This window comes from Triticum urartu, chromosome 1A (assembly GCF_056163025.1).
Source record: "Triticum urartu cultivar PI428250 chromosome 1A, HENAU_Tu73, whole genome shotgun sequence".
In the NCBI taxonomy this organism is placed as follows: Eukaryota; Viridiplantae; Streptophyta; class Magnoliopsida; order Poales; family Poaceae; genus Triticum; species Triticum urartu.
Genome location: NC_141873.1, coordinates 519,994,670 through 520,066,758, shown reverse-complemented (window position 1 = coordinate 520,066,758; position 72,089 = coordinate 519,994,670). Strand labels below are relative to the sequence as shown.

At 45.9% G+C, this 72,089-nt stretch overlaps 2 protein-coding genes across 9 annotated transcripts; both read left to right on the top strand.

Annotated features, from left to right (window-relative positions):
* Nucleotides 1-30,150: 30,150 nt before the first annotated feature.
* On the top strand, nt 30,151-44,689 carry LOC125525062 (uncharacterized). 8 transcript variants are annotated; one of them, XR_015608435.1, is made up of 8 exons: nt 30,151-30,544; nt 30,657-30,729; nt 30,840-31,204; nt 31,458-31,838; nt 32,672-32,768; nt 33,005-33,421; nt 33,506-33,699; nt 44,052-44,689. XR_015608435.1 is itself a non-coding variant. In XM_048690075.2 (5 exons), exons 1-4 carry the CDS (start codon nt 30,908-30,910, stop codon nt 32,759-32,761), a joined length of 534 nt encoding a protein of 177 aa, XP_048546032.2. In that variant the 5' UTR covers nt 30,840-30,907; the 3' UTR covers nt 32,762-32,768; nt 33,005-33,498. The 8 variants fall into 8 exon arrangements, 1 of the variants encoding a protein (XP_048546032.2); XR_015608434.1 differs by having other exon boundaries at nt 30,840-31,838; XR_015608432.1 differs by lacking the exons at nt 30,151-30,544; nt 30,657-30,729; nt 33,506-33,699; nt 44,052-44,689 and having other exon boundaries at nt 30,840-30,929; nt 31,000-31,204; nt 31,349-31,565; nt 33,005-33,075; nt 33,211-33,268.
* On the top strand, nt 40,484-42,681 carry LOC125525079 (uncharacterized). The gene is made up of 4 exons (XM_087539873.1): nt 40,484-41,264; nt 41,386-41,550; nt 41,644-42,003; nt 42,088-42,681. The coding sequence occupies exons 1-4, from the start codon at nt 41,142-41,144 to the stop codon at nt 42,154-42,156; spliced, it is 717 nt and encodes a 238-aa protein (XP_087395999.1). The 5' UTR covers nt 40,484-41,141; the 3' UTR covers nt 42,157-42,681.
* Nucleotides 44,690-72,089: the final 27,400 nt, after the last annotated feature.

The following is a 72,089-nucleotide window of genomic DNA, read 5'->3' as shown; positions in this document are numbered from 1 at the left end:
GTCAATGAAAGCTCTGATGCCAAGATGTGATGGGCATGAACCCGATGGATGAGTTAATTCCAAATGTGGCCCGATCTTCACGCCGTATGATCAAAACAGGGAGGGTAACTAGTTGTAGGCAGCGGTAGTAGCAAACATTAACCTGCCAAGGTTGGATGCGACGAATGTGTTGGGTAAGGAGATCTGAAGCTACAAGAAATTCGGCTGGATGTCTATATAATCCCAAAACCACAAACAAGTACTACTAAACACAAAATAGTTAGAACCATATATCACGAGTTGTGGGAACCATAGGCTCATAAGTAATATGGATGAACTCACAAGAGCAGCGGTGGTAAGGTACACTCAATACCTTGATTGGGGGCGGGGTATAACTAGGGATACCCCCCACCCACCGGGGGTGAAAGCGGTCAAAAATTACTCGGCATTTCCATGGTTTCCTTGGGGAGTAAGAAGTCAACTCAGAGTTATTGAAGAGCTTCCTAAATTCTCACAAGGCCTTTAACATCTTGACACCTTTCACCAAAACGATCATTATGTTTACTGAACCAACTTCAAATGATACAAGGTTTGTTGGGGTGGAAAGTATAATTATGGAGCTTCTGGTGATATGCTCCTATTGTCACATTTATCTTCCAAAATGGTGGTGAAACACCAAAAGAACATAGGCAATAACTGAAAGCATGTAATTCACTCAGAACTTGCTCAATGACTTTGTTTCTTTGTGACCTCAGATATTGTGTCCTCCTTAAATGATGCACCTGATTCCATGTACGAGCATAAGTTGAAAGCATAGTAATGTCACTGATCTAATAATAGTGACCTAGGTTAGAGTTCACCTCAAAATGTGTTTGCTTGGTTCACACCTTAGTAACTATTTCCAATTAATTTGTGCATCTAGCTGAAATGTGACGTTTGCGTTACCATGTGCATATCACAAATGTGGATATGTGTCATAGCCATCGTGGTTGTCTGCCTCGTGCTGGAAAGGAGTGAGGTACAACAAACCCTATTAGGTAGAGTTGTAGAGTTACTTGGTCTACCCATGTATAGGTTGCTTGGTCATTGTAGTTGCCTACATGTGGGTGCCCTGGATTCATTATAAAATTGTCTTGTTAGACATGGCAAAAACCTCTAGATTTTAGGTTTTTTTTATTCTTTGAATAGAAAGTGTTGAAGGCCTAAAACTATTCCTATGTATATAAAATTATGCAATCCGTGTTTGATTAATCTTTTTCCTAGATTGTCCTTAGTGGCTTGTTGGAGGTTGAGAGACTACCCCTACTTGATGTGAACTTCACTTGATAACCCAATTCATTAGTGGCACTTCAAAGCATTTGTGTGAAGCCTCCAATATAATGATATTTTAACATTATGGCTGGATAATTTAAATGGTTTTACCTTCCAATCTAAAAGCCAGTAAATAGCATTAGCATACTGCTAGCTCTTTCCATACTAGGATCACAATACTATTCGCAATTATGAACTCTTTAAGCACATAAAAGTTCGGCAATTGGATGAAAAAAGGGTGCGCCAAAAAGAAATGGACATCGTCCAACCATTTTTGCCATCAGGTCTTTACGTGTTATGTACAACCATTGAACCACCAATAGGATCATCCCAAATACGTATATCTTGACCAATATAAAAAGATCGAGTTGCAGAGATCCAACAAATCTCACCCGTTCAACCACATCTATCCAACAGTCTATGTCTCCCTGATGTTTAGCGTTAAACATGTTTGGCACGAAACACATTTATTACCATCAACTCATTAATATAAGGCCTAATATCAACTTGAGCATTCCACCTAATATTCCAGTATGACCCCTGCAAAGAAAACACTTGGACACTTCATTTTTTGTGTTTCAAAGGTATCCTCTGAACTGGTGACAAAGAATGTTGTGGCTCACCGGATCTAGATCTCCACTAGATCAGACGAATTGTTGTTTAGGTGGTACTTTGTGACGCACATGAGGCTTTTCTACATCTTGGATCATATTTTTTTACATCATATATTGTCTCAGTTTCTTCCATCTTGCATTTTATAGGTCTAGGCCGAGGTCAAGGTGCTAAAGGTACTTGTTCGTACTTTGCCATCTCTCTAATGCTACAGTTTGGTCTAGTCCTTTACAGACCATATAAGCATGATGGAACAATTGTTGGAGGGCCCTGGTGGTGGAGTGCATCAATTATTTTTCCCTGTGTTCCGTAAATAGAAGCGTCGAGGAAGAAAATGTTATGTTCTATATGTCGAGTGTATTATTATTTTTACTTGTAAAAACTTTGAAAGAAAGCCCAGATGTTCAAAAAACAGATAATCAAAGACATATCAAACACGAAATAAAGAAAAATAGGTATTGAAATAAGTGTTTTTTTGGAAAAGGGGCGTAACCCCGGCCTCTACATCAGAACGATGAATACGGCCACCTTTATTAGAAAGCAAATAAGTTCAACACAAGTCACAAGGTCTTAAACAAGCGAACCACAAAAATGCTCACGGAGAGCCGAGGATAAAAGCCACAACCGACTGGCAAAAGAAAGATAGGAAAACTAATTGCCTATCCTATTACATGACCGCAATCCCAACCGGCTGAATATAGACCGAGCTACCATCTCCCATTGGGTAGATCTAGTAACCAAATGCTCCCTGGCCTCCGTCTGAGTGAGTAACGACCACATACGGATGAAAGTAGTGGCTCGGAATATAACCTGCAAAAAAATGAGTATTTGTTGTTCTGTTAAAAACCAAATCATTCCTGCAGTTCCAGACTGCCCAAAGTAAAGCACATACTCCTACGCGAATGTGTCTCGCTGTTTGGGATTCTATCCCATCCAGCCACGTCCAAATAACGTGTTGATATTATTCGGAGGAGTAATATTAAACGCAATATGAACAGTCCGCCATAGAACCTTAGCCATCGGATAGTCAAGAAAGAGGTGTTTGATGGTCTCATCACGAACACAAAAACTATATCTCGTGGAACCGGTCCAGTTGCGCTTTGTCAAATTGTCCTTAGTTAAAATGACTTGTTTGTGTACAAACCACATGAACACTTTAACTCTCAAAGGTACCTTGACATTCCAAACGTGCTTGATAGTAGGAATAGAGCTAGAGTTAATCATATCTAAATACATAGATTTAACCGTGAACTCTCCATTCCTGGCTAACTTCCATCGCAACGTGTCTGGCTGTTGACAAAGCTGCACATCCATCAATCTTCTCAGTAAATGGAGCCAGGATTCCCAACGGGCTCCGACAAGTGTTCTCCTAAAGTGAATGTTGAGGGGAGTGGACTGAAGCACGGTAGTAAGGAAAGCGTCTCTTCGTTGCACAATGCTATAAAGGGAAGGATATTGAAGCGCGAGAGGGGTTTCTCCTAGCCATGTGTCCTCCCAGAATCTCGTGGAAGTACCGTTTCTGTTGGGGATATTACTACTAAGTATAAACCGGCCATGAGGGGTCGGGTTATGCCCACAATGAGTTAGTCATGTTTGAAGCCCATGAAGACAAGAAGTATGGCGCTTTACAGAGGAGATCTAACATGAAGGCCCAGGGCCCAAAGGCGTATTAGGGCCCGTAGACATAAACCGCCATATGATATGTAACTTATGTTGTAAGGCAATGAAAGGTAGAAACCGAGCCGGGCACGTTTATGAGCCGGCCTCGGGATTCTGTAAACCGCCGGGCATCAACCTGTGTATATAAAGGGACGACCCAACGGCGGTTTAGGGACAACAAACAATAACTCGAGAGCCAGGCAAAGCGGATTCGCTCCCTGGTCATCGAAACCCTAGCAATTCCATCACAACTGGAGTAGGCTTTACCTTCATCGTAAGGGGCCGAACTAGTATAATTCCTTGCGTCCCTTGTTCTGCTTTAACCCCTTTAAGCTAACCCGTCGCGATGGCTCCATGACTAAGTCCTCTCACTAGGACATGTGCCGTGACAAAACCACGACAGTTGGCGCCCACCGTGGGGCTCTCGCACGATGGTTTTGAGTTCTTGAAGGGCAGCTTCGAAGGACTCAAGGGATACGCTGTGGGCCGGATGACCAAGAGTCGTCGCGGCAAGCTCTACATCGACGACGCAGGCTGGGGCCCCGAGGATGGCTCGATTCACTAGTAGAAAACAGGGCTTTGGTCCAGGCCGGGTCAGCCCATTAGTCCCGGTTCAGTCCAGAAGCAGGACCAATGTGGGCATTGGTCCCGGTTCGTGAGCCCAGGGGGCCGGCCGGGCCACGTGGGCCATTGGTCCCGGTTCATCTGGACCTTTTGGTCCCGGTTGGTGGGATGAACCGGGAACAATGGGCCTCGCTCTTGGCCCACCACAATTAGTCCCGGTTGGTGGCTTGAACCGGGACCAAAGGCTCCCCTTTAGTCCCGGCTCATGTCACCAACCGGGACCAATGAGGTGCCTATATATACCCCTCGCTCGCGAGCAGAGCACCCCAGTGCTCTGTTTTTCTCTGGCCGAGGGGGAGAGGGCTTGGTGGTGCTCTAGCTCACCTCCTATGCACACAAGGTGTTCGATGGAATGCCCGAGCCACACTACTTAAGCTTTCTCCTCTCCAAGCTCGACCTCCAAGCTCCATTTTCCATAATATTTGTCTAGGTTTAGCGGTCCGTCACGCCCCGTCCGCGTCTTCACCGCCGTCGATCACCCGCGCCGAGCTCATCGCCGGCACCACCGTGGTGAGCCTCTTGTTTTATCTTCTTTCTGAAAGGAAAAATATTCTTACTTGTATGTTTACATAGATACTTGTATTATTTTCTTACTTTTATTATTGCATCTTATATAGTGCGATGGTTTTGGTATCCGCCCCCGTCGGCCCTCGTCTTGTCTATGATTCGGATATGGTATATATATTTGAAGGAAATATGCCCTAGAGGCAATAATAAATTTATTATTTATTTCCTCATATCATGATAAATGTTTATTATTCATGCTAGAACTGTATTAACCAGAAACATAATACATGTGTGAATACATAGACAAACAGAGTGTCACTAGTATGCCTCTACTAGACTAGCTCGTTAATCAAAGATGGTTATGTTTCCTAACCATAGACAAAGGAGTTGTTATTTGATTAACGAGGTCACATCATTAGTTGAATGATCTGATTGACATGACCCATTCCATTAGCTTAGCACCCAATCGTTTAGTATGTTGCTATTGCTTTCTTCATGACTTATACATGTTCCTATGACTATGAGATTATGCAACTCCCGTTTACCGGAGGAACACTTTGGGTGCTACCAAACGTCACAACGTAACTGGGTGATTATAAAGGAGCATTACAGGTGTCTCCAAAGGTAGATGTTGGGTTGGCGTATTTCGAGATTAGGATTTGTCACTCCGATTGTCGAAGAGGTATCTCTGGGCCCTCTCGGTAATGCACATCACATAAGCCTTGCAAGCATTGCAACTAATGAGTTAGTTGCGAGATGATGTATTACAGAACGAGTAAAGAGACTTGCCGGTAACGAGATTGAACTAGGTATTGGATACCGACGATCGAATCTTGGGCAAGTAACATACCGATGACAAAGGGAACAACGTATGTTGTTATGCGGTCTGACCGATAAATTTCTTCGTAGAATATGTAGGAGCCAATATGGGCATCCAGGTCCCGCTATTGGTTATTGACCGGCGACGTGTCTCGGTCATGTCTACATCGTTCTCGAACCCGTAGGGTCCGCACGCTTAAGGTTACGATGACAGTGATATTATGAGTTTATGCATTTTGATGTACCGAAGGTTGTTCGGAGTCCCGGATGTGATCACGGACATGACGAGGAGTCTCGAAATGGTCGAGACGTAAAGATTGATATATTGGAAGCCTATATTTGGATATCAGAAGTGTTCCGGGTGAAATCAGGATTTTACCGGATTACCAGGAGGTTACCGGAACCCCCCGGGAGTCATTTGGGCCTTATTGGGCCTTAGTGGAAAGGTGAAAGGGCTGCCCATAAGGGTTGCGCGCCTCCCCCTTCCCCTAGTCCTATTAGGACTAGGAGAGGTGGCCGGCCACCCCTCTCCCTCTTTCCCCCTTGGGAATCCTAGTTGGAATAGGATTGGGGGGGAGTCCTACTCCCGGTAGGAGTAGGACTCCTCCTGCGCCCTCCTCCTAGGCCGGCGCCCCCCTCCCCCTTGGCTCCTTTATATACTGAGGCAGAGGCACCCCAGAAACACACAAGTTGATCATTGAGATCGTTCCTTAGCCGTGTGCGGTGCCCCCTGCCACCATATTCCACCTCGATCATATCGTTGTAGTGCTTAGGCGAAGCCCTGCGTCGGTAATACATCAAGATTGTCACCACGCCGTCGTGCTGACGGAACTCCTCCCCGAAGCTTTGCTGGATCGGAGCCTGGGGATCGTCATCGAGCTGTACGTGTGCTAAGAACTCGGAGGTGCCGGAGTAACGGTGCTTGGATCGGTCGGATCAGGAAGAAGACGTATGACTACTTCCTCTACGTTGTGTCAACGCTTCCGTTGCGATCTACAAGGGTACGTAGATCATACTCTCCCCTCGTTGCTATGCATCACCATGATCTTGCGTGTGCGTAGGAAATTTTTTGAAATTACTACGTTCCCCAATAGTGGCATCCGAGCCTAGGTTTTATGGTTTGATGTTATATGCACGAGTAGAACACAAGTGAGTTGTGGGCGATATAAGTCATACTGCCTACCAGCATGTCATACTTTGGTTCGGCGGTATTGTTGGATGAAGCGGCCCGGACCGACATTACGCGTACGCTTACGCGAGACCGGTTCTCCCGACGTGCTTTGCACAAAGGTGGCTAGCGGGTGACAGTTTCTCCAACTTTAGTTGAACCGAGTGTGGCTACGCCCGGTCCTTGCGAAGGTTAAAACGGAGTCTATTTGACAAACTATCGTTGTGGTTTCGATGCGTAGGTAAGATTGGTTCTTGCTTAAAGCCCGTAGCAGCCACGTAAAAAGTGCAACAACAAAGTAGAGGACGTCTAACTTGTTTTTGCAGGGCATGTTGTGATGTGATATGGTCAAAACGTGATGAGATATAAGTTGTTGTATGAGATGATCATGTTTTGTTGAAGTTATCGGCAACTGGCAAAAGCCTTATGGTTGTCTCTTTATTGCATAAGATGCAAGAGCCAAATAATTGCTTTACTTTATCGCTATGCGATAGCAATAGTTGCAAGAGCAATAGTTGGCGAGACGACCACGTGACGACACATTGATATAGATCAAGTTGATGGAGATCATGGTGTCATGCCGGTGACGATAGAGATCTTGACAGTACTTCGGAGATAGAGATCACAAGCACAAGATGATGATGGCCATATCATATCACTTATATTGATTGCATGTGATGTTTATCTTTTTATGCATCTTATCTTGCTTTGATTGACGGTAGCATTATAAGATGATCTCTCACTAAATTATCAAGAAGTGTTCTCCCTGAGTATGCACCGTTGCCAAAGTTCGTCGTGCCCAGACACCACGTGATGATCGGGTGTGATAAGCTCTACGTCCATCTACAACGGGTGCAAGCCAGTTTTGCACACGCAGAATACTCAGGTTAAACTTGACGAGCCTAGCATATGCAGATATGGCCTCGGAACACGGAGACCGAAAAGTCGAGCGTGAATCATATAGTAGATATGATCAACATAACGATGTTCACCATTGAAAACTACTCCATCTCACGTGATGATCGGTCATGGTTTAGTTGATTTGGATCACGTAATCACTTAGAAGATTAGAGGGATGTCTATCTAAGTGGGAGTTCTTAAGTAATATGATTAATTGAACTTAAATTTATCATGAACTTAGTCCTGGTAGTATTTTGCAAATTATGTTGTAGATCAATAGCTTGCGTTGTTGCTTTCATATGTTTATTTTAATATGTTCCTAGAGAAAAATTGTGTTGAAGGATGTTAGTAGCAATGATGCGGATTGGATCCGTGATCTGAGGTTTATCCTCATTGCTGCACAGAAGAATTATGTCCTTGATGCACCACTAGGTGACAGACCTATTGCAGGAGTAGATACAGACGTTATGAACGTTTGGCTAGCTCAAAATGATGACTACTTGATAGTTTAGTGCACCATGCTTAACGGCTTAGAATCGGGACTTCAAAGACGTTTTGAACGTCATGGACCATATGAGATGTTCCAGGAATTGAAGTTAATATTTCAAGAAAATACCCGAGTTGAGAGATATGAAGTCTCCAACAAGTTCTATAGCTAAAAGATGGAGGAGAATCGCTCAACTAGTGAGCATGTGCCCAGATTGTCTGAGTACTACAATCGCTTGAATCAAGTGGGAGTTAATCTTCCAGATAAGATAGTGATTGACAGAATTCTCTAGTCACCATCACCAAGTTAGTAGAACTTCGTGATGAACTATGATATGCAAGGGATAACGGAAACGATTCCCAAGCTCTTCGTAATGCGGAAATTGACGAAGGTAGAAATCGAGAAAAATATCAAGTGTTGATGGTAGACAAGACCACTAGTTTCAAGAAAAGGGCAGAGGGAAGAAGGGGAACTTCAAGAAGAATAGCAAGCAAGTTGCTGCTCAAGTGAAGAAGCCCAAGTCTGGTCCTAAGCCTGAGACTAAGTGTTTCTACTGCAAAGGGACTGGTCACTGGAAGCGGAACTACCCCAAATGATTGGCAGATAAGAAGGATGGCAAAGTGAACATAAGTATATTTGATATACATGTTATTGATGTGTACTTTACTAGTGTTTATAGCTACCCCTCAGTATTTGATACTAGTTCAGTTGCTAAGATTAGTAACTCGAAATGGGAGTTGCAGAATAAACAGAGACTAGTTAAGGGTGAAGTGACGATGTGTGTTGGAAGTGGTTCCAAGATTGATATGATCATCATCGCACACTCCCTATACTTTCGGGATTAGTGTTGAACCTGAATAAGTGTTATTTGGTGTTTGCGTTGAGCATGAATATGATTTGATCATGTTTATTGTAATACGGTTATTCATTTAAGTAAGAGAATAAATTGTTGTTCTGTTTACATGAATAAAACCTTATATGGTTACACACCCAATGAAAATAGTTCGTTGGATCTCGATCGTAGTGATACACATAATCATAATATTGAAACCAAAAGATGCAAAGTTAATAATGATAGAGCAACTTATTTGTAGCACTGCCGTTTAGGTCATATTGGTGTAAAGCGCATGAAGAAACTCCATGCTGATGGGATTTTGGAATCACTTGATTATGAATCACTTGATGCTTGCGAACCATGCCTTTTGGGCAAGATGACTAAAACGCCGTTCTCCGGAACAATGAAGCAAGCAACAGATTTTGTTGGAGATCATACATACTGATGTATGTGGTCCGATGAATATTAAGGCTTGCAGCAGGTATCATTATTTTCTGACCTTCACAGATGATTTGAGCAGATATGGGGATATCTACTTGATGAAACATAAGTCTGAAACATTTGAACAGTTCAAAGAATTTCAGAGTGAAGTGGAAAATCATTGTGACAAGAAAATAAAAGTTTCTACGATATGATCGCAGAGGTAAAATATTTGAGTTACGAGTTTGGCCTTCAATTAAAACAATGTGGAATAGTTTCACAAACTCATGCCACATGGAACACCACAGCATAATGGTGTGTCCGAACGTCATAACCGTACTTTATTGGATATAGTGCAATCTATGATGTCTCTTACCGATCTACCACTATCGTTTTGGGGTTATGCATTAGAGACAGCTACATTCACGTTAAATAGGGCACCATCTAAATCCGTTGAGACGACACCATGTGAACTATGGTTTGGCAAGAAACCTAAGCTGTTGTTTCTTAAGTTTGGGGTTGCGATGCTTATATGAAAAAGTTTCATCCTGATAAGCTCAAACTCAAATCGGAGAAGTGCGTCTTCATAGGATATCCAAAGGAAACTATTGGATACACCTTCTATCATAGATCCGAAGGCAAGACTTTTGTTGCTAAATTCGGAAACTTTCTGGAGGAGTTTCTCTCGAAAGAAGTGAGTGGGAGGAAAGTAGAACTTGACGAGGTAACTGTACCTGCTCCCTTATTGGAAAGTAGTACATCACAGAAAACTGTTTCTGTGACACCTACACCAGTTAGTGAGGAAGCTAATGATGATGATCATGAAACTTCAGAACAAGATACTACTGAACCTCGTAGATCAACCAGAGTAAGATCCGCGCCAGAGTGGTACGGTAATCCTTTTCTGGAAGTCATGCTACTAGATCATGATGAACCTACGAACTATGAGGAAGCGATGATGAGCCCAGATTCCGCGAAATGGTTTGAGGCCATGAAATCTGAGATATGATCCATGTATGAGAACAAAGTATGGACTTTGATGGATTTGCCCGATGATCGGCAAGCCATGGAAAATAAATGGATCTTCAAGAGGAAGACGGACGCTGATAGTAGTGTTACTATCTACAAAGCTAGAATTGTCGCAAAAGGTTTTCGACAAGTTCAAGGTGTTGACTACGATGAGAGTTTCTCACTCGTATCTATGCTTAAGTCTGTCCGAATCATGTTAGCAATTGCCGCGTTTTATGAAATCTGGCAAATGGATAAACAAAACTGCATTCCTTAATGGATTTACTAAAGAAGAGTTGTATACGATGCAACTAGAAGGTTTTGTCAATCCTAAAGGTGTTAACTAAATATGCAAGCTCCAGCGATCCATCTATGGACTGGTGCAAGAATCTCGGAGTTGGAATATACGCTTTGATAAGTTGATCAAAGCATATAGTTTTATACAGACTTGCGATGAAGCCTGTATTTACAAGAAAGTGAGTGGGAGCACTACAGCATTTCTGATAAGTATATGTGAATGACATATTGTTGATCGGAAATAATGTAGAATTATTCTGCAAAGCATAAAGGAGTGTTTGAAAGGAGTTTTTCAAAGAAAGACTTTGGTGAAGCTGCTTACATATTGAGCTTCAAGATCTATAGAGATAGATCAAGACGCTTGATAAGTTTTTTCAATGAGTACATACCTTGACAAGATTTTGAAGTAGTTCAAAATGGAGCAGTCAAAGAAAGAGTTCTTGCTTGTATTACAAGGTGTGAAGTTGAGTAAGACTCAAACCCCGACCATGGCAGAAGATAGAAAGATAATGAAAGTCATTCCCTATGCCTCAGTTATAGGTTCTATAAAGTATGCCATGTTGTATACCAGATCTATTGTATGCCCTACCACTGAGTTTGGCAAGGGAGTACGATAGTGATCTAGGAGTAGATCACTGGACAGCGGTCAAAATTATCCTTAGTGGAATAAGGATAAGTTTCTCGATTATGGAAGTGAAAAAAAAGGTTCGTCGTTAAGGGTTACGCCGATGCAAGTTTTGACACTTATCTAGATGACTCTAAGTCTCGGTCTAGATACATATTGAAAGTGGGAGCAATTAGCTAGAGTAGCTCCATGCAGAGCATTGTTGACATAGAAATTTGCAAAATACATGCGGATCTGAATGTGGCAGACCCGTTGACTAAGCCTCTTCCACAAGCAAAACATGATCAGCACCAAAGCTCCATGGGTGTTAGAATCATTACAGTGTAATCTAGATTATTGACTCTAGTGCAAGTGGGAGACTGAAGGAAATATGCCCTAGAGGCAATAATAAAGTTATTATTTATTTCCTTATATCATGATAAATGTTTATTATTCATGCTAGAACTGTATTAACCGGAAACATAATACATGTGTGAATACATAGACAAACAGAGTGTCACTAGTATGCCTCTACTAGACTAGCTCGTTAATCAAAGATGGTTATGTTTCCTAACCATAGACAAAGGAGTTGTTATTTGATTAACGAGGTCACATCATTAGTTGAATGATCTGATTGACATGACCCATTCCATTAGCTTAGCACCCGATCGTTTAGTATGTTGCTATTGCTTTCTTCATGACTTATACATGTTCCTATGACTATGAGATTATGCAACTCCCGTTTACCGGAGGAACACTTTGGGTGCTACCAAACGTCACAACGTAACTGGGTGATTATAAAGGAGCATTACAGGTGTCTCCAAAGGTAGATGTTGGGTTGGCGTATTTCGAGATTAGGATTTGTCACTCCGATTGTCGGAGAGGTATCTCTGGGCCCTCTCGGTAATGCACATCACATAAGCCTTGCAAGCATTGCAACTAATGAGTTAGTTGCGAGATGATGTATTACAGAACGAGTAAAGAGACTTGCCGGTAACGAGATTGAACTAGGTATTGGATACCGACGATCGAATCTCGGGCAAGTAACATACCGATGACAAAGGGAACAACGTATGTTGTTATGCGGTCTGACCGATAAATTTCTTCGTAGAATATGTAGGAGCCAATATGGGCATCTAGGTCCCGCTATTGGTTATTGACCGGCGACGTGTCTCGGTCATGTCTACATCGTTCTCGAACCCGTAGGGTCCGCACGCTTAAGGTTACGATGACAGTGATATTATGAGTTTATGCATTTTGATGTACCGAAGGTTGTTCGGAGTCCCGGATGTGATCACGGACATGACGAGGAGTCTCGAAATGGTCGAGACGTAAAGATTGATATATTGGAAGCCTATATTAGGATATCAGAAGTGTTCCGGGTGAAATCAGGATTTTACCGGACTACCGGGAGGTTACCGGAACCCCCCGGGAGTCATATGGGCCTTATTGGGCCTTAGTGGAAAGGTGAAAGGGATGCCCATAAGGGCTGCGCGCCTCCCCCCTTCCCCTAGTCCTATTAGGACTAGGAGAGGTGGCCGGCCACCCCTCTCCCTCTTTCCCCCTTGGAATCCTAGTTGGAATAGGATTGGGGGGGGGGGAGTCCTACTCCCGGTAGGAGTAGGACTCCTCCTGCGCCCTCCTCCTAGGCCGGCGCCCCCCTCCCCCTTGGCTCCTTTATATACTGAGGCAGAGGCACCCTAGAAACACACAAGTTGATCATTGAGATCGTTCCTTAGCCGTGTGCGGTGCCCCCTGCCACCATATTCCACCTCGATCATATCGTTGTATTGCTTAGGCGAAGTCCTGCGTCGGTAATACATCAAGACCGTCACCATGCCGTCGTGCTGACGGAACTCCTCCCCGAAGCTTTGCTGGATCGGAGCCCGGGGATCGTCATTGAGCTGTACGTGTGCTAAGAACTCGGAGGTGGCGGAGTAACGGTGCTTGGATCGGTCGGATCGGGAAGAAGACGTACGACTACTTCCTCTACGTTGTGTCAACGCTTCCGTTGCGATCTACAAGGGTACGTAGATCATACTCTCCCCTCGTTGCTATGCATCACCATGATCTTGCGTGTGCGTAGGAAATTTTTTGAAATTACTACGTTCCCCAACAATATTATCTTTATAACTATTGGTTCATTTATTGTTTATGAAAATTATGCCGACCAACGTGACATAGATTTTATTTATGTAGGATGTATGTGAATCGGAAATGCCAACCGACCCTATTGTCGAGAGGTTAAATTTAGTTGAAGAAGAAAACAATTTGTTGAAGGAAAAAATAAAAAAATTGAGGAGGAGAAGATGATATTGGAGTTGCATGTTGCGGATGTCGTCGATGATCACAAGATCAAGATGGATGCAATGCGCTTGAAGATTAGAAAGATTAGAAAATATGCCATTCATACCGAGGCTTGGTATCATTATGCCATTGGATCAATTGTTACCTTGGTTGCGATTATGATCGCATGTGTTTTCGCATTGAAATGTTTTACATAGTTTCAATGTATGGTTTAATTAATTAGATGCTCTGGAGAGCTATATGTTGTTAGATGAGAACTATGTATGCACTTTGGTTTTAATGTGATGATGAACTTCTATTAATTTGGACACTTAATTATATATAATGCACGTAGATGAACCGGCAATGGATGTATGGTGACAGACACACCCACGATTACATTAAGGGCGTGCATGAGTTTCTCGATGCGGCTGAGGCAAACAAGCAGAATGGTTTTATGTGTTGTCCATGCACTGAATGTGGGAATACGAGGTCTTACTCTAACCGGAAAATCCTTCACTCCCACCTGCTTTACAAGGGTTTCATGCCACACTATAATGTTTGGACGAGGCACGGAGAAATAGGGGTTATGATGGAAGACGGTGAAGAAGAAGAGTACGATGACAACTATGTGCCCCCTGAATACGGTGATGCTGCAATGGGGGGAGCTGGTGAAGATCAAGAGGAACCAGACGATGTGCCCAATGATGCTACAACGGGTGAAGCTGCTGAAGATCAAGAGGAACCAGACGATGTGCCCGATGATGATGATCTCCGCCGGGTCATTGTCGATGCAAGGACGCAATGCGAAAGTCAAAAGGAGAAGCTGAAGTTCGATCGCATGTTAGAGGATCAGAAAAAAGGGTTATACCCCAATTGCGAAGATGGCAACACAAAGCTCGGTACCGTACTGGAATTGCTGCAGTGGAAGGCAGAGAATGCTGTGGCTGACAAAGGATTTGAGAAGCTACTGAAAATATTGAAGAAGAAGCTTCCAAAGGATAACGAATTGCCCGATAGTACATACGCAGCAAAGAAGGTCGTATGCCCTCTAGGATTGGAGGTGGAGAAGATACATGCATGCCCTAATGACTGCATCCTCTACCGCGGTGCATACAAGGATCTGAACGCATGCCCGGTATGCGGTGCATTGCGGTATAAGATCAGACAAGATGACCCTGGTGATGTTGACGGCGAGCCCCCCAGGAAGAGGGTTCCTATGAAGGTGATGTGGTATGCTCCTATAATACCACGGTTGAAACGTCTGTTCAGAAACGAAGAGCATGCCAAGTTGATGCGATGGCACAGTGAGAACCGAAAGAAAGATGTGAAGTTGAGAGCACCCGCTGACGGGTCGCAGTGGAGAAAAATCGAGAGAAAGTACTGGGATGAGTTTGCAAAGGACCCAAGGAATGTATGGTTTGCTTTAAGCGCGGATGGCATTAATCCTTTCGGGGAGCAGAGCAACAATCACAGCACCTGGCCCGTGACTCTATGTATGTATAACCTTCCTCCTTGGATGTGCATGAAGCGGAAGTTCATTATGATGCCAGTTCTCATCCAAGGCCCTAAGCAACCCGGCAACGAAATTGATGTGTACCTAAGGCCATTAGTTGAAGAACTTTTACAGCCGTGGAATGGAAACGGTGTACGTACGTGGGATGAGCACAGACAGGAGGAATTTAACCTTAAGGCGTTGCTGTTCGTGACCATCAACGATTGGCCCGCTCTCAGTAACCTTTCAGGACAGACAAACAAAGGATACCACGCATGCACGCACTGTTTAGATGACACTGAAAGTATATACCTGGACAAATGCAGGAAGAATGTGTACCTGGGCCATCGTCGATTTCTTACGACCAACCATCAATGTCGAAAGAAAGGCAAGCATTTCAAAGGCGAGGCAGATCACCGGAAGAAACCCGCCATGCGTACCGATGATCACGTGCTTGCTATGGTCAATGATTTACACTACGTAATCTTTGGAAAGGGTTCCGGTGGACTAGCTGTTCTGAATGACGCCGAGGGACACGCACCCATGTGGAAGAAGAAATCTATATTTTGGGACCTACCCTACTCGAAAGACCTAGAGGTCCGCTCCTCAATCGACGTGATGCACGTGACGAAGAACCTTTGCGTGAACCTGCTAGGCTTCTTGGGCGTGTATGGGAAGAAAAAAGATACACCTGAGGCACGGGAGGACCTGCAACGTTTGCACGAAAAAGACGACATGCCTCCGAAGCAGTATAAAGGTCCTACCAGCTACGCTCTTACGAAAGAAGAGAAAGAAATCTTCTTTGAATGCCTGCTCAGTATGAAGGTCACGACTGGCTTCTCGTCGAATATAAAGGGAATAATAAATATGCCAGAGAAAAAGTTTCAGAACCTAAAGTCTCATGACTGCCACGTGATTATGACGCAACTGCTTCCGGTTGCATTGAGGGGGCTTCTACCGGAAAACGTCCGATTAGCCATTGTGAAGCGATGTGCATTCCTCAATGCAATCTCTCAAAAGGTGATCGATCCAGAAATCATACCAAGGCTAAGGAGTGATGTGGTGCAATGTCTTGTCAGTTTCGAGCTGGTGTTCCCACCATCCTTCTTCAATATCATGACACACGTCCTAGTTCATCTAGTCGACGAGATTGTCATCCTGGGGCCCGTATTTCTACACAATATGTTCCCCTTTGATAGGTTCATGGGAGTCCTAAAGAAATATGTCCGTAACCGCGCTAGGCCAGAAGGAAGCATCTCCATGGGCCATCAAACAGAGGATGTTATCGGGTTTTGTGTTGACTTCATTCCTGGCCTTAAGAAGATAGGTCTCCCTAAATCGCGGTATGAGGGGAGACTGACTGGAAAAGGCATTCTTGGAAGAGACTCAATAATATGCAGGGACAGATATTCTTGGTCTCAAGCAAACTACACAGTTCTACAGAACTCTACCTTGGTGACCCCGTATGTCGATGAACACAAGAACAGTCTGCGCTCCAAACACCCGGAGCAGTGCAACGACTGGATTACATGTGAACACATCAGGACTTTCAGCAGTTGGTTGGAAACACGTCTCAGAGGTGACAACACTGTTTGTGATGAGTTGTACTTGTTGTCCAGGGGACCATCTTTGACTGTATTGACTTACAAAGGATACGAGATAAATGTGAATACATTTTACACGATCGCCCAAGATCAAAAGAGCACCAACCAAAACAGCGGTGTCCGCTTTGATGCAGCAACCGAGAGCGGAAAGGACACATATTATGGTTATATAGTGGACATATGGGAACTTGACTACGGACCTGATTTTAAGGTCCCTTTGTTTAAGTGCAAATGGGTCAATCTGTTAGGCGGCGGGGTACAGGTAGACCCATAGTACGGAATGACAACAGTAGATTTGAAAAATCTTGGGTACACTAACGAACCGTTCGTCCTAGCCAATGATGTGGCACAGGTTATCTATATGAAGGACATGTCTACCAAACCGAGAAAAAGAAAAGATAAGGAAGCGAATACATCATATGATGAGCCAAAGCGCCACATAGTTCTTTGAGGAAAAAGGGACATCCTGGGAGTGGACGGCAAGACAGACATGTCTGAAGATTATGAAAAGTTTCATGAAATTCCTCCCTTCAATGTCAAGGCTGACCCAAGCATCCTGATAAACAATGAAGATTATCCATGGTTACGGCGCAATAAGCAAATGACACAAGCGAAGAAAAAGTGAAGACTTTCTCCCGCAACTATTATGATGATACCATGCCAACTTTGTAACACACGAACATGCTACCATTGTCCGTTTTGTACATGCACATGCTATGTGGGTGAAATTATGATACCATGCCAACTTTCAACTTTTTCAGAGTTCATTTGAAATGCTTTCATGTCTTATGGTTCGGCCCTCGTAATACCATGACCATTAGTCCCTGGCCCATGCCAACGTTTAACTTTCAACTTTCTAAAACTAATGGCACTAATAGAAAGTTTATAATTTTGCTCCTCGCCCCTGGCCCATGACCATTAGTCCCGGTTTGTGCCACAAACCGAGACTCAAGGGTTGGTCCTCGTTGCGGGCAGAGTTTAGTCCCACCTCGCCAACCGAAGGGGGCTCACACCAGTTTATAAGCCCTTCCCTCTCTGCCTTGTTGAGCTCCTCTCAAAGTGAAAATAGATGCCCTAATAGAGAAAAGTTTAACCTAAATTCATAGTGAATTTCTCTGAAATTCATAGAAATTTACTAGGAATTTAGGTTGAATTTTCTCTATAAGCGCATCTATTCTCATTCTTTAGTAAGTTAATCACAAACTTGTGATTCAAACAATTTTCAAAGAATTCAAATTTTAACTATTCAAATTTGAAAACTAATGGCACTAACAGAAAGTTTATAATTTTTCTAAAACTAATGGCACTAACAGAAAGTTTATAATTTTGCTAACCTAAAAGCAAACCGAATTAAAAATTAAAGCAAAAAACAAAAGAAAATAAATAATGAAAAAAACAAATCAAAAAAACAGGAAAAACTATTTTTATAGTAAAGTTAATCACAAAATAAAATAAATAAAGCAACAAAGAAAACAAAAAAACTAAAAAAGTGTTTTCAAATTTGAAAACTAATGGCACTAACAGAAAGTTTATAATTTTTCTAAAACTAAAAGCAAAAAGAATAGAAAAATAAAGCAAAAAAACAAAAGAAAATAAATAATGCAGAGAACAAAATAAAAAAACTGGAAAAAATAGCAGCAATAAGTATTTTGTTGTAAGTAGAAACAAAATAAAATAAATAAAGCAACAAAGAAAACAAAAAAACAAAAAAAGTGTTTTCAAATTTGAAAACTAATGGCATTAACAAAAAGTTTATAATTTTTTTAAAACTAAAAGCATAAAGAATTAAAAAATAAAGCAAAAAACAAAAGAAAATAAATAAAGCAACAAAAAAACAAAAAAAATGCCACCTACTGGGCCCCCACGGCCTGAATACGACTAGAAACTCATCCAAGGGCCAGGATTCAGGCCCGCAGGAGGCCCAGTAGGCCCACAGGCATAGCAGTGACAATTAGGCCCGTAAGCCTGCAATGGAGAGGAGCTCGAGAGGGGTGCGGCAGTGGGGCTTATAAACCACTGCGCACCCCTCTCAACTAGCGAGGTGGGACTAAACTTTCGACGCAGCAGCCGCACAAGGCCTTTGGTCCCGGTTGGTGGCACCAACCGGGACTAAAGGGGGGCATTGGTCACGGTTCGTGGCACAAACCGTGACCAGTGCCCCCCTTTAGTCCCGGTTGGTGCCACCAACCGAGACCAAAGGCCGCCGCTTCCCGCCCTTTGGGCTGCTGAAAAGAGGCCTTTGGTCTCGGTTGGTGGCACCAACCGGGACTAATGCCCACCTTTAGACCCGGTTGCTGCCACGAACCGGGACTAAAGGCTCTGCTATATAAGTCCACACTTTGGAAATTTTCGCCAACTACTCCATTCCCCATCGCCGACGCCGCCAGGCTGCTCGTCCTCCTCGTCGCCGTCGCCGTGCCCTGCCCCATCCCCGTGTGCTTGCCGTCGCTGCGCCCTGCCCCGTCGCCGTCGCCGCGCCCTGTCGCTGTCGTCGTCGTCGCGCCCTCCTGCCCGTCGCCGGCCGCCCTGCCTCGAGCTCGCTGCCGTCCGCCCTGCCCCGAGCCCCGCCTCCTCGTCCCCATCGTCGTGTGCCGCCCCTAGCCCGCGGCCGTCCCCTTTGCCGTGTGCCACCCCGAGCCCATCGTCCCTGTCACCGCATGCCGCCCCACACACGCCGTCCCCGTCGCCGGCATCCCCGAGCCCGCCGTCCTCCTTCCCGTCGCTGGCCTCCTCTCCTCGTCGCCGCCCGTCCCCAGTGAGCTCCCCCCTTTCCCATCCCCGTCACCGATGACGCCACCCATTGCCGCCGCTGCTCTCTGTTTATGGATATGCCTATATATGCATGTATTTTCTCTGTGTATATATATTCATATATGCAAAAGTTACATTTTTAGAAAATCATCTATATATGTTCAGAAAAGTTCTATATGAATGTGGCTATATGTATGTTCATGGAAAATAATTTTGCTCGATGATCTTTTTGTTCACGATGTACATATAATTTTTTTCATGTATGTATAAATGTCGATATGAATTGTACCTATGATGGTTTTTTATTCATAGATGAATATGTATGTGGCTATGTATGTGTATGTGGCTATGTGAATATGCAAAGAAGAGGAGATGAAGAAGATGATATATTTTCTTATTCATGGGTGTGTCGAGAGGGTCATCGATAACTTTAGTGAATTTTAGGTTATTTTCATTTTAGGTCATTTTAGGTCGTGGGTGTGTCGAGAGGGCGGCTAAGGGGCCGAGGGTCGTCGAACATGAGAGGGGGGATGATAGATGATGATGAGGGGGGAGGGGGGACATCGGACATTCATGAGATAGGCGGGGAAGAAGGGGAAGAAGAGGGAGAAGAAGAGGGGGTCGAGAGGGGGTCTAGGGTCGCCGAGGGGTCGAGGGTCGTCGAACATGAGAGGAAGAAGAGGATAAAAAAAGAAGATGAATAAGAAAAAAAAGAGGAGAAGAAAGAATAGAGGAGAAGATCTCCTCTATTCTTTCTTCTCCTCTTTTTTTTTCTTCTTCTTCCTCTTTTGTTTATCGGGAATGAGGGTCGTCGAGGGTCGCCGAGCGGTAGAGGAAGAAGAGGATAAAAAAGAAGAGGAAGAAAAAAAAGAGAGGGGTCGACGGTCGCCTAGGTGTCGAGGGTCGAGAGGGGGTCTAGGGTCGCCGAGAGGGGAGAGGAAGAAGAGGAGAAATAAATAAGAAGAAGAAAAAAAGAAGGAAAAGAAGAGGAGAAGAAGAAAGGAATAGTGGAGAAGAAGAGAAAATAGAATATTCTATTTTCTCTTCTTCTCCACTATTCCTTTCTTCTTCTCCTCTTTTTTCTCTTCTTTTTTTTCTTTGATCTTCTCCTCTAGCTATTCCTTTCTTCGAGGGTTCTATAGGGTCGAGGGATCGAGGGTCGAGGGTTCCAGGGTCGTCTAGGGGTCGAGGGTTCCAGGGTCGTCGAGGGTTCAAGGGGTCAAGGATCGCCGAGGGGTCGAGAGAGGTTTCCTAGTGTCATAGTATTGAAGAAATCCATGGCTTCATCATTAGCCGGAAGTAACCAGGGCATGACGAAGTCCTCCAAAGTTATTTTGGAATGGTGTCCCGGATAGGATAATTTGCCTTTTTGTATGAATTTCAGCAAAGGCCTTCCAAATAACGATATTTGGAAGGTTCTTTTTGAACTTTGTACCAAAAAGCGAATTATCTTATCTGGGACTCCGTTCCAAAATAACTTTGGAGAGCTTCATACCATCATGCACCTGTTACTTTCGCCTAATGATGAAGACATGGTTTTGTTGAATCCTTTGACACTAGGCAACCTCCCGACCCCTCGGCGATCCTCTCGAACATGAGAGGAAGAAGAGGATAAAAAAAGAAGAGGAAGAAGAAAAAAAGAGGAGAAGAAAGAATAGAGGAGTTCTTCTCATCTTTTTTTTCTTCTTCTTCCTCTTTTTTTTATCGGGAACGAGGGTCGTCGAGGGTCGCCGAGCGGTAGAGGAGAAACCCTAAATAGAAATTATCGTCGGTGTGAGATACATGTACCGTCGGTGTCGGACACTACATCCACGTCCCACAAGTGGCGCGGGCTTCGACGCCCACGTCACTTATGGGACGTGGATGTACTGTCCGACACCGACGGCCACATGTATCTCACACCCACGATACTTGCTATTTAGGGTTTCCTCTACCGTTCGGCGACCCTGGCCCTCGACGACCCTCGTTTTCGATAAAATAAAGAGGAAGAAGAAGAAAAAAGAAGAGAAGAAGAAGAAAAAAGAGGAGAATGAGGAGAATCTTCTTCTCCTCTTTTTTTTCTTCTTCCTCTTCTTTTTTTATCCTTGAAGCGTTGTCAAGGCCACCCCAAACCCTAGAGAAGCAGCATCGAGGCCACCCCAAACCCTAGAGAAGCAGCGTCGAGGCCACTAATTAATATTAGTTCTACGTTTTTGCCACTAATATATCCATCTGTCATGTTTGAATAATAATTGCCATGTTGTCAATATTTGTAGAAACTATGGACACCGCCCGAGACGAAGTACAAGAAGAGTTGTTGGGGGACATAATCGCACGAGGAAGTGATGCCATTTTCTCGTTGTTTCTCAATGAGACCGATGGTCTGGAAGCAGCTGATTATGATGGCTCCGGTGACCTAATGCCGGTGCAAGAAGGAGACCGTGAGGACGGCTCCGGTGACCCAATGCCGGTGCAAGAAGGAGACCGTGATGATGTCTCTGGTGACCGAACCGAGTCCGGTCAGGTATATATATTAGTTAAGCTTCTGCTGACTAGCTAATTGATGCATTCATTGTTTTGGTATGTACACATATTAATTAAGTCTTTGTTCTTTTTTCTAGCCCTCCGGATCGAGCACAACTTCGGTAAAGAGACGAGGCCCGAAGAAAAAGTTGAGTTCGGATGAAAAGTTTGAGATCATAGCAATCGCGCCCGACGGCCAACCGATTGAACCCCTCCGAACAAAGAGCGCATTTGTTGCTTAGTGCGGGGTTTTGGTTAGGGACAAGATCCCGATCAGCATCCAGCAATGGTTTAAGCCGGCTACAGAAGACCCTGAGGTTGTTTTATGTCAATGATATGCAAAAAATGATCTTTGGACTGAGCTGAAGTCAAATTTCACCCTACCGCTAGAGGATAATCCAGAGAAGCCAGTTAAAGAGCAATTAATCAAGTCTTTTGCTCTTAAGAGGATGGCAGAACTATTCAGGAGGTGGAAGAAAGAGCTGAATAAGTTTGTCGAAAATAATGAGACACCAGAATTCAAGGGCAGATATGAGAAGATCAGAGATCACTGGCTCGCATTTGTGGCCCACAAGACATCGGAAAAGAGTAAGAAGATGTCGGCGACAAACAAGCAAAATGCTACGAAGAAAAAGCATCACCATCGCACGGGGTCAGGTGGCTACCTCGTAGCCCGGCCTAAGTGGGCCAAGACTGAGAATGATCTGGTTGATAAAGGGATCGAACCAAAGACAATTAACTGGCCAGACCGTTGCCGGACTTGGTTCTTCGGGGATGGCGGAACCTTGGACCCTATAATAGGGAAGTGCATTTGGACGAACGATCAAATGGACATACCAGTCAGGAAGCTTCAGCACGATATCAAAGCAGCGCAGCAAGGGACGTCCTTTCCAGACAGAGAGAACGACGAGCTCACAATGGCCCTGGGGAATCCTGAGCACACTGGACGGACACGAGGCACGCCAGGCTCCATTCCGTGGAAGGTTGGGTTTCCGGACGCAGGCGGTTACAAATCCCATGAGAGGAGGAAAAAAGTGCAGCAGACCCGAATGCAGGCGCTGCAAGCAAGGGTACAAGCGATAGAGGAACGAGAAGCAAATCGCAGCAAACGTACTGCCGAAGCTTCCCCCGAAGCTACCCCGCCATCTCAGCGGAGAAGCAGCATGGCTTCCACCGAGCTGCTTCAGCCGGAGCATGCCTTGACGGTTCCTGCCAGCTATCCCGTGGATGCTATCACGGAGTCTCAAAATTGCCACCTTATGACGCAATGGATGAATTTGAAGGTCAAGGCGGCTGTTGGCTCTGTTTATCCTACTGAACCTAGCGCAACTTTTCACTACCGGCCGATTCCAGAAGGATATGCTAGGGTGATGGTGGATGAAATAACGGAGGGATTTGAGGACCTCCAGCTTGACCACCCTACCGGTGAAGGGGAGACTAGGCTGGGGTCTGCTCTGAAGACTCCATGCCTATGGCGGAAGGAGCTCATCAACCTTCCGCACTGGACGCCTCCGCCTCCTCCTCCTCCTCCTCCTCCGGCAAGTCAAGGCACTCCGCCTCCTCCACCGCCTCCTCCTCCGGCGAGTCAGGGCACTCCGCCTCCTCCACCGCCTCCTCCTCCGGTGAGTGACGATCAGGGCACTCGACCGGCTCCTTCTCCAGCGCATGGCGGCACTCCGCCTCCTTCTCCGCCTGCGCCGACGCGCCCGAGCAACCAGCCTCCTCCTTCTCCGCCTCGTCAGCAAGGGCGAAAGAGACCTGCCGCCGCTCCGGCTGCTCCGGCGCGTCGTAGTCCTTCTCCTCCACCTCATAAGCAAGTAAAGAAGACAACCGCTCCGTCTGCTTGGCCGGCGTCTAGCAGTACAGCCAGAGGCGGGAGGACATACAGATTCGGTCCTTCTTTGAAGACTCCAGAGAAGTTACCATATGAGAGGACCCCGGAGGAGAACGCCGAGATCGCACGAACCGAAGTGGATGACTGGTTTCAAGGGTTGAAAGCAAAGAGACATCCACTTCCGGAGGAGAAGGTAGATCCGGTGAAAGCGAAGCGCACTCTAGCTGCCCTGACAAAACCACCCAAGCCTCCGTCGAAAGGAAACTATGAGCGCATTATTGGAAAGGAATTTGCCGAAGCGGAGCGGTTGGGAAGTACTGTCAGTGATCAAAGGCTGAAAGAACGACGAGTTGGGAAACAAATTGCCCAGCTCGGCGAACAAGCGAAGCAATCGTGCCCCCCGCTCAAGGTGCCTAGCCACAACGTCGCTAATGATCCGAGGATGGTGCCCGGTTATAGCAATCTTGCAGATTACCAGCCCGACGATGTACATTATGAACCCATGGAGGTGCAGATACAAAGATACGAGTACGGGAAGCCTCTCGTCAAAGATGAAAGATCTCTATCAACGATGATGCGAAGATTGCATGATTGGTACTTGAAAATCTGCAGAGACTCTGGGGGGAGGAGTACTTTGTATGTGAAAGTTAAAAAGGAGCATGACCTCGTTGGAATTGAACTATTGCCTGTTCCATTTGAGGAGTTCTATCAGTTTTTCAATCAATTGGCCCTCGATAAAACAACGGTTGCCTGCTACTGTCTGTAAGTAATACTACTTCTGTCATTAAGTCTCTCTATATAGCTCAGCTCTTTCATTGCATGTATTTATAATCATCCTCACTATATTTTGCAGATTGAAGATCGCCGAATTGAAGAAAAGACAAGTCGGTGATATTGGGTTCATTAACACATATCTCATAGATGCAACTCAGGTTAAATTTCATGCCGCAGCTACCGAGGCCAACTTGCTACGATCGTTGGTAATAAATGAAAACAAAGATATAATACTCTTTCCTTACAACTTCAAGTGAGTGTTACTGTCTTGTGCGTATTCGGTTTCCCTTATATATTAGTCAAGGTTATAGTAATGTAATTGATGAGTTATGCATGCATGTGCAGTTTCCATTATATTCTCCTAGAGATTAAGCTTGAGCAGGGACTAGTAACCGTCTTAGACTCAAGACGAAAAGATCCCCAGGACTATGCAGACATGACTCAAATACTCGAGAAGTAAGTTAAATCGATCATTATCCACCATATCAGCAACTTTGTTCATTTCCTGATATATCAAGTAATTGTTTTCTTTGTCCGGCAGGGTTTGGAGAAAATTCACCAGAAAAGCTCCGGGACTGCCGAAGGAGCTGCAATTTAGACACCCGAAAGTAAGTACTATAGTAGCATGTTCCGCGCATCTACTAGTCACTCAAGCGCTAGTTTCATCAATACCATTTGGTATTCTTGCTTATCAGTTTGATTGACCTCTATTTCTTGTAAAGTGGTTGTGGCAGGAACAAGGGAATGATTTCTGTGGATACTACGTTTGCGAGTCCATCCTCCACACGACCTGTGAGCGGGGCTACACTGACGAACAATATGAAGTACGTAAATAACAACATTGACAATTTTATTTTATTACCATCATTTGTGTTGAGTTTCATTCATTCATATATATATGTATTGACCCTCTTCTTTAAATTAGATGTTTCGGAAGCGGGATGAACTCCTAGCACCAGCTCGCGTGCGAGCAATTCAAGAGGAATTGGCGGCATTCTTTCTTGACCACGTGATCCCTGAAGACGGAGAATACTATGTGGACCCTGAGTCCATATGATTATATTTGTAAGAGATAATTATTGTATATATGTAGCCGGTAGTGTCGGATAGATATACGAGAACTTGTTGTTCGACCAATCTCTCGGAGAAGGAGAGGTAGTCGATATCACTTCTCTCTGTATGCATATATGTTCATGACGATCTTCTGTTTCCTTCGTTTGCTTACTAGCTAGCTAGCGTGTCTAGTCCTCTCTATACGTATGTATAGTACGTAGCGTCGACCAAGCACGGACATAAGAGAGGACACTTCTCTCTATTAATTATAGCTAGCTAACACAATATATGAAACACCTAAATTAACCCCCAAAACCCCCAACCCCCCCCCTTTAAAAAAAAACAAAAACCCCAACCACAGAAATGCTGACGCGTGGATGCCTATTGGTCCCGGTTGGTGCCACCAACCGGGACCAAAGGGTCTCCTACCTGGGCTCCACGCACAGGCCACGTGGAGGCCCATCTGTCCCAGTTCTGGATTGAACCGAGACTAAAGGGACAGGGCATTAGTACCGACCCTTTAGTCCCGGTTCCAGAATCGGGACAAAAGGCCCTTATGAACCAGGACAACATGCCCTTTTTCTACCAGTGATTGAGTACGGGTACCGGGTCCCCTTTGGCGGAATACACGCTTTCATTGGCAAGATCGGCGAACCGGGCCCTGAGCTGGACATCTGCACCGACATCGTCGAGACGGCTCAGCGTGCAAGACCTTCCCGAGTTCAGCCTGCCGTAAAGCGTGCCTTCGTGGGAGTCATCCACCGAGCCGAATCTGAGGATAGATTGATATCTAGTGGCGAAACTGTCATTTACTCTGATGACGAGTCTTCAACCGGAGAGACCGAGTCGCTGTATCAGCTGCATGATGGCCAGATTAGTGGCGGTTCCGATGGCGACATTATTCCGGACCTCTCTGATCCGCCGAGCCGAGTTGCGATTTTCATGGCCGGTACACAGTCGGTGCAGCATTCTTCTACCGCAGCAGCAATGATTTCCAGTTCAGTAGCTGCAACACCCGCTGGGGCAGGAGGCCCCACGCCGGCGCCGGTTCAAGTTTTGTCCGATTTATTCGACACTTTGGCAACGTTGCTAGCGGCTGAGGTTAATCCGGCGGATCATGATCAGCATAACGTGGAAATTGCAAAGGTGAAGGATCAGATAGCTCAAGCTAAGATAGATCTGGCAGCAGAGAACACCAGGATGGCCGCAGAGCGGGCCGAGTTAGAGGCACAGGCTTATCGGCTTATGCTGGATCAGAGCGCATCAAATGATGTCATGAGGAGAAGGTACCAGTCTCACCTGCCTCCGGTTTACGAGGGAAGGAATCTCTTCAACACGCCAGGGGCAGGAACCAGCAACCAACCAGTGGTAAACTGGGTGGAGGCACCTGTGGAACCGGGGCGCCGGTTCAGCCATGCGGGACGGATCCGCCTCGTCAGAACAATGTCCCATCACAGCACGTCTCAACGCCTCCGGGTCATTACTCTAACCCGTTGGATAATGATACGTCTCCAACGTATCTATAATTTTTGATTGCTCCATGCTATATTATCTATTGTTTCGGACATTATTGGGCTTTATTATCCACTTTTATATTATTTTTGGGACTAACCTACTAACCGGAGGCCCAGCCCAGAATTGCTGTTTTTTTTGCCTATTTTAGCGTTTCGAAGAAAAGGAATATCAAACGGAGACCAAACGGAATGAAACCTTCGGGAATGTGATTTTTGGAACGAACAAGACCCAGGAGACTTGGACCCTACGTCAAGAAACCAACAGGGAGGCCATGAGGTAGGGGGGCGCGCCTACCCCCCCAGGCACGCCCTCCACCCTCGTGGCCCCCCTGTTGCTCCACCTACGTACTCCCAAACGATCAGATACGGAGCCAAAACCCTAATTCCACCGCCGTAACTTTCTGTATCCACGAGATCCCATCTTGGGGCCTGTTCCGGAGCTCCATCGGAGGGGGCATCGATCACGGAGGGCTTCTCCATCAACACCATAGCCTCTCTGATGAAGTGTGAGTAGTTTACCTTAGACCTACGGGTCCATAGTTATTAGCTAGATGGCTTCTTCTCTCTTTTTGGATCTCAATACAAAGTTCTCCCCCTCTCTTATGGAGATCTATTCGATGTAATCTTCGTTTGCGGTGTGTTTGTTGAGACCGATGAACTGTGGGTTTATGATCAAGTTTATCTATGAACAATATTTGAATCTTCTCTGAATTCTTTTATGTATGATTGGTTATCTTTGCAAGTCTCTTTGAATTATCAGTTTGGTTTGGCCTACTAGATTGATCTTTCTTGCAATGGGAGAAGTACTTAGCTTTTTGGGTTCAATCTTGCGGTGTCCTTTCCCAGTGACAGTAGGGGCAGCAAGGCACGTATTGTATCGTTTCCATCGAGGATAACAAGATGGGGTTTTCATCATATTGCATGAGTTTATCCCTCTACATCATGTCATCTTGCTTAAAGCATTACTCTGTTCTCTTGAACTTAATAGTCTAGATGCATGCTGGATAGCGGTTGATGTGTGGAGTAATAGTAGTAGATGCAGGCAGGAGTCGGTCTACTTGTCTTGAACGTGATGCCTATATACATGATCATACCTAGATATTCTCATAACTATGCTCAATTCTGTCAATTTCTCAACAGTAATTTGTTCGCCCACCGTAAAATACTTATGCTCTTGAGAGAAGCCACTAGTGAAACCTATGGCCCCCGGGTCTATCTTCATCATATTAATCTTCCAATACTAAGTTATTTTCATTGCTTTTATTTTACTTTGCATCTTTATCATAAAAATACCAAAAATATTATCTTATCATATCTATCAGATCTCACTCTTGTAAGTGACCGTGTAGGGATTGACAACCCCTTATCGCGTTGGTTGCGAGGATTTATTTGTTTTGTGTAGGTGCGAGGGACTCGCGCGTAGCCTCCTACTGGATTGATACCTTGGTTCTCAAAAACTGAGGGAAATACTTACGCTACTTTGCTGCATCACCCTTTCCTCTTCAAGGGAAAACTAACACAGTGCTCAAGAGGTAGCAAGAAGGATTTCTGGCGCCGTTGCCGGGGAGGTCTATGCAAAAGTCAACATACCAAGTACCCATCACAAACCATTATCTCCCGCATTACATTATTTGCCATTTGCCTCTCGTTTTCCTATCCCCCACTTCACCCTTGACGTTTTATTCGCCCTCTCTCTCTATCCTCCCTCTCCTTCTCTATTCGCCTCTTTTTGCCCGTTTCTTGTTTGCTTGTGTGTTGGATTGCTTGCTTGTCTCGATGGCTCTTCCCCGATTTGGTGATCTTCACCTTAAAAGGTTAGTGGAAATCGAAAGCAATGTTAGGAGTTTTAGGGTCTTGCAATTTGAGCATAATAGTTTCTTTAGAAACGAGCTTAAAGAACAAAAAAGCTTTATGAGTTATATGAATAAAGAGCTCGATGATATGTCTAAAGAATTTGATGGTTTGAGATCCCAAATTGCTTGTCTTGAGAAGTTAATAGCTGAAGTTTCGGATAAGCAGGCTACCTTAGTAAATAAGATGGCCGCTAAGCCGGAAGACCATGGTAATAAAGATGAAGATCTAAAAGTTATTGATGTGTCCCCTATTAAATCTTTGTTTTGCATTATGAATCTTGATAATGGTGGGACTGAATTTGATCCACCTTTACCTAGAAGGCGTTCCAAAAATTTGGAGTTTTTAGATCTTGATGCTAAAATTGATAAAATTGGGATTGAAGAGATCAAAACTCTAGATGTTAATGAACCTACTATTTTGGATTTTAAGGAATTTAATTATGATAATTGCTCTTTTATAGATTGTATTTCCTTGTTGCAATCCGTGCTAAATTCTCCTCATGCTTATAGCAAAAAAAAAGCTTTTACCAAACATATCGTTGATGCTTTAATGCAATCTTATGAAGAAAAACTTGAGTTGGAAGTTTCTATCCCTAGAAAACTTTATGATGAGTGGGAACCAACTATTAAAATTAAAATTAAAGCATGAATGCTATGCTTTGTGTGATTTGGGTGCCAGTGTTTCCACGATTCCAAAGACTTTGTGTGATTTGTTAGGTTTCCGTGATTTTGATGTTTGCTCTCTAAACTTGCACCTTGCGGATTCCACTATTAAGAAACCTATGGGAAGAATTAATGATGTTCTTATTGTTGCAAGTAGGAATTATGTGCCCGTAGATTTTATCGTTCTTGATATAGATTGCAATCCTTCATGTCCTATTATTCTTGGTAGACCTTTCCTTAGAACGATTGGTGTAATTATTGATATGAAGGAAGGAAATATTAGATTCCAATTTCCATTAAGGAAAGGCATGAAACACTTTCATAAAAAGAAAATTAAATTACCTTATGAATCTATTATGAGAGCCACTTATGGATTGCCTACCAAAGATGGCAGTACCTAAATCTATTCTTGCTTGTTATGCCTAGCTAGGGGCGTTAAACGATAGCGCTTGTTGGGAGGCAACCCAATTTTATTTTTATTACTTGCAACCCAATTATTTTTAAACGATAGCGCTTATGGATTGCCTATCAATTTTATTTTTATTATTTCTATCCATCGCCACCCACGACTCCCTCACCCTGACTAGGGTTCCTAGCCCTATCCTCCGCCACCGTTGCGTGTTCCCGTGTGACATCGCCCGAGCGCTTTGTTGACCTCGCCGGGAGCAGCCAGCTGGATCACGCCACCATGCCTCCCTCTCTCCCTTCTCTTCTTTTCCCCTACCTTCTCTCTCTCCTCTGAAGTGCGCATCGCTCCTGTTAGAGGCCGGGGACACCTCGGCACACGCCGCCTACCGGGAGACGCCGGTGCTGGACAGGGATAGCCAGGCAGCCGTGCGCGTGCAAGGTCGGTTCCGCGGCACTGCCTCGTCCAGCCCAAGCCGCTCATCCGCGTTGCCGTGTTCGCTCAAGCCGTTGCGTCCCGTGGAGGAGGGAGCAGGCACATGAACGCGGGCGCCGCTGGAGATGTTGATGAAAAGATGAGGTAGTTGCCGCTTGATTCAGTGCAAGAAAAATTGAAGTCATGGTACCTTCTTCTCCCCTTTGCATGATCGGTTGATGCATTCTCGATTGAAGATTTCTCTTCTTTGATCCAGGAATTTCATTCCGTTGATGCTTCAGCAATCCTTTTATCTCACCACGCCCACATGCTCCGATGAAGCAATTCTCGTAAGTGCAAGGACGTTTAGGATAAAACAATCAATAATTGAATCTTTTGATTATCACAAGCAGAGAAGATCAAATAAGCAATCTATTGACAAATTCTCTTCTCTATGCAGAACGGCGGTGGCTGGTTGACTCGTCTCAGGTCACAGTGATTAGTGCCAATTAGCCTGATCGTGCAGTGATGCCAGCTGGATCACGCTGCCGTGCCTCCCTCTCTCCCTTCTCTTCTTTTCCCCTACCTCTCTCTCTCCTCTGAACTGCTCCTCTCTGCAGGTGCCGCCATGGCCGCGTCTTGGAGCTCGCCGCCGTGGGCTGCGCGCCCCTTCGATGACAGCCTTCCTCGCCCACGTCCAGGTCCTCTCAATCCTAATTTGACGAATGGGAGCGGAAGCTGCAATGTCAAGATCCGCAAGCAGGACATGAACCACCTTGCCATGAATTTCCTCGTCACATTAGGATTCATCGACGCCACCAACAGGTTCTGTATCAATTCCGGCACCCAACGTACTGTATGCCCACACGTTTAAATCATGCCGCTCTTACTCCTGCAATACTCCAAGAATAGTACTTGAGATTTAGGCAGCAGTGGGCATGGTAATTAATTTTTATTTAGTTGGTTCAGTTACTATCATTGGAAGTGCCAGACAGATCTCGCCGTCAAGAGTAGCGCTGCAGGGTCATTCACCTGGTTGGCCTCTTATGTAACTGGTGTTGTTGTGTCCATGTGGAAGGAGAGCCCGCTTCTCCGGGACGCCGGCGCTGACATGCTCACCGTAGGCGACGTCATGGCGGTGCTCGACTTCAGGGAGGAGGTCGGCAACCACCACTTCTTGGACCAAGTAAAGCTTTGCTCGCCATTGAAATAATCTCGTTTCTTGTTTTTTCTCTTTCTGATATGATTGATGATTTATTCCATTTGCACAAAAGGATTCTCGAGGAAATAGCACAAGCTAATTCAAAATCATCTCTTAGTTGATCAAGCATGTAATCATAAAGTGAAGGTAGAGAAGTTTGGAATAGTAACCTCGTGGTTTCATTACCCACGCATTGGAGATCCCATGCAAACTATTGTGATTTGTGAGAAGTTTCAGAAATTTGCAATTTGTGAGCGGGTACTAAGTTCTTTCTCATGCAGTTACATTGTTGTCCTGTGCTACATTCTCCTTTGATCCTGTAAGCAAAAGGCAATATATATACTGTTGGACCTTGAAGCTCCAAGACATCTTATGTTTTGTATGTACTCCCCTGGTTATTTAGCAAATGCCAAAAAAGTGTGTTGTTTCTGTCATGAGTACATCGTTTGGCTGGGAGTTTTTCCTACTTGTTATAAATATTAGGAACTTAAGCACATAACGACGTATCGATCCTGTAAGCAAACATCCTATATGGTGTGCTCTAACATTTTCTTTGATATAGTTTTTTTAACAAAATAACGGTGCCCAAGTCACTTCTAATAAAGAGCATGTGCTCGTGTAATAGTACACTCATAATTCATTGTGATCAAATGTACACAGAGTTTGCAGAAGCTATGGAAGAAATGGTAACTTTCTTACTTGGGAAAACTGCATTAGATAACGATGATGATGACAGTGGTAAATTGTCTGAATCTATAAGCACATTATGTGGAAGCTTGCATGCTAGGATTTATTCCTAGAAGTTCTTGCACAAAGGACATTTCCTGATTTAAAGCCAACTATGTTATATTTTGATGGTAATGCTCCTTTTTTCAAAATTACCAGATCCTTCATGAAAAGAACTATTGATGTGACTTTTTCTATACATGTGGTGATGCTAAGGCTCAGTTTGAACTACAAAAGTTCGTGGATAACTATGTCAGTTTTATTTCTACCTTAGTAAAATTGAACTGAAATAGTATCAGAAGTTGACGTGCTTCCATGTACTGTAATTTTCTTATACTCTGACCCGTATTATTGTGTTTTTTCAGCGTAAAAATGTCATAAATACAGTCACAAACCCATCAGATCTATGCTATGGATGCCATGGTGATTGCTGGAACGGAGGGTTCCTGGGATGATGAGAAGGTATGCAGATTCATACTGTTCCAGGTTCAGACTGAAATCTAAACTAATGAATGTAGAGTTGTAGACACAATATTTTTGTTGATGCTGGTCATCAAGTAATTCATGAAGTTGGGATGGGGGGGGGGGGGGGGAGAACATTATGGGGAGTATTGAATTAGCCGAAAACGCAGAGTTCGTAATTTAGTTTTTAGATTGGAATGTGCTATGCATTACTAAAAGAGTTTTTTTTTCTGGAGATGAATCTAAATGGTCTGACGGTCTGAGTACTCGTCGGCATGACGAGGTGACTACAGATCCACCATAACATGTGAGTGGCAATGCTCCAGGACAAGCAGGTCAAACTATTGTCCAAATAATTTTTTGTACGATTGGAAGTGCAAGCATTTCTCCAAGATGGTTTGGTCCTGGTGTTCATGCAGCCGGCGATGGCATACCTTCACAGAATGGAGTACGGCGTAGGTGTTCAAGGGTTGTATCAGGCCGCATGGGAAGAACCTGAAGTTGCAAGTGGATACGGTCAAGAACATAGTTAAAGGTGATATGGGAGATAAGTTCCATAGGCAAGCTGGATTGAGGCTTGATGAGCCGAACCCAAGGGACGTGCTTAGTTTCTACCACAAAATTCTATCATTCACATCAACGGATGTTGCAAAGTAAGTAAAAAATGTACTAGAGTCAGATATTTGTTGGCAACGGCTCATTGGGTTTGTTCAAATCAATGTTACTTACACTAGCAGGAAGTGGTTCAAGCATACTTATCCAAATCTTATAATCCTGAGGGAGAAGACTTTGTGAAGGAGTTCAGGCTGAATGGCCAGTTAACAAGAATCGGGTGGATCTGCGTGTGGTGGATGATCGTTTACAAGGAACGTTGAATGTATGGTTCCTGCAGATGTTCAGGTGGCGCCACGTATTCGACCTGCGATTTGTGGTAAGTTCCGAAATGTACAGTGAAAATCGGTCTTTGAGATACAGATAAATTGGTTTTGCACATAAAAAATATGCACAGTGAAACAAAAGCAGCAGACATATGCAATCTATTTGCTGAGCTGCATCACTAGCTCAAACAGATGCATACAGTATTATGTGCTGATCTTCTTAGATGGTTGATATATCAATTTTTAAACAAGAAATTGTCATAATGAAGTCATTTTAGGCCACCGTAGTATTTAATCTCGCAATGGAGTAGTATTTAAGATTGCGAGATTAAATTTCTAACATGCATGGGCAGGGTGGGGTGGGGCAACGCGTGTGGCGGTGCGCGGGGTGGAGGATAGGTTGGCGTTGGAGGGGGTCACAAGAGTCGGAGGAGGGGACAAAGTGGGGAGCACAATATGGTGCATGTAATATTCAGCCGGTGCAAACACGCGTCAAAACGACTGATGTTTGGTCGCTGCCATATCATTATTATTACTTTTATAAAGTGGGTATATATTCGAAGGATTTTAGACATATTGTTTAATGTGTACGGCGTTTTGGATCTCGGCAAACAAATTTATAAAGTGCTAGCTCACATTGCGGCATTTACATTGGTAAGTCAAAGGTTTGCTTTTCCATAGTTTTATAAACGATGAATATTTATGCAGACACGTAGCAACTTAATTAGACAAAGGGTGGCCTTGAATTAAAGGGTGATAATGCTCTCATGTCTGCCCTCTATCTTCCTATATTCGCAGTGCAATATCATGTAGGGCATGTTCATTTGAATACATTTTTTAGAGGTGCATGAATTGCCGATGGTAGAACTCTTTTATTTGCCCTTCGGATTTACACCCCTACTACCTGGTTTGAAGGATCATCTTAAATATATATTTTGAGTGTATGCCTTTGATTTTCGAAATGATCTTTACATTGTTTTCTTGCATAAGCTTTGATTTAAAAAACTTTCAATGTTATAGGAGAGACAAAGAGCAACAAGTCACATTAGATATTGTCACTACCGGAACAAGGCTCTAAGCCGACAGCCAAATATATGCCGACGGCAACCGTCAGCCTAGTCAGAGCTATGCCGACAGCTAGCTCCTGGCCGTCGGCGTACAATGGCCGTCGGGCTATCCACGTCTACGCCGACAGCAGCCGTCGGCACACAACAGCCGTCGGCTTATCCAAGACTACGCCTACAGCTGCCGTCGGCATAGATGCGGGCCCGCCGACAACGGGCATCACGGTCGGCTAACGACATCAAATCTATGCCGACGGCCGTGACGGGCGGCCGTCGGCATAGATACGGGTGACACGTCACCGATCCGGAGCGCACCGACCAGGACCTATGCCGACGGCAGCCGTCGGCATATCCGACACGTCATCGATCCGCGGCGCTGTCCATCTGCCCTGGCCGCAGCTATGCCGACGGCTTTGCCGTCGGCATAGTTTTTTTTCTTTCTTTTTCTTTTTTTCCATATAGTATTATTATTATTATTAAGCATACAGTATGTGTTAAGAAGCATACATATAGTATGTGTTAATAAGCATATAGTATGTTAATAAGCATACATATAGTTTTTTTTTCTTTTTCTTCACTGTTTTCTTTATTATTATTATTTAACTAACTTACATACCGTATGTGTTAATAAGCATACCTACATTATTTTTTGGTTCTGTACAGAGCGGTGTGACCCCCCTCACGAACGGTGCAGCCGCCAGCCGTCAACTGGAATGGGGAACAGCTGGATCGGGTCTATACGAAGGGGACTTTGCTCCAAGTGTTTATATATATCGGATGACCTACCACAACCGGGTGGTGTTGTGGCATGTCCGAAGAGGCGGCACACATCTCCGGGGCGTGGTCCCCCTAACGGACGGCGCCGCCGCCGGCACCTGAAGGGGGGAAACGGACGCATCGGGTCTACACGGAGGGGATGTAGCTGTCGGTTTGGCCCCGAATGTTGCTCCCGGGTGTCCCTCTGTGCTGACCTGACACAACCGGGTGGAGAGGCCCACTGGTCAAAGCACGTCTGTGGAAAGTCAAAGGGCTAGATCTCGTGGTCAACCGCTCTAGGGTTAGGCGGGACGGGGCCCTGGGGGGTAGCAATGCCACCGGAGCGTCGCACCGGCCCCTCATACATGCGGGGTGGTGTGGTGCCATGTCCGAGGAGGCGGCACACGTCTCTGGGGTGTGCCCCCCCTCACGGACGCGTTGGATCTACACGGAGGGGATCTTGTTGTGGGTCTGGCCCGGATGTTGTTCCAAAGTGTTCCTATGGGCTGACCTAACACAACCGGGTGGGGAGGTCCACTGGTCAAAGCCCGTCCGTGCAAAGTCAAAGGGCTATATCCCGTGGTCAAACGCTACAGGGTTAGGCGGGACGGGGGACCTGGGGGGTAGCAATGCCACCGGAGCGTCGCACCGGGCCCTCATACATGCGGGATGGTGTGGTGGCATGTCCGAAGAGGCGGCACACGTCTCCGGGGTGTGCCCCCCCTCACGGACGGCGCCACCGCCGGCACCTGGAGGGGGGAAACGGACGCGTCGGGTCTACACGGAGGGGATCTTGTTGTGGGTCTGGCCCGGATGTTGCTCCAAAGTGTACCTATGGGCTGACCGAACACAACCGGGTGGGGAGGTCCGCTGGTCAAAGCTCGTCCGTGCAAAGTCAAAGGGCTAGATCCCGTGGTCAAACGCTACAGGGTTAGGCGGGACGGGGGCCCTGGGGGGTAGCAATGCCACCGGAGCGTCGCACCGGGCCCTCATACATGCGGGGTGGTGTGGTGGCATGTCCGAAGAGGCGGCACACGTCTCCGGGATGTGCCCCCCTTCATGGACGGCGCCGCCGCCGGCACCTGGAGGGGGGAAACGGACGCGTCGGGTCTACACGGAGGGGATCTTGTTGTGGGTCTGGCCCGGATGTTGCTCCAAAGTGTTCCTATGGGCTGGCCTAACACAACCGGGTGGGGAGGTCTGCTGGTCAAAGCCCGTCCGTGCAAAGTCAAAGGGCTAGATCCCGTGGTCAAACGCTACAGGGTTAGGCGGGACGGGGCCCTGGGGGTAGCAATGCCACCGGAGCCTTGCACCGGGCCCTCATACATGCGGGGTGGTGTGGTGGCATGTCCGAAGAGGAGGCACACGTCTCCGGGGTGTGCCCCCCCCTCACGGACGGTGCCGCCGCCGGCACCTGGAGGGGGGAAACGGACGTGTCGGGTCTACACGGAGGGGATCTTGTTGTGGGTCTGGCCCGGATGTTGCTCCAAAGTGTACCTATGGGCTGACCGAACACAACCGGGTGGGGAGGTCCGCTGGTCAAAGCCCGTCCGTGCAAAGTCAAAGGGCTAGATCCCGTGGTCAAACGCTACAGGGTTAGGCGGGTCGGGGGCCCTGGGGGGGTAGCAATGCCACCGGAGCATCGCACCGGGCCCTCATACATGCGGGGTGGTTTGGTGGCATGTCCGAAGAGGCGGCACACGTCTCCGGGGTGTGCCCCCCTCACGAACGGCGCCGCCACCGGCACCTGGAGGGGGGAAACGGACGCGGCGGGTCTACACGGAGGGGATCTTGTTGTGGGTCTGGCCCGGATGTTGCTCCAAAGTGTACCTATGGGCTGACCGAATACAACCGGGTGGGGAGGTCCGCTGGTCAAAGCCCGTCCGTGCAAAGTCAAAGGGCTAGATCCCGTGGTCAAACGCTACAGGGTTAGGCGGGACGGGGGCCCTGGGGGTAGCAATGCCATCGGAGCGTCGTACCGCGCCTCATACATGTGGGGTGGTGTTGTGGCATGTCCGAAGAGGCCGCACGCGTCTCCGGTGCGTGGCCCCCCTCACGGACGGCGCCGCCGCCGGCACCTGGAGTGGGGAAACTACACGGAGTGGATTTAGCTGTGGGTTTGGCCCAGATGTTGCTCTAAAGTGTTCGTATGGGATGACCTAACACGACCGGGTGGATAGTTCCACTGGTCAAAACGCGTCCGTGCAAAGTCAAAGGGCTAGATCCCGTGGTCAAACGCTACAGGGTTAGGCGGGACGGGGGCCGTGGGGGGGGGAGGGGTAGCAATGCCACCCGAGCATCGCACCGGGCCCTCATACACGCGGGGTGGTGTGCTGGCATGTCCGAAGAGGCGGCACGCGTCTCCGGGGTGTGCCCCCTCACACGGACGGCGCCGACGCCGGCACCTGTAGGGGGGAAACGGACGCGTCGGGTCTACAGGGAGGGGATCTTACTGTGGGTTTGGCCCGGATGTTGCTCTAAAGTGTTCGTATGGGCTGACCTAACACGACCGAGTGGATAGTTCCACTAGTCAAAACGCGTCCGTGCAAAGTCAAAGGGCTAGATCCCGTGGTCAAACGCTACAGGGTTAGGCGGGACGGGGGCCGTGGGGGGGTAGCAATGCCACCCGAGCGTCGCACCGGGCCCTCATACATGCGGGGTGGTGTGCTGGCATGTCCGAAGAGGCGGCACGCGTCTCCGGGGTGTGCCCCCTCACACGGACGGCGCCGCCGCCGGCACCTGAAGGGGGGAAACGGACGCGTCGGGTCTACAGGGAGGGGATCTTACTATGGGTTTGGCCCGGATGTTGCTCTAAAGTGTTCGTATGGGCTGACCTAACACGACCGGGTGGATAGTTCCACTGGTCAAAACGCGTCCGTGCAAAGTCAAAGGGCTAGATCCCGTGGTCAAACGCTACAGGGTTAGGCGGGACGGGGGCCGTGGGGGGGGGGGGGGTAGCAATGCCACCCGAGCGTCGCACCGGGCCCTCATACTTTTGGCCCGTGTGTGCCCTTCCAGTCCCTGGACGCTTTCTCTTCTCCATAAGTAAGACCACCGGACAAGCATTCCCATGTACGTTCGTCTACAGCGCAGCAACCTCCAGCACCACGGTGAGCTTCTTCTACCTAGTTGCTCACCGTGAGGGAGAAGTACCCTGGAAGGGACCGCATCCACACTGCCGACGGATCAGGTTTGCACATAGCTCATCGTGGTCATGCTCTCCTTCCTACTCCCTCTGCCAACCGGAGACGCGTCCCGACTCTTCGGATATGCCACCACACCACCCCGCATGTATGAGGGCCCGGTGCGACGCTCCGGTGGCATTGCTACCCCCCAAGTGCCCCCGTCCTGCTGTGTAGACCTCACGGGCGTGGCTGCCGCCGTGTCCCGGAGGGGGGAAACGGCCACGTCGGGCCGACACGGAGGGTATCTTTGGGTGGTTTGGGCCGGAATGGTGTTGGGGGGTGCAGCACATGCCGTAACAAAAAAATAAAAAATAAAAAAATGTCGTAACAAAAAAATTAAAAAAATGCAAAGTATATATGCCGACGGCCAAGCCGTCGGCATAGCAGCGCACATGTCCACGGATCGATGACGTGGCAAAGGGGCGGGCCTATGCCGACGGCCAGGCCGTCGGCATATGCCTCTTATCCACTCGCCGGCTCTGTCCCTGGCAGGTGGGACCAAACCTATGTCGACAGCTATGCCGTCGGCATAGGATGGCCTTATCCGTTGCGGTTAGCCCCCACCACTCATTCCCCGTCTCCCCTCTGCCCCATCCTAGACCCGCGCCGCCGCCCGATCCACTGCTCCGCCCGCCGCCGCCCTTCCCTTCCCTTGCTCCGGTCGCCGCCGCCGCCCTTCCCTCGCCCTGCGCCGCCGCCGCCCCACCCGCGCTCTGGGCCGCCGCCACCCTTCGCTCGCCACTCCCCGTAGCCGCCCCACTTGCGCTCCGTCCAGGCCTTGTCGTCTCGGCCCGCGCCGCCGCCGCCCTTCCGTTGCCGCAGTGGGACACGTCGACTCCTCCCCGACCACCCCTCGGCCGCGCCCTCGTCAAGCTCGGTCCGACCGGACCTCCCCGAGCCCACTCCGCCCTCACCGTCGCTGGACTGTCGCTCCGGCCGGCGGCTAGGCTCCACCGGCCCTCCTCTGCCGCTGCTCCGGCCGGCCTAGCCCGAGCCCGAGCTCCCCTCCGTCTCTCCCTCCGTGCCTGCCCTCCCCCGAGCCGGCCCTTCCCCATGGTGAGCTCCTTCCCTCCCTCTCTGAAGCAATTTTTTTGTTAATTTAGTTAGATGATAGATGGATGGATGCATTATGTATGATGATAGATGGTTAGATGGATGGATGAATTATGTATGATGATAGTTAGATGATAGATGATTTGATGATAGTTAGAAATGTGAGAAATGCAAGAAATGCAAAAAAAAATTAGATGATAAATCATGATGTTGATGATGATTGATTATGATGTTGATGATGATAGATGATGATGCTTTTTTATGCCTTGTTAATTTTTAGATGATGATGATGATGTCCATTTTTTTGCGGAAGAGATGATAGATGATGATGATTTTTTTATGCTTCGATGATTGTTACATGATGATAGATGATGATGATAATGATGATATTGTGATGTTCTTAATTTTTGTCACGGTGCAGGTTCTGTGGTGTTCCATCTCGGTGGAGTGATCATCGTAAGAGTTGTTGGTCCCCGATTGTCCCTCTGTTATTGGACTACTTCCTCTACAGCCGAGGGTGAGCTACGAATCATGTGACTAGATTTCATTCTCAAGTCAACTGACGTAACCTAGGCGTCTCCCGTCCGAAAGAGCGCACCCTCACCGACTTAGGGGTGGTGTCTTCGAGGACGAGGTGCTGGGGGGAGAGCCACTACAGGGGGTCGCGGCCAGAAAGAGCGCACCCTCACCGACTTAGGGGTGTTGTCTTCGAGGCCCTCCTCTAGTGAGGTACCCTCCTCTAGTGAGGCATGCGAGGAGGAGGAGGAGGAGGAGGCAGGCGAGGAGGAGGAGGAGGAGGTTGGGGAGGAGGTTGGGGAGGGGGAGGCAGGCGAGGAGGAGGGTGGTGGCGGGGATGATGGTGGTGACGGGAAGGGGGTTGACACGAAGGGGTGGCTGCGTGGCAACGCAAAGCTACCAAAGCAGGTTCCTGCTACTGAGGAGCAGAAGTGGCTCATTGAGCCCACGGGAAAAGAGTAAGTGGTTCATTATGTTGCTTGTCACATGCTTATTCCGGTTGTTATTTATTTTTCTTGTCACATGCTAATAGTTCATTCTTTTGCAGCAACTGGATATATTCTAAAGGGGTCCGTATTCCCAACGGCCTCATCACCGTCTTGCTGAAGTTATATTGGCCGGGGTTGTACTGTCCTGATCCAGTCAGGCAGCCGGACCGTCGGGTTTTGGCCACGAGCTGGGACCACTGGGAAGCGGCCCGCCACGCGGACCATGAGACCCATGCCAAGGCCGTGATCACTACTTTCTGGGTGAGTTCTCTTCAGAAGCACAAGTCCATTCTAGTTTCATGAATGATTTAACTCATGGCTTCTCCCATTCTTGTTTAATGCATGATTGTAGAAATTCTATCGAGTTCTTCCGGAGCACAGGGCTAGAGCGGACCAGATCGTGCTGCGCCAATGCAAGAAGAAGGCCCGCCAGATGCAGTACGAGGTGCGCTATGTGGCCATCTCCACATACTACCACGACTATCTTGGTGTGAAGATGACCAAGGAAGAAGCGCGGAGGATGGGCATTACCTTGGAGAGGCCCGAGTTCTTGGCGGTAAGTATAAAAGATTTTTCATTATGCTTTCATTACCTTGTGGTACATTATGCTTTATGCTTTATGCTTCCATAACACCAATTTGGACACACCTACATGCCATTATGCTTTTATTATGTAGGTGTGTCCAAATTGGTGTTATGGAAAAGACGAGTCCTGGGCGGCATTGGTGGATCTTTGGTGTGATGAGGCTGGAGCCTGGGCGGCTATGAGAACCCAAAATAAGGCTAACCGAGGGACGGAGGGAGTACATGCTCAGGGAAACCGAAACCACTATCTCCACAAGGTAGTTAATGTATGACTAACCCCATTAAACATTCTTCTTCTTCTATTTACCATCACTTTCTTATGTATGACTAACCTCTGTTTGGTGGTGCAGGAGGAGAAACTGAAGCGGCCGCTCTCACACATGCAGGCGTGGGAGATTGCCCATACGCGGAAGGACCCCAAGCCTGGCGAGCCCAAGTACTACGGCAAGAAGACCGCAGGGAGGAAGAAGGCCTACTCCGAAGCGTATCTGGAGTTACATCCTGACACACCTGACCCCATTGCGGCGCCTCTGGACGACATGGCGGTGGTGAGGATGGGGCCCAAGGAGCACGGTCGGGATGCGGTTCTCGATGCTGTGATCACTCCTAGTATCTCCTACACACAGCTTCGTCGGATCGACTCGAGCCTGAGCCAGCGCACGAGCCAGCCAGTGACTAGTACACAGTCCCTCTTTCAGGAGCAACAATCTGTAAGTATTTTCCCTCTTATCTTCATTTCTCACTTCATTTTCCGCATTTAGTAGTTTTATGAGTTCCATCATGTCATACCGTAGGCCTACATGGAGTACACATGCCAGGAGACCATGGCGTGGCATCAGAGGCTTTATGAACACCAAGTGTAGAGGGATAGCCAGATGCAGCAGGCTTTTCAGGATATGGCGGCTGGCAGGTGTCCTCAGTTCCCTACAGCACAATGCCCTCCAGCACAACCAGTGCTGATGAGCTTTGAGGAGTTTGTGGCACAGAACGCTGGCCCCTCGCCGGTTAGTTCATCCCCAATCTATTCACCCAAAGCATGTCATGCCTTTCAACACAGTCATAGATCCCGTGCATATGTCTTTTCAACATGCAGGGAACAGGTGGATCTACCATTGGCGGTGGTCTTCGCAGCACTCCGGAGACACGGAGCCCGACCACTCCGATCCACGGAGGCGGAGGCGGTAGCGCTGCCGCTAGCACTGATGACCTGGACTTTGGCCGTCTTGGCGGTGACGACCTCCGCGGTGCTCGATGATGCTTGAGATGTGATGATGATGCTTGAGATGACTTGTGTGTGCTGATGATCATTTAGCTGACTTGTGTGATGATGCTTATCCTTACATTCGTTGATATGCTTATGCTTGTGTGATGATGATCTATTGTTGTCATGATGCTTATGCTTACGTTCGTTGATATGTGCTGATATGTGCTGCTGATATGTGCTGTTATATATGTGATGTTATCTGAATTGAACTGATTTGAAAACAAACAGAAAAAAGAAAAAAAAATTAAAAGCAAACTATGCCGACGGCTAGGCCGTCGGCATAGGGCCAGCGTGAGCTCCCAGTTGCTGACACGTGGGCACCTATGCCGACGGCCTAGCCGTCGGCATAGTTTGAAATTAAGCCGACGGCCTGGCCGTCGGCATAGGTGCCCACGTGTCAGCAACTGGGATCTCTGTTTGAAGGACTATGCCAACGGCCTGGCCGTCGGCTTAATCTCAGACTATGCCGACGGCTGGGCCGTCGGCATAGCCCTGGCCCACGAGTAGCGGCCGGTCGGCACGTGGCACATCTATGCCGACGGTCTAGCCGTCGGCACAGTTTTCGACTAAGCCGACGGCTAGGCCGTCGGCATAGTGGTGCCACGTGGAGACAAGTCGTTGGGCAGACTTGACGGCGGCCGCCGTTAGGCGATAACGTTGCCGACGGCCTTGGCCGTCGGCATAGATGTACGGACACCGTCGATAGGTCTTATGCCGACGGCCTTTCTATGCCGACGGCCTTTCTGGCTACGCCGACGAATATTTTGCCGACGGCCCTATGCCGACGGGGGCCGTCGGCATAGGCCTGTCCCGACGGCCATTCAGGGCTATGCCAACGGCCCTGGCCGTCGGCATAGGGTGCGATTCCGGTAGTGTGTGTAGTAGAAACATTTGTTATCTGCTGATGTGTGCATATGTGCTTGCTACCACTGCTGTGTCTGGAAGAGAAAAGGAAACCAGAAGGGACATCACTATAGATACATGTGCGTATTTGCTGCCGCTGTTGGTGTATGTGTATGTGCTTGGCAGTTGCCACCGCTACTGTGTCTGGAAGAGAAAAAGAAGCATGTATGGTGGGAGGTGAATTTGCACTGACCCATCTAATGTGTATGTCGTGTACTGTTTGACTTCAGTTCAGTAATGCCACCGCACCTCTTCTAATTTGTTGGTGGTGCTGCTCCTACTACAGCGACAACCAATGCGTAAAATAGAGGCTGCAACTTTGGTACTTCAAAGAGGAAAGGAAAACATGACTGTTTCATGGTGAGTTAAGTAGTGGCTTAACCGAACCTGTAGTCTTACAAGAGCATTGATTGTCTAATTAATGACCAAGCTGTTGTTTGTTAATTTTGATTTTGATTGTACTTCTGAAAAACATAGATGTAGTAATATCATTATAGCAAATATTGTGGTACATTTCTTACAAAGGTCGAGCAGAGCTCCTAAATGTCTTGAAATTTAGTTGCTCATGAAACAGAGTTATTATTGTCTTAGAAACAGTGAAGTCACTGCCATCGCCATGAGAGTGGAGCAGCATCACTATAAGATGTGGCGGATTGGTGGGTCCCGGGTCAAAAAGTGCCCAAGACTCGCGCAACCAAGTTTTCTGGAGGCCGAGCAACATGACATAGCCACGGACAAAATGGAGGAAGGGAAGGGTGTGGAAGAGAGGGGAATTTACCACTTCGCGCAACGGCAACGTTGCGTGAGGGGCATTCATCTTCCACCTGAGCCGCATATGCAACTAATGGTTCAATGAACATTCTTGCAAGAGCAAGAGGCTCGCCACTGTTGGTCGTTAGTACTCTTGCTTATAATTTCTTCACTTCAACTTATAAGGAAACATAGTAATGCTTGATGCACGACTTGATACCTTCAAGGATAAGCTGTCTGGAAAGCTTCTACCTGATCAGCGAGGTAGTTGCCATAATACTACCTGATCATTAGACTCACTTTTACTTCTATTCTCTTTCCTTTTTACATGATTATTTAACATTGACACAGGGATTCCATAGTGTATTCTCTCCAATGGAGTCGATATAGCCATATACCATTCTTCAGAGAATGGAATAGGTGAGTAGAACAAAACTATAGGTGCAAAGAACAAGCATGATATATGCCGATGTACTGAATACATTTCATGCAGTGAAGTAAAAGAAAAAATGTATCAGAGAAGTTCTTTACTAAGTATCTTGCATGTACAGAAAGATTATTGTTATTCCTCACTGATCAATGATAAAAGATATTGAACATTGCAATATGGTATTTTCATCCTCCCTTTTATTAGGTTATAATATGTTCAACATAATTTTGAAGATTACAAGATGGTAATTTTTTTGTTAAGCCCGTAGCAACGCACGGACACTCTAATAGTATAAATAAAGAATGAGTTCATTACAGTACCTTGAAGTGGTGTTTTGTTTTCTTTCGCTAACGGAGATCACGAGATTTTCTACTTTAAGTTTTGTGTTGTGAAGTTTTCAAGTTTTGGGTAAAGATTCGATGGATTATGGAACAAGGAGTGGCAAGAGCCTAAGCTTGGGGATGCCCATGGCACCCCCAAGATAATGTAAGGACACCTAAAAGCCAAAGCTTGGGGATGCCCCGGAAGGCATCCCCTCTTTCGTCTACTTCTATCGGTAACTTTACTTGGAGCTATATTTTTATTCACCACATGATATGTGTTTTCCTTGGAGCGTATTGTATGATTTGAGTCTTTATTTTTTAGTTTACCACAATCATCTTTTCTGTACACACCTTTTGAGAGAGACACTCATTATTCGGAAATTATTAGAATACTCTATGTGCTTCACTTATATCTTTTGAGTTATATAGTTTTGCTCTATTACTTCACTTATATCTTTTAGAGCAGGGTGGTGGATTTGTTTAATAGAAACTATTGATCTCTCATGCTTCACTTAGATTATTTTGAGAGTCTTAAATAGCATGGTAATTTGCTTAAATAATCCTTATATGTTAGGTATACAAGATTAATAATAAAATTCTCTTATGAGTGTGTTGAATACTATGAGAATTTTGATGCTTGATAATTGTTTTGAGATATGGAGATGGTGATATTAGAGTTATGCTAGTTGAGTAGTTGTGAATTTGAGAAATACTTGTGTTAAAGTTTGTGATTCCCGTAGCATGCACGTATGATGAACCGTTATGTGATGAAGTCGGAGCATGATTTATTTATTGATTGTCTTCCTTATGAGTGGCGGTCGGGGAAGCGATGGCCTTTTCCTACCAATCTACCCCCCGAGGAGCATGCGCGTAGTACTTTGCTTTGATAACTTGTACATTTTTGCAATAAGTATATGAGTTCTTTATGACTAATGTTGAGTCCATGGATCATACGCACTCTCACCCTTCCACCATTCCTAGCCTCTCTAATACCGCGCACCTTTCGCCGGTATCATACACCCACCATATACCTTCCTCAAAACAGCCACCATACCTGCCTATCATGGCATTTCCATAGCCATTCCGAGATATATTGCCATGCAACTTTCTACCGTTCTGTTTATTATGACACGCTCCATCATTGTCATATTGCTTTGCATGGTCATGTAGTTGAAATTGTATTTGTGGCAAAGCCACCGTTCATAATTCTTTCATACATGTCACTCATGAGTCATTGCATATCCTGGTACACCGCCGGAGGCATTCATATGGAGTCATATCTTGTTCTAGGTATCGAGTTGTAATTCTTGAGTTGTAAGAAAATAAAAGTGTGATGATCATCATTATTAGAGCATTGTCCCAAGTGAGGAAAGGATGATGGAGACTATGATTTCCCCACAAGTCGGGATAAGACTCCGAACGAAAAATAAAATAAAAAAATAAAAAAAGAGGCAAAAAAGAAAGAGAAAAGGCCCAAATAAAAATATATGAGAGAAAAAGAGAGAAGGGACAATGCTACTATCCTTTTACCACACTTGTGCTTCAAAGTAGCACCATGATCTTCATATTAGAGAGTCTCCTTTGTTATCACTTTCATATATTAGTGAGAATTTTTCATTATAGAACTTGGCTTGTATATTCCAATGATGGGCTTCCTCAAAATGCCCTAGGTCTTCGTGAGCAAGCAAGTTGGATGCACACCCACTTAGTTTCTTTTTGAGCTTTTCATATACTTATAGCTCTAGTGTATCCATTGCATGGCAATACCTACTCACTCACATTGATATCTATTGATGGGCATCTCCATAGCCCGTTGATACGCCTAGTCGATGTGAGATTATCTTCTCCTTTTTGTCTTCTCCACAACCACCATTCTATTCCACCTATAGTGCTATGTCCATGGCTCACGCTCATGTATTGCGTGAAGATTGAAAAAGTTTTGAGAATGTCAAAAGTATGAAACAATTGCTTGGCTTGTCATCGGGGTTGTGCATGATTTAAATACTTTGTGTGGTGAACATAGAGCATAGCCAGACTATATGATTTTGTAGGGATAACTTTCTTTGGCAATGTTATTTTGAGAAGACATAATTGCTTAGTTAGTATGCTTGAAGTATATTTATTTCTATGTCAATATTGAACTTTTGTCTTGAATCTTTCGGATCTGAATATTCATACCACAATTAAGAAGAATTACATTGAAATTATGCCAAGTAGCATTCCACATCAAAAATTCTGTTTTTATCATTTACCTACTCGAGGACGAGTAGGAATTAAGCTTGGGGATGCTTGATACGTCTCCAACGTATCTATAATTTTTGATTGCTCCATGCTATATTATCTACTGTTTTGGAAATTACTGGGCTTTATTATCCACTTTTATATTATTTTTGGGACTAACCTACTAACGAAGGCCCAGCCCAGAACAGCTATTTTTTTTGCCTATTTTAGGGTTTCGAAGAAAAGGAATATCAAATGGAGTCCAAACGGAATGAAACCTTCGGGAACATGATTTTTGGAACGAACAAGACCCAGGAGACTTGGACCCTATGTCAAGCAACCAACAAGGAGGCCACGAGGTAGGGGGGCGCGCCTACCCCCCAGGTGCGTCCTCCACCCTCGTGGGCCCCCTGTTGCTCCACCGATGTACTTCTTCCTCCTATATATACCTACGTACCCCCAAACGATCAGATACGGAGCCAAAACCCTAATTCCACTGCCGTAACTTTCTGTATCCACGAGATCCCATCTTGGGGCCTGTTCCGGAGCTCCGCCGGAGGGGGCATCGATCACGGAGGGCTTCTCCATCAACACCATAGCCTCTCCGATGAAGTGTGAGTAGTTTACCTCAGACCTATGGGCCCATAGTTATTAGCAAGATGGCTTCTTCTCTCTTTTTGGATCTCAATACAAAGTTCTCCCCCTCTCTTGTGGAGATCTATTCGATGTAATCTTCTTTTGCGGTGTGTTTGTTGAGATCGATGAATTGTGGGTTTATGATCACATTTATCTATGAACAATATTTGAATCTTCTCTGAATTCTTTTATGTTTGATTGGTTATCTTTGCAAGTCTCTTCGAATTATCAGTTTGGTTTGGCCTACTAGATTGATCTTTCTTGCAATCGGAGAAGTGCTTAGATTTGGATTTAATCTTGCGGTGTCCTTTCCCAGTGACAGTAGGGGCAGCAAGGCACGTATTGTATTGTTGCCATCGAGGATAACAAGATGGGGTTTTCATCATATTGCATGAGTTTATCCCTCTACATAATGTCATCTTGCTTAAAGCGTTACTCTGTTCTCTTGAACTTAATACTCTAGATGCATGCTGGATAGCGGTCCATGTGTGGAGTAATAGTAGTAGATGCAGGCAGGAGTCGGTCTACTTGTCTTGGACGTGATGCCTATATACATGATCATACCTAGATATTCTCATAACTAGGCTCAATTCTGTCAATTGCTCAACAGTAATTTGTTCACCCACCGTAAAATACTTATGCTCTTGAGAGAAGCCACTAGTGAAACCTATGGCCCCCGGGTCTATCTTCATCATATTAATCTTCCAATACTTAGTTATTTTCATTGTTTTTATTTTACTTTCCATCTTTATCATAAAAATACCAAAAATATTATATCATATCTATCAGATGTCACTCTCGTAAGTCACCGTGTAGGGATTGACAACCCCTTATCACGTTGGTTGCGAGGATTTATTTGTTTTGTGTAGGTGCGAGGTACTCGCGCGTAGCCTCCTACTGGATTGATACCTTCGTTCTCAAAAACTGAGGGAAATACTTATGCTACTTTGTTGCATCACCCTTTCCTCTTCAAGGGAAAACCAACGCAGTGCTCAAGAGGTAGCAGATAACATCGTCGCCGCCGCTTCACGCTTGGAAGCTCTCCCGATCGAAGGCGAGTCTCCAGTAGCGGTGGAAACACGACGGGCTAGAGAGCTAATTCAGACAGCTTCGACCCAACAACAGGCTTATTCCTACAGTCGCGAGAGGATTCATTCCACCACCCGCCCAAGTCGTAGCTACAGCAGGCATATTGATGAACTGGTTGTATCAAGCAGTGCGCGAAACCGTAACCCATCGCGAGGGCATAACCCGGCGGGTGGCGGTGCTAATGCCCAGGATGTGGTGGATCACGGTCGAGCACGTCGAGAATCTGAGTTAGCAGCGCAATACGCGACTCGTCAGCTTACTCCGGTTCGTCCGACCACTTCAGTGGAGCCAGGTGTGGTTTTCAGTTCTTTGGGGGTGCCGTGTCGGGCCTTACGTAATGTGCGGCTGCCCAAGCATTTTAAGGGTCCTCGTAAGGTGCCCAATTAGACTGCCGATTTATCCCCCGAATCCTGGGTCGAGAGCTATGAGATGGCGATGGAGATGCTGGACGTGGATGACGCGACATGTGCTAAGTACTTCACCATGATGCTAGAAGGAACGGCTCGCACCTGGCTGAAAAGTTTACCAGCTAACTCCATTGGGTCATGGGCTAAGTTAAAAAGCCGGTTTATCCAGAATTTCAAAGATACGTGCAAGCAGCCCATGTCAATCGTGGACTTAGCCGCCTGTGTTCAAGAGGAGGGGGAGTCTACAACCCATTGGGTAAAGCGAGTCTCGGCTATTTTGCATTCATCAGATCGCATCAATGCAGATACGGCAGTCTTGACGTTGGAAGGCAATTGCCGGTTTACGCCTTTGAAACAAGTTGGGAAGGCTCAAGCGTCACTGCAATGACATGGCAACGCTTATGGCAGCTCTGGTTAAGTATGCCGATTTGGATAGTACCAAGGACCCTGAGTCTGAGGATGAAAGGCCAGGGAAGGGAAAGAAGAATGGCAGTGTCAAGGGGCAGCAGCATAACCCGACGGGTCATGGGAACAATGATAAGCGCAAGGCAGATAATAGCTTGGACTTTGTGGCTAACACCAACACCTAGGATAATGGTCAGCGCCGAAAGGGTAAACCGCCCCAGCGGGGTGGAGGATCAGGTCCCAATCTTGAGTGCCTGTTAAACCAGCCTTGCCCAAAGCACGGGTCGAAAGAAAGGCCAGCTACGGACCTTTGGAAAGATTGCTTTATTATGCGGGAATTTAAGAATTCGAATCTTTTCCAATATGACCATGGACCGCCCGGCGGTTCAGGTGGCGGTTCTCATGGGCCGGGTTATGGTGGTGGAAGCTCCGGTTCAGGATTTCAAGGCAACCAAACCAGACATGGCAATCAAGGCAGTCAGGGCAACCAGGGCGATTATAATCATCAGGGGAGTCAGCAGCACCAACAATCGGGTTATCAGAGTAATCTGAAGCAGTTGAATAGTGGGCAGGACCATGTCTTCACCACTAGCTTATGTAAGCGCGATCAAAAGCTTCATAAAAGGGCAGTGAACTCCGTTGAACCGGCGGCGCCCCGTTACTTGCGCTGGTCTGAACAGCCCATTTTGTGGAGTCGAGAGGATCATCCACCCCGGGTTGATAATCCGGGTCATCTGGCCTTAGTGGTGGCACCTCAAGTTGGGGGGTATAAGCTCACCAAGGTACTCATGGATGGAGGGAGCAGTATCAATATCCTTTACTATGAAACCTTCCGTCGCATGGGGTTGACAGATAAAAATCTTAAACCGTCGAACACTGTTTTTCATGGTGTGGTGCCTGGTAAATCGGCGTACCCAGTTGGTAAGATAGCTATAGAGGTTGCTTTTGGAGATGATCATGATTCAAGGTCAGAGACATTAACTTTTGAAGTGGTGAAAATCAAGAGTCCATATCATGCCCTGTTTGGACGGACGGCTTATGCTAAGTTCATGGCAAGGCCCTATTATGTTTATCTGCAGCTTAAGATGCCAGGTCATAAGGGGACAATCATAGTACATGGGAGCAGGAAGATTGCTTTGGAATGTGAAGAAGGTGATGCGGCTTATGCTGAGTCGGTTTGTGCAACGGAGGAGCTGAGTTCTATAAGGACAATGTTGATTCGATTGATATGACTTCTCTGAAAAAGCCAACTACAGAGCATGATCTGGCTTTGAATTTTAAATCGGCTAAGGAGACTAAGCTGGTTGACTTTATTCCTGGCGATTCATCCAGGCAGTTCAGCATCAGCGCTAACCTGGATCCGAAATAGGAAAGCACGCTCATCGAGTTCATCCATGAGAACCGGGACATCTTTGCATGGAAACCTTCCGATATGCCAGGTGTACCGAGGGAACTCGCTAAGCACACTCTTAATATAGATCCTAAGTTTAAACGGGTCAGGCAGTTTCTCCGCCGCTTCAATGAAGAAAGGTGCAAGGCTATTGGTGAGGAGGTAGCCCGGCTTTTGGCAGTAGGGTTTATTGTGGAGGTCTTTCACCCTGAGTGGCTAGCTAATTCGGTGCTGGTACTTAAGAAGAACGGCACTTCGTGTATGTGGGTGGACAACACAGATCTGAACAAGGCATGTCCAGCTGATCCCTTTTCTCTCCCTCATATTGATCAAATCATTGATGCTACGGTGGGTTGTGACCGTTTGTGTTTTCTAGACGCTTATTCTAGTTATCATCAGATCATAATGGTAGTTAAGGACCAGGAGAAGACAACTTTTATAACTCCCTTTGGAGCCTTCTGCTATGTATCTATGCCTTTTGGGCTCAAGAGTGCCCAGGCGACTTATCAACACTGTGTACAGAATGGTCTTCATAATCAGATTGGGTGCAATGTTCATGCTTATGTGGATGATATTGTGGTAAAGTCCGGAGAGGAGGAAACATTGATAGATGACTTGAAGGAGACTTTTGATAACCTCCGGGTTTATAAGATGATGATTAATCCAGCCAAATGTGCCTTTGGTGTACCGGCTGGCAAGCTCCTGGGTTTTCTGGTGTCTAACAGGGGCATTGAAGCTAATCCGGGGAAGATCAAAGCTATTACGTCCCTGGCTAAACCGGCGTGTATTAATGATGTTCAGCGTCTGGCGGGTCGTATTGCAGCATTGAGCCAGTTTATCTGCCGTTTGGGAGAAAAGGCAATCCCTCTGTATCAGATGATGAAGAAGACAGACCATTTCGTCTGGAGTGATGCTGCCAATGAAGCCTTTGAGAGTTTAAAGCGGCAGCTAGCTGAGTCGCCTATCCTTACTGCTCCTGTTGATAAAGAGCCCTTGTTGTTATATGTGGCTGCTAATGCACGGGCTGTTAGTGTGGCTATTGTTGTGAAGTGCAAGGAGTCCGGAAAGGAGTATCCGGTTCAACAACCGGTTTATTATATCAGTGAGGTGCTTATTGAGTCCAAGCAGAGGTACCCACATTGGCAGAAACTGGTGTATGGAGTTTTCATGGCAAGCCGGAAGCTCAAGCACTATTTTCAGGGTCATCCTATCACTGTGGTCAGTTCCGCCCCCCTTGGGGGATATCATCCAAAATACGGAAGCAACTGGCCGAGTTGCCAAATGGGCCATTGAGCTTGGACCTCATGGGTTAAAATATACGCCTCACACAGCAATCAAGTCCCAAGCACTTGTGGACTTCATCAATGACTGGACAGAGTTGCAGGCGCCGGAGGAAAAGCCAGATAACACTTATTAGACTATTCATTTTGATGGGTCCAGACAATTAATTGGAGGGCTCGGGGGCTGGAGTCATATTAACTTCCCCACAAGGTGATAAGTTTTGTTATGTTCTCCATTTAATGTTCCCTTGCACTAACAATGCAGCTGAATATGAGGCCTTGCACCATGGTCTTCGGATGGCTAAGGAGATAAATTTAAGCCGGGTTAAGTGCTTTGGTGACTCGGACCTGGTTGCTCAACAAGTGTCTGGCACTTGGTATTCCAAGGATCCACTCATGGCAGCATATCGTTGACAAGTAGATATTGTTGCAGGTCATTTCAAAGGTTATCAAGTCGATCATGTGGACCGGCGAAAGAATGAAGCGGCGGATGCTTTAAGACGTTTGGGTTCCCAATATAAACCGGTTCCACCCAATGTTTTTCTGGATGTTTTGCATAACCCATCGGTCAAGCTACCTACGGAGGAGGATTTGGCTGTTCCTGACCCGGAGGCTCAGCTAGTGGCAGCTCTTCATGTTATCCCGGATTGGACGGTCCCATACTTGGCATATATGAACCAGGGCGAGTTACCAGAGGACGAAACTTTGGCCAGACAGATAATCCGGCGATCCAAGTCAATGACCATTATCAATGGGGAACTGCATCATTGCAGTGTAACAGGGGCGTTTCAGCGTTGTCTGTCTCCTCAAGAAGGCTGTGAGATTTTGTGTGAGATCCATGAAGGAGATTGTGGTCACCATGCCGGTTCAAAATCCTTGGTAGCTAAAGCTTTTCATCACGACTTCTATTGGTTGACGGCTCATGCTGATGCTGAGGATTTGGTAAAGAGGTGTGATGGTTGTCAGAAGTTTGCACGCTGCGCTCATGTTCCGGCTCAAGAATTAAGGATGATTCCAATCACTTGGCCGTTTGCAACTTGGGGGCTGGATATGGTTGGGCCCTTTAAGAGGTCCAAGGACAAGAAGATCCATCTTCTCACTACAAAAAAAAGACACATCCGTGACATTTTGGGCCGAACGAATTTTTTTTCTGTCATACATATGACACTTCTATGACGATAATTGTGACAAAACCTGGTATCATCATAGATGTGGTGGGCTCCTACTTTTATGACAAAAAATCATGACAGAAAATGGGCTTTTCGTCCTGGGCGGGCCGGAGACGCAGCTGCATGACATTCTTTGGGCCATCCATGACGGAAAAAACCGTGGTAGAAGCGAGGGCGAGGAAAATTTCGGAGAGTTCCCGGTTACGGTGGGTGGTCGGGGGCCGAGCGATGCGCGTTTCTCCTGGACACGTACGCGTGTGTGTGCGAGGCGTTGGTTCTAACTGAACCCGAGCGAGGCGTTGGGCTCTAACTGAACCCGAGCGATTGCACTGCAGGCTACGCGTTACCGAACCCGAGCGATCGATCGATAGCTGTTAATTGAACCCGATCGAGCGATTCCTTTGCTACTGCTGCTAACTGAAGCCGATCGATGGGATGAATAGTGAGCGTTGCGGGGGGGGGGGGGGGGGGTTGGATGAACAGTGAGCAGTGGCGTTGCCTCTGGATGAACAGGACCCCGTGGTGTGGTGGAGGGCTGGAGAAACAGTAGACGGTGGAGGGGTGCCCGTGGAGGGGTGGATGAACAGGACCCCGTGGTGTGGAGGGCTGGATGAACAGTAGACGGTGGAGGGGAGGTTGAACAGGACCCCGTGGTGTGGAGGGCTGGATGAACAGTAGGCGGTGGAGGGGTGCCCGTGGAGGGGTGGTTGAACAGGACCCCGTGGTGTGGAGGGCTGGATGAATAGTAGACGGTGGAGGGGTGGTTGAACAGTAGCCGGTGGAGAAGTGCGCGGTGGAGGATGGATGAACAGGAGCCCGTGGAGGCTGGATGAACAGGAGCCCGTGGAGGCTGGAGAAGGTCGACGGTGGAGATGAACAGTATCCCGTGGAGTCCCGTTTTGCGGTATGCCACACCCCTCCCGATGAACAGGACCCCCGTTTCGACCGTAGTGCTCCAACACAAGTCCGTTTTGTCCGTTTTGCGGTACGCCACACCCCTCCCAATCAACAGGACCCCCGTTTCGACCGTAGGAGGTCCGTTTCCTCCGTTTTACGGTACGCCAGACCCATCCCGATGAACAGGATCCCGTTTTGAACGTGGTCGGTCGAACACAAGGCCGTTTCCTCCGTTTTGCGGTACGCCAGGCCTCGTTTCCATCGCCTGTTCCGTCCAAGCCCTCCCGATGAACACGACACATTCCGTTGCCTCCCCATGAACACGACGACGACGCTGTTTCTCCGTTCCGACCCAGCCATGTACACAAGCCCTGGCCGTACATATGCACGAGTAGGCATTCGAGACCCCGCCCGTATGTACACATACGTGGCCGTATTTTCTTTCTTGCACCCTGGGCGCCTCTACTACGACACGTGCGCGCCTCTACATCGACCAGTATATATGTACGTACACGTTCGCGACCAGAATGACAACGCTACGTACGCTTCGACCAGGTGGGTCCCGACTGTCAGGCACTTCCTTGCGTGCGAAGATGTAGCTGGTGGGTCCCAGTAGTCAGGGGGGCGAAATACGGTGGCCCGTCCGGTGGGTCCTGCTGTCAGGTGGAGGAATAATTATTTTACACGTAATAAGGAGGCACTTCCTTGCTGCGGCCGTGGACCCAGTTGTCAGCCTCTCCAAGTACAGTCCATGTCTGATGGAAGCCGTTCCTTGACCATGTTGACCACGCCGCACCGAGAGCACCAGGGCGGTGGATGACGGCGAGGCCTAGGAAGGGGACGACATGGAGCCGGGGAAGACGCGGCAGTGGATGCCCACGCGTAGAGGAGTACGAGGGTTCATTGGTTCGCTGCGGTGTGAGGCTGCCGTCGCTGCAGAATAACAGGGGGTGTGGGTCAGTAGAGGGATGGCCGGGCCAGCGGTGGGAGTAGTAGGGGGCGGTGAGGCCTCCGCCGCATCGCACCCAGCCACGGGAGGCAGGAGCACGAGGCACGACCGGCACTGGTTTGGGCGGCTAGAGCAAGAAGACCAGAGGTTGAAGAAGCACTACGGCTGTTGGATGGACATCGTATGGTCACTAGAGCTAGAATCATGCATATTGACTAAGTTGACAAAGCCCTCCGTCCCCGTCAACTTAGTAGGCCCACAAGTCAGCCTGCCACTATACTGGGTCCCAGCTAACAGGGGGAGTATTCATTTTTTTGTGCGTAATAAGGAGGCACTTCCTTGCGTGCAAAGATATAGCTGGTGGGTCTGAGCTGTCAGCGGTGGTAACGTTTTTTTCGCAAAATACAGAGGCCCTTTCGGTGGGTCCCTGATGTTAGGTGGAGGAATCATTATTTTGCGCGTAATAAGGAGGCATTTCCTTGCGTGCGGCCATGGACCCAGCTGTCGGCCTCTCCACGTAAAGTCCACTTCAGATGCATGTCGGTCGTTGACCACGTTGACCAGGCCGCGCCGAGAGCACCAGGGCGGTGTACGACGGCGAGGCCTAGGAAGGGAACGACACGGAGGCAGGGAAGACTCAGCAGTTGTTTCCCACGCGGAGGGGAGTACGACTGTACGAGGGTTTACTGGTTCGTTTGCCGTCGCCGGAGAATAACAGCAGGTGTGGGTGAGTAGAGGGATGGCTAGGCCAGCGATGGGAGTACGGTGGGGCGGTGAGGCCTGCGCGGCAGCAGAGCCAGCCGCGGGGAGGAGGGAGCAGGCAGTCCCGCCGGCGCCTGTTTGAGTAGCTGGAGCATGACGAGCCGAGATTGAAGAAGCACGACGTCCGTTGGATGGCCATCCAACAGTCACTGCTTGTGCGTCAACCTTTTTTAGGAAAGCCTCAAATCTGTGGAAAACAACATACTGCCCATTTGCTAATTCTTAAGGTTTTTTTTCAAACCCATATTTTTTTGTTAGCATTACAGCCCATATTGTGGCCACGGTTAAAAAATTATACGAAATTTTGCATATTTCGGTGCGGTCCGAACTGTTTTTGATCCCGAAATTTCGACTCACATTCAAACTGATTTTAAAAATAAATGTATATCAATATAAAATCCAACAAATTCTCCACGCATAAAAATTAATGTAATTTAAAATCTCAAAATGAAAAAAAGATATTTGAAACTAATTGTCGGTTTGATGTGTTTTAAAAATGTACAACCCATTTCTCATTACTGATGGGCCATTTTCTTGGCCAGCCGAATGAAAGCTCTGCTCGTCTTGAAAGATTTGCAGCCCAAGAGGCCTGACAAAGCGACTTACTTGGCAAATCATAAAAAAACTGGGCTGTGGCCGTGGACCCAGCTGTCAGTCCATAATTGTTTTAGTCCATTTGGTGGGCTGGGTGAAACAATGATGTAGCATCTATGCAGCCCATTTAAATCCCATTTGCATTTTTCTCGAAAGTCGCGGACTTGCTGGGCTGGGTGAAAATATCATGTTGGGCTAGAAGGAGAAATGTTATAAAAACATAAACACATGATTGCACGTCAGTAAAATCTTTGCAAGCTTATGTACGCAATCACTAGGAGTTAACTTGCCAAGTTATATATAAACAATTATTATTATTATTTTGTAAGAACTTTCAACTTACGAAATAAAATATCATTTTAATTTGATGAGTTAATAGTACGTGGGGTATTATTATTTTTTAGGCTAGACGTGAGACAGTTGAGTTGGTTCTAGGGAAAAGTACTGGGAGAAAACTCAGTTTACATCGAAAAAGAAAGTGGGAGAAAATTCAGTGACCTGCTGGGTCCACCTGAGGAGGGGAATATGTTGGGAGGAAGGAGATTCAAAGCACGGTAGCCGAGTGAACTAGTTTTTTTTACGGACAAGTGAACTAGTTTACATACATAAGCAAATTGCCACTAAAAAAAGCGATCAGGTTAATGGGTTCTTAAAAGAAATATTTTGGACAAAATAGATAATTACGACACATAGGCTAATGCATGAAACACTCACATGATAAAGGTGCTTATAAACAGATAAAGTACAACATCTAGACCTTCCTGGCACGCTTGATCATGCCGTTGCGGCTGTCCGTGTACTCGTCGGTTACGGGAAGCAGACACGCCCTCATGTCCAAGATCTGCATGTACATGTCGTAGCATGCGTATGCGCCCTTGGCCGCGTAGGTTATGTAGGCTAGATTCAGAGGTACCTCCCACGTGTTCAGGTCGTCTTCTTTCATGTTGGCGTATCAGGGGTCGATGATGGTCTCAGCGAGGTCAACCATGGAGTCCTTCTCCTGCCCGTTGCTGATGATCTTGTATTGCTTCTGTATGTCGACAAGCTTGTTGCACCAGATGGCCGAATCGTCGCGTTCTTCCTTCTCTCCACCGTAGCGAAGGTGCAGTCGGCGCTGCTGATGAAACGGGCAAATGCTCCAGAACCTGGTGCAGCCATAGGACTAAGGCGAGGCAGAGCTTCACCGAGTCTGTATCGTTGGTGTACATCACATTCTACTTGGTGCAGCCATAGGACTGAACGGCGAACTCAAAGGGGAACTCCTTGCTGAAGTCCATATCCAGCAGGCTCACCCCTCGGATCGCCATTGGAGTATCTTCGAGTGAACGAGTGTGTAGGCAGCGGCATCAGTTCGTTTTTCAGCTCTTGGGGAACTGGATTCAACAGTAAGCTGAGTGTGTACAGGTGACAACAGTTACTACCACTCCCTCGTCCGCTGCATGCCCGACAGAAGATGCACCCTCAGCCACACGTCGGTTCACGAGTGGGTCTGTATTGGTACTGTAATAACATGAGTTAGTGGTCACTTTACTTAAATTTAATTAGATTTAATAGAAATTTGTACTTAAAACAAGCAATGCATTCACTCGTTCTATCAGTGCCACAGGATCAACATGCACAACAATTAGAATTATTATTCTCGGGACGCACACGATCATCACATTTGTCGCACTTTCACAAAGATAATACTACCGAGTTTGAACTGTTTGTTATGGTTGTTGTCCTCTGCATCATCATGCCATGTTTCCCAGCTTGCAAGATTTAGAACCAACAAATAAGATCCAAAAAATAAGTACAACAAAGATGCCTACACATCTTATTGATTCCCAGCTTGCAAGATTCAGAACCAACAAATAAGATCCAAATAATAAGTACAACAAAGATGCCTACACATCTCACTGATTCCCAGCTTGCAAGATTCAGAACCAACCCATTAGAGCCTTTTGATAAAGTGAATATCGGGGTTAAATCCACTTGGCTAGCCATGTCATACAATCGAAGAACTTGGCGAATGCTCTTGACCGTCACAACATCTGTAGTTGAGTATTCCTGTTTGCACAACACAAACAAGGAGACAGGAGAGCATGATTTCGCTTTAATAGCGGCCTCCTTGAACTCAACCTCCAGCTCTACTTGGATGAGGTCTGCCTGGAGTTCCATGATTCAATTCCTGCGCCTTTTTCTGCAGTTCACCTGAAATGAAGCAAAGATTGCATCATTCAGCTAGCAAGAAGTACTTGCTCTTGTGAGCTGGCAGGTTCTTCTTTATTAGTTGCACTAAAATTGAGCAACATTAAGGTTGGCTGTCCGGCTCATGTAAGGTGCAACTATAATTTTCTTATCCTTTTGTGCAGTTCCACTAAAATAAAGTGCCATTGTGGTGACAGTGACGGCTCCATATTGCAAAGGCTAATAAAATGTTGCATGAGATTACCAGCAGAACTTGACGGAGATTTTGGAAACTCCAATCACAATTTTGTGCAGTTCCACCAAAATTGAGAGATGTTTCCCACGTGACATTTTAGTTGAACTCCACAAGACACTCATTCCAAAAAAAGTGTTTTCTGCAGTTCACCAAAAGGTCACAATAGCAACAAGGTGAAATGGATATCCCTATCTACACAAAAAGATAGAAAGTAAACAGTTGCTGGTCAATAAGAATATACGAAACATATACAAAATGAAAAGAAGCATCTTAATTATGTTCATGGCAATCACGCAAGGACCATAGAAATTTTAAAACGTCAGCGATGCTTCATGTTACCAGAAGCATTACGATCAACAATGAGATTCCTCAAATATGGGATTACTTTAATGGTGGCATTGCTTGTTTACCAGACACAGTAAATCAACAGCAGCTAAAGAGTTGGTTTAAGGGCATGGGACCGTGGGGACACGAGGACACTCAGCAGCGTAAAGGAGCAACTTACTTATCATACTAGGGAAAACAGCAGGAGTGCCATTGTACTATGTGAGGGCAGCAAATCTAATCCTGGAGACCTTTTACTATGTGAGGGCATCAAATCTAATCCTGGAGACCTTTTACTATGTGAGGGCAGCAAATCTAATCCTGAGACCTTTTACTATGTGAGGGCAGCAAATCTAATCCTGGAGACCTTTTACTATGTGATGGCAGCAAATCTAATCCTGGACATACTCTATTGACTTGTCCACCAGCCGCCACTTTCTATCATTTTTTCAACCAATAATAGATCTGTTCCTTATCCAGTTTGTACCGCGTTTTCCCATTATTTCCCTTTTCAACCAAGAGACCGGTTGGGTATCTGGTCTCTACTACTTTCACCATATTATTTCCTCTTTGAATCAAGTCCTACATTCATGCTACAACTTTCCCCCCTTTCTTTGTTGTTTGAACAAAGCCCTAGATTCAAATGCATGAAGTAGCTTTACCTCTAATAATACTACAAATTTAGGTGGCTTTGGAAGAGCTGATGGGAGTAGAAAACGATGCACATCCAGACACGTGGGGAGCTGGGGCAGTAGAGCAAGGCCGCTTTCAAAGAACTTATACCTGAGGGTCACCGGGATGTCGGCGGCGGCAGGTCGGATCTGCGGACAATACGGCAGGGAGGAAGAAGGGTCGGAGGACCTCCCGAGCCGGCCATGTGTCAGAGAGAACGGCACGGGCAGAGGATTGGGCCCCTCCGGCAGCTGTGGGTTTCCTCCCTCGGCGGAGATAACCGCGTGAACGATGCACCTTTTAGTCCTCTACACACACCGGCCGAAGGGATCCGACCGGATCTGTGACCAGTGGTGAGCAGAGAGAAAATGTCGCTACCGCTGTCTTGTTTATATCTGGAGAGGATGAGAGAATGAAGGGAGCAACCCTAGTAAAGCAAGCGCTCAGGCCCCTGTGTCCATATATAGTGGAGTGATTATCTTTTTTCTCTCCACAACAAGCGTTTCAATTTGTGTACATGGCATTAAAGAAAAGAAACTCTCTATTTAAGGTGACTATTGTACGACTCCTACTTACTACTAGTAGTACTACAGTATTGTTCACTTGTGCTCCCCGCCCCTCCATTCATTGAACAACCCCACGGGTGAATAAACATACAGTAAGTACTGTATTTATATAGAACGAACAAGCTCGAACTGTTTTCGCGTAGTTAAAAGTTGAGGGCGGGGCTTTTCCCGGGCAGTACGCACGGCAGTTTTCGGGTAGGGCCAGAAGACTATTTTTTTTAAAAAAAACTTCGAGACGGCCACATAGCATGGAGCCGACCCCAACGATTTTAAGCTTACAGGCACGATACACGCTATCCTAGACTACTATACACATGAAACTGCCACACGAGCATCCGGGCTGCGCTTGGCTCTTCGCCTCTTCGGGAAGTCGAACAATGATGGAATACTACTGCATTGGAGGAGTACTACAATATGCTTCTGGCCATCTGACACCGATTGAACTGTTGCATGTCCACCGCGTGCGGGAGGGAGACCGTGTAGCGAAAGCTTCTCCTAGTCTTGCCAGCCACCACACTCATGGGCGAGGGAGGGACGCTCCTGCCTTTGCGTGTATGACAGGTGGGCCCTACAGGTGTGTGGCCAACCTGTCATACAGCCAAAGGCATGTGCAGTTAAGTCCGCGAGGGAGAGGATAATCAAACTTCTCGTTGATGTACGAGTTGACGCAACACATCAAAGCACTTCACTCGATATATTTCAATAATTTGCGTGTGTGACTCCCAGATGCAGAGGCCGGGGGTCATCATCCTCCTTTTCGAGAAAAAATAGACGCGTGTGTCAGAGGACGAGTGCATGCGCGCACCTCTTCTCTTCCTGTATAACGTACTACTAAACTCAGAGTACAAGTTTTTGTGGGTGGCACGATGGTGCGTGCGAGAAGTCCTGAGAGATAGGTTTAATGCATTAATTGCAATGCATGCATGCATAAAGTACATGCATTGGTCAATTTTCTCTTAATACTTGCATGCAATGATTTAATGCACCTTGGAATCTGAACATGTGTTGGGGACAACCAAATTGATCCTTATAAAATGGAAAAACTAAAATTTTGAGATAAGCCCTATAAAACCGGAAAGGAGGGAGTAAAAAAAGAAGTACTCCATTCGGGAATAGTGCCGCACTTCAAAACTAGAACCGTCAATAAATTTTGAGCTTGCATCTCGTCACATTCCAAATTACTCCACACTATATTGAATTGCAAACCTGTTCACACCGATCACAACCTAAACGGTTTCCCACTTAGGAGCGTATTAGTACTCGGTTATAAATACTAGTATGCCAAGATGACTGCACATTCCTCCTCAACTCCTCATCCACAAAAACAAACAAGTGATTCAGCATTCTTCCCTTGCGTCTGCCATGGCCAGCGTGAGTTCTGGGTCGAGAGATTGCCACCAGGGAGAGGCGAGCATGGAAGCGGAAGCACGAGAGATGTCCTGCCTCCCTGCGAGAGCAGCCGACATGTCCCGCCGCGCGGAAGTAGCAGCACAGAGGTCCCATCGTGCTGCTGAAGCAGCACGGAGGTCCCGCCGCACCGTCGATGCAGCAGACTGGTCCGGCCGCGCCGCGGAAGCAGCAGAGATGTCCCGCCGCGCCACGAATGCAGTAGAGATGTCCCGCCGCGCCGCGGCGGCCTGCGAAAATATCTTGCGGGCACGCGACGACTATTACAGGCGCATGCATGCGATCGTCCATAGCCAGATGGATCAGATCTCCGGCTCGGCAAGGTTGTAGGATGACATGATAGCCTCGTTTGAACAGGCTACCGGCGTCATCCGACAACTAATGGAGGGCAATGAGAGGCTCCGAGCCGAGCGCGACCTGCTGAGGGAGAAGATCATCCGAAGTGTAGACTTGCAGGAGGAGACTAGTGCCTTGTTGAAGAAACTTATGGACGACAATGACATGCTCCGCAACGAGCGCCAAAGGCTGGTGGAGGAATCTGTGGATGTTCTCAATTAGCATCTTGAGGACACGAAAGAGCTCATTGCCGCTCGCCGCGGAGACTAGTTTCCTGGTTTCTTTTGATGTAATAATCGGTTTAGGATGTGGATTGTGTCGTCGGTTGTGAAATGTTGGGTTCTAGCGCGGATGTTTGGCCTTTGTTGGCCTCTTGGGATGTTGCGATTTCAACTGGTAGCTTTTAGTCCTTCGTGTTAGGCTGCAGTTGTGTTGAACTTCTTGTGAATTGTGGTGGTTTTTAGTAATGAAAATCGGAAGGGGCAAGCCCTTCTTTGATCAAAAAAAATTAATCGTCCTTATATATTCATCAGTCTTGCTATAAGTCGCAGTAGATACTATATAGGTCCGTCGGATCTTACACCAATATCCGCGCTTTCAGATTTTCTTTTTTCTCTCTTAAATCTCAGTCGAGTGAGACATAGCCACACCATTAAACAGAGGCTTGGGTGCAATTAATGGAGACCTTGGGAGAGAGGTGGACGACAGATGGAGGTCAAAGGGCTCTCCTCCCGATAAGCACGCGCAGGGGTCTGATCGCATGCCTCTCGTACTCAAATAGCTACCCTGCACGTCGCCTCCTAGCTAATAAAAAAGGGGACGCATGGCGGCACGTAAATGGTACTAGTAAGTAGAATGCCCACGGTTTCAATAATACTTGTGTTTCCGATTGTAACGTGACATCACTTCTTCCAAAATGACTTTGTTGATTGTTAATGTGTGCGCCTTCGCAAATCGGACTGCAAATTTACCATAGCATGTTGGTGCCATGTCATGGCACCAAGCCAAGTTTCATTATTTTCATGTGTGTTTTGGATTTACAGGAATTAAAAAACTAAGTTTCTCAATGTTTCCAACCCAGCCACGACGCCCAGAATTTTGAATTTCATTCCCATTTCTTGCATGGAACCTAGAAATTTACCCGAGGACACACATGTGATTTTTCAACCAACTTTGGTGCACTGGAACATGTGCTTGTATTTCAAATTTGAATTATGCACACAAAGGTGACACGTTCCCTCCTAGAACCACGAGCCTTCTTGAGAGAGCTCCGATTTGCAAGAAGCTTATACCAAAAGTTGCTCCTATTCGGCCAATTTTTTTAACGACGGCATGGTACTACCATGACATGACACCATGCCAAGTTTCATGATTTTAAAACCAAGTTTCTCAATGTTATCGACCGAGCCACGATGCCCAGATGTTTGAATTTTATCCTCATTTTTTGCATGGGACCTACTCCCTCCTTGCATCTATATAGGGCCTAATGTGTTTTTCAAGACAACCTTTGACTATTGACAAGATTAATAGCACATGAGATGTATACTATGCAAATTATATTATTGGAAGCTCCTTTGACATACAAAATTGAAGGTATGCTTTTTGTAAGTTGCATGTCATATATTATTGCTCTAACGTTTGGTCAAAGTTAGCCTCGAAAAATGCATTAGGACCTATATGCATGAGAGGAGACGACTTCGAGAGAACGTGTTTGTTCGAGAGACACCGAGGAAGACTACTATATATCGATGGTGCATGTAGGCGGTAATTAAACTAAGGGATGGTCTTATTTGTTTCGGGGATATAGGGGAAGAGTGAGAGGCGGGGGAGGGGGGTAGCTAGAAGGAGATTGTTAAGTGTGAGTGTGTGTTTTACCCATCCAGGCAGAAGTTATGTGCACAAAAGAGGAGAACGATTCGATGTGGCATTAGGATTGAGGGTAATTAACTACGTATGGAGACATAGAGACCTTGAACGTGCATGTGTGAGAGGTATACATGTTTCTACGGCTTGAGCTTACGAGAGTGAGATCTGATAGATATAATATTTTTGGTATTTTTGGTATAAATATGCAAAGTAAAAAGTAAAGGCAAAGTAAAAAAGCAAAGCAAGATTAAAGTGATGGAGATTGATATGATGAGAATAGACCCGGGGGCCATAGGTTTCACTAGTGGCTTCTCTCAAAAGCATAAGTATTCTACGGTGGGTGAACAAATTACTGTTGAGCAATTGACAGAATTGAGCATAGTTATGAGAATATCTACTCATGATCATGTATATATGCATCACGTCCGTTACAAGTAGATTGAAATGATTCTGCATCTACTACTATTACTCCACTCATCGACCGCTATCCAGCTTGCATCTAGAGTATTAAGTTAAAAACAGAGTAACGCCTTAAGCAAGATGACATGATGTAGAGAGATAAATTCATGCAATATGAAATAAACCCCATCTTCTTATCCTCGATGGCAACGATGCAATACATGCCTTGCTGCCCCTTCTGTCACTGGGAAAGGACACCGCAAGATCGAACCCAAAACTAAGCACTTCTCCCATGGCAAGAACTACCAATCTAGTTGGCCAAACCAAACGGATAATTCGAAGAGATTGCAAAGATAACCAATCATACATAAAAGAATTCGGAGAAGATTCAAATATTATTCATAGATAGACTTGATCATAAACCCACAATTCATCGGTCTCAACAAACACACCGCAAAAAGAAGATTACATCGAATAGATCTCCACAAGAGAGGGGGAGAACTTTGTATTGAGATCCAAAAAGAGAGAAGAAGCCATCTAGCTACTAACTATGGACCCGAAGGTCTGAGGTAAACTACTCACACTTCATCGGAGGGGCTAGGATGATGTAGAAGCCCTCCGTGATGACGGCCCTCTTCCGGCAGAGCTCCGGAACAGGCCCCAAGATGGGATCTCGTGGATACAGAAAGTTGCGGCGGTGGAATTAGGTTTTTGGCTCCTGTTCTGATCGTTTGGGGGTACATGTGTATATATAGGAGGTAGGAGTACGTCGGTGGAGCACCGAGGGGCCCACGAGGCAGGGGTGTGCCCTAGGGGGGGCGCCCCCCCACCCTCGTGACCTCCTCTTTGACTCCTTGGAGTAGGGTCCAAGTCTACTAGATCACGTTCGGTGAGAAAATCACATTCCCGAAGATTTTATTCCGTTTGGACTCCGTTTGATATTCTGTTTCTCTGAAACACTGAAATAGGCAAAAAACAACAATTTTGGGTTGGGCCTCCGGTTAATAGGATAGTCCCAAAAATAATATAAAATGGAAAATAAAGCCCAATATAGTCCAAAACAGTAGATAATATAGCATGGAGCAATCAAAAATTATAGATACGTTGGAGACGTATCAGGCATCCCCAAGCTTGATTCCTGCTCGTCCTCGAGTAGGTAAATGATAAAAAGAGAATTTTTGATGCAGAGTGCTACTTGGCATAATTTCAGTGCAAATCTTCTTAATTGTGGTATGACTAATCAGATTAGAAAGATTCAAGACAAAAGTTTATATTGACATAAAAATAATAATACTTCAAGCATACTAACAAAGCAATTATGTCTTCTCAAAATAACATGGCCAAAGAAAGTTATCCCTACAAAATCATATAGTCTGGCTATGCTCTATCTCCACCACACAAAATATTTAAATCATGCACAACCCCGATGACAAGCCAAGCAATTGTTTCATACTCTAACTTTTTCAAAACTTTTTCAATCTTCACGCAATACATGAGCGTGGGCCATGGATATAGCACTATAGGTGGAATAGAATGGTGGTTTTGGAGAAGACAAAAAGGAGAAGATAGTCTCACATCAACTAGGCGTATCAACATGCTATGGAGATGCCCATCAATAGATATCAATGTGAGTGAGTAGGGATTGCCATGCAACGGATGCACTAGAGCTATAAGTATATGAAAGCTCAAAAATAAACTAAGTGGGTGTGAATCCAACTTTCTTGCTCATGAAGACCTAGGGCAATTTGAGGAAGCCCATCATTGGAATATACAAGCCAAGTTCTATAATGTAAAATTCCCACTAGTATATGAAAGTGATAACATGAGAGACTCTCTACTATGAAGATCATGGTGCTACTATGAAGCACAAGTGTGGTAAAAGGACAGTAACATTGTCCCTTCTCTCTTTTTATCTCATCATTTTTTTATTTGGGCCTTTTCTCTTTTTTTGTTTTTATGGCCTCTTTTCTTTCTTTTTTATTTGGGCTTCTTTGGCCTCTTTTATTTATTTTTCGTCCGGAGTCTCATCCCGACTTATGGGGGAATCATAGTCTCCATCATCCTTTCCGCACTGGGACAATGCTCTAATAATGATGATCATCACACTTTTATTTTTCTTACAACTCAACAATTACAACTCGATACTTAGAAGAAAATATGACTCTATGTGAATGCATCTCGCGGTGTACCGGGATATGCAATATGACAATGATGGAATGTGTCATGAACGGAACGGTGGAAAGTTGCATGGCAATATATCTCGGAATGGCTATGGAAATGCCATAATAGGTAGGTATGGTGGCTGTTTTGAGGAAGGTATATGGTAGGTGTATGATACCGGCGAAAAGTGCGCGGTATTAGAGAGGCTAGCAAAGGTGGAAGGGTGAGAGTGCGTATAATCCATGGACTCAACATTAGTCATAAAGAACTCATACACTTATTGCAAAAATCTAGAAGTTATCAAAGCAAAGTATTACGCGCATGCTCCTAGGGGGATAGATGGTAGGAAAAGACCATCGCTTGTCCCCGGCCGCCACTCATAAGGAAGACAATCAATAAATAAATCATGCTCCGACTTCATCACATAACGGTTCACCATACGTGCATGCTACGGGAATCACAAACTTTAACACAAATATTCTTTAAATTCACAACTGCTCAACTAGCATGACTCTAATATTATCACCTCCATATCTCAAAACAATTATCATGCTTCAATCTTTTCTTAGTATTCAACACAATCCAAAGAAATTATCACAAATCTTGAACACCAAGCATATTATTATTAATCAAATTACCATGCTATTAAGACTCTCAAAATAATTTAAGTGAAGCATGAGAGATCAATAGTTTCTTTAAAACAAATCCACCACCATGCTCTAAAAGATCTAAGTGAAGCACATATAGCAAAATTATAACACTCAAAAGGTATAAGTGAAGCACATAGAGCAAAACTACTTAGCTCAAAAGATATAAGTGAAGCACATAGAGTATTCTATCAAATTTTAATTCATGTATGGCTCTCTCAAAATGTGTGTACACCAAGGATGATTGTGGCATACTAAGACAAAAATACACAAATAAAACAAGATGCTCCAAGCAAAACACATATCATGTCGGTGATTAAAAATATAGCTCCAAGTAAATTACCAATGGAAGTGGACGAAAGAGGGGATGCCTCCCGGGGCATCCCCAAGCTTTGACTTCTTGGTGTCCTTGGATTATCTTTGGGGTGCCATGGGCATCCCCAAGCTTAGGCCCTTGCCACTCCTTGTTCCATAATCCATCAAAAGAATTCACCCAAAACTTGAAAACTTCACAACATAAAACTCAAAATAGAAAACTCGTGAGCTCCGTTAGCGAAAGAAAACAAAAGACCACTTCAAGGTACTGTAATGAACTCATTCCTTATTTATATTGGTATTAAACCTACTGTATTCCAACTTCTCTATGGATTATAAACTATTTTACTAGCCATAGTTTCATCAAAATAAGCAAACAACACACGAAAAACAGAACAGTCTGTAGTAATCTGTAGCTAGAGAAAGATCTGGAACCCCAAAAATTCTAAAATAAATTTATGGACGTGAGGAATTTCTCTATTAATCATCTGCAAAAATAATTAACTAAATAGCACTCTTCAAATAAAAATGACAGCAGTTCTCGTGAGCGGTAAAGTTTCTGTTTTTTACAGCAAGTTCAACAAGACTTTCCCCAAGTCTTCCCAATGGTTCTACTTGGCACAAACATTAATTAAACACAAAAAGCACAACCAAAACAGAAACTAAATAATTTATTTATTACTAAGCAGGAGCAAAATGTAGCGACCAGACCTCAAACAGTCTGATCTCTGTGCTCCGGTGTCATCCCTGGATCAGTAATGCTGACACCACACAGTACTCGGAGGATTTATAGCAGAGTAGCAATCACACAATTATTACATCGAGTGTCTCCATAGAGAACTTATTACAAATAAATATGGCTTAAGGCCATCTAATAACGATAACAACAGAAGGCTTGGAAGATAAGTGAGTCCATCAACTCCAATGGCATCACTGAGTATAGAACCACGACCTAAAAACTCCTTAATCATCGTCTAAAAAGTCTGCAACATTAACGTTGCAGCCCGAAACGGGTCAGCACATGGAATATCCTGGCAAGGTAACACGTAGAGAGTAATGGAATGAAACAGCTATACTATATGCATATATGGCTGGTGGAAAGCTCTGTGGTTACAGTTTTGCGCAAAGCCAATTTTCCCTACTTCAAAGGAATAAATTTAATTACTATCATGGTAGTTGTTAAACATTGAGAATGGTTGACGACATTCTCAATCCCAATTAAACATCATCTTTAAACATAACCCAACAAAATTAATTTAGAGTAACATGTTGAGATTCACATGATAATCCAAGTACTAGATACTCAAGATGTCCATAACCGGGGAAATGGCTAACCATGATTAGTTTATTACACTCTGCAGAGGTTTGCGCATTTTTCCCCACAAGACTCGATCGCCTCCGTTTGGTTTCTCGCACTACATGGTGTTTTAGAAGACGGATGACCGAGACATAGTCTTTCAGAAGCGCTAGCACCTTACGATCGGGTAGACCGTACCACCTACATCCCCTACATCTGCTAGTCTACCACTGTAAGAGTTCGCACGACTTAGTCAACTATGCTAGAGCCCATAATAGCTTGTGGCTGCACACGGAAGTTTCTAGTATGAATAGTCTCATGATCCCTTTGAGCCTGGGTGGCGGTCCAAAAGAAAACAGGCAAGTCCTGGAATACCCAGGTGCCTCAATCCATCCAGATGTGTGTTTAAGTTGCCACCTTAGATAAACCATTAATTAACAAAACTCATATCTTTCATGGATATCACTCACCCAATCCACGTCTACTAGCATAGCATGGCATAATAAGCAAACATAGAAGTAACTCCCAAAGGTTTGATAATAAACAGGTAATAGGTTCTACCTCATCTACTTCCCATCCCACAATTTAATTAGATCCTAATCATGCAATGTGTGAGGATTGATCTAATGCAATAAAACTGGGTAGTAGAAAAGGTATGATCAAAGTGTTACTTGCCTTGCTGATAATCCGCGAAACCTAACGATTCGAAGTAACAGGCGGCGCACTCCGGGTATTCTATCGCAGACAAACAAACAAGCATACAATAAGAACTCATCTAATGCACGGGTAAAACTCAAATAAGAGATCTAACCAGAAGGTTCAACTTAAGAACTCTGGTTGGCAAAAAGAAACAAATCAAACGAAGCAACGAAAGTCAAACGGCGAAAGAAAAACAACTTCATTCTAGTAATCTGGATCTAGGGCAAAATTTACAGTAGCAAAATCTTTTTTAAGTTGGTTAAATGGATAGAGGGTTTCGACACGAAACTCTAGGCGCTTGAATTGCCTGATTCCGATAAACAAGTGAAAAGTTATACTAAAACGAAAATCGGATCAGGAATCGCGGTCAGAAAAATCGCAGATTTAATCCGACAAAAAGAAAAACGACGAACGCTCGCTAGAATGAACGAACGGACGAATGCTCACTACTTAAATAAACCGGAAAAACCGATCTATTTAAAAAAACCGAAACTAAAAAAACGACGGGAAAACCGATCTAATTTTTTTTAGACCGATGGCACGGAAGTCGGGGCGGCGGCGAACCTCGGCGGCGGCGTCCGGCGGCGGCGGCGGCGCGTGGGCAGCGGCTGTGGCACGTGGGCGGGGCTGGGCGGCTAGGGTTTCTCCCGGGGGGGGCTGGGCCGGCTTTTAAAGCCTGCCGGGCCAGAGTCCTGGACGGACACGGCCCGGTTAGGTCGGTTCACTTTTTTTATTTTTGTTTAATTATTTCGCTCGGAAGAAAAATAAAAAGAAATACTAAACGGACTGCAAAAATTCCGAAATAAATTTTCACGGGCTTCTAAAATCAAGCCGCACAAGGTGAATATTTATTTGGGACCTAAATGCAATTTTGAAAAACGCACATTTTTCCTAAATTCAAATAAAATACCGAAAAACTCCGTAATAAAATCTTATCTGATTTTATTATTAAATCCTCAATATTTCTTTATTTTAGGAAAGTCATTTTATTCCCTCTCTCATATTTTTGTAATAGAAATAATTGATGATAAAATAAATAAAATCAAATGATCCTATTCTCAAAATTTGAGAGAACTCAAATATGAAAATAAGGAAATCCCCAACTCTCTCCGTTGGTCATTGAGTTGCATAGAATTTCTAGGATCAACCAAAATGCAAAATAAAATATGATATGCAATGATGATCTAATGTATAACATTCCAAATTGAAAATTTGGGATGTTACAAACCTACCCCCTTAAGATGAATCTCGCCCTCGAGATTCAGGTTGGCCAGAAAATAGGTGAGGGTGGTCCTTGAGAAAATCTTCCTCTCGTTCCCAGGTGGCTTCATCCTCTGTGTGGTGGCTCCACTGAACTTTGCAAAACTTGATAACCTTGCTGCGGGTAACTCGGCTGGCAAACTCGAGGATCTTAATTGGTTTCTCCTCGTAGGTCAAATCGTTATCCAACTGAATTGTTTCCAATGGCACTGTGTCTCTCAACGGTATGTCAGCCATCTCCGCGTGACACTTCTTTAACTGAGATACGTGGAACACATCATGAACTCCTGACAATCCTTCAGGCAATTCCAACTTGTACGCCACTTCTCCAATACATTCCAAAACTCGATAGGGTCCTACAAATCGTGGCGCTAACTCCCCTTTAACTCCAAAACGCTTTGTTCCCCGAAGTGGTGATACTCGAAGATAAGCTCTACCTCCAACTTTGTAAACTGTCTCCTTGCGTTTAGAATCCGAATAACTCTTCTGTCTGGACTGGGCTACCTTGAGCCTATCGTGAATCAACTTCACCTTCTGTTCAGACTCTTTAATCAAGTCATGTCCAAACAATTGGCGGTCTCCAACTTCGTCCCATGACAACGGTGTCCTGCACCTTCTTCCGTACAAGGCTTCAAAAGGGGCCATCTTTAAACTGGTTTGATAACTGTTGTTGTAAGAGAACTCTGCATATGGCAAATTATCATCCCAACTAGATCCGTAATCTAGCGCACAAGCTCTCAGCATATCCTCCAAAATCTGATTTACTCTCTCGGTCTGTCCATCTGTCTGTGGATGAAAAGCTGTACTGAACTCTAGCCTGTTTCCCAAAGTTTCGTGCAACTGCTTCCAGAACTTTGAGGTAAACTGGGTTCCTCTATCTGATACGATACTCCTTGGAACTCAATGCAGACATACGATCCTGGTCATGTATATCTTTGCCAACTTAGCACTGGTG

Excerpts from the sequence above, each read along its gene's own strand:
- LOC125525062 (XM_048690075.2), top strand. The coding sequence starts at position 30,908 with ATGCCAGCTGGATCACGCTGCC. Across the intron at positions 30,930-30,999 it reads GCCAGCTGGATCACGCTGCC|GTGCCGCCATGGCCGCGTCT; the intron begins GTGCCTCCCTCT and ends TCCTCTCTGCAG. Across the intron at positions 31,205-31,348 it reads TTCATCGACGCCACCAACAG|TTACTATCATTGGAAGTGCC; the intron begins GTTCTGTATCAA and ends TAGTTGGTTCAG.
- LOC125525079 (XM_087539873.1), top strand. The coding sequence starts at position 41,142 with ATGCAGTACGAGGTGCGCTATGTGGCCATCTCCACATACTACCACGAC. Across the intron at positions 41,265-41,385 it reads AGAGGCCCGAGTTCTTGGCG|GTGTGTCCAAATTGGTGTTA; the intron begins GTAAGTATAAAA and ends TTTATTATGTAG. Across the intron at positions 42,004-42,087 it reads TCTTTCAGGAGCAACAATCT|GCCTACATGGAGTACACATG; the intron begins GTAAGTATTTTC and ends GTCATACCGTAG.